At 35.9% G+C, this 70839-nt stretch overlaps 1 protein-coding gene and 1 pseudogene across 4 annotated transcripts; both read left to right on the top strand.

Annotated features, from left to right (window-relative positions):
* The first annotated feature begins 2299 nt into the window (after nt 1–2299).
* On the top strand, nt 2300–4595 carry LOC128230698 (uncharacterized; annotated as a pseudogene).
* A 3012-nt stretch (nt 4596–7607) lies between these two features.
* On the top strand, nt 7608–53951 carry LOC128232831 (uncharacterized). Of its 4 annotated transcripts, none has more exons than XM_052946587.1 (12): nt 7608–7736; nt 13049–13590; nt 13827–13877; nt 14173–14647; nt 16231–16355; nt 18323–18493; nt 18907–19037; nt 19417–19511; nt 27537–27591; nt 28146–28367; nt 43436–43538; nt 47622–53951. In XM_052946587.1, the coding sequence occupies exons 2-12, from the start codon at nt 13073–13075 to the stop codon at nt 49030–49032; spliced, it is 3357 nt and encodes a 1118-aa protein (XP_052802547.1). In that variant the 5' UTR covers nt 7608–7736; nt 13049–13072; the 3' UTR covers nt 49033–53951. The 4 variants fall into 4 exon arrangements, with proteins under 4 accessions (XP_052802547.1, XP_052802549.1, XP_052802550.1 ...); XM_052946589.1 differs by having other exon boundaries at nt 28146–28361; XM_052946588.1 differs by having other exon boundaries at nt 7615–7732.
* The last annotated feature ends 16888 nt before the right edge of the window (nt 53952–70839 follow it).

A 70839-nucleotide genomic window follows, 5' to 3' on the forward strand; every position in this document is an offset into this window, starting at 1 on the left:
TAAGATCTTATTCCTTTCCAAATGGTTCAGCAGGTGTTTGCAGATGATATGTTCAAGTGTCTTACATAGAATTGACGTGAGGGACACAGGCCTGTAGTTCTCAGCAAGGTGGACGACTCCCTTCTTGTACACAGGTGATATGTTCGCATTTACCCAGTCGCATGGTAGCACGCCGCTGTTTGTTGACAGTTGAAAGATTGAGCATATACCAGGGGCAAGCTGGCGTGCACAATTCTTAAGTATGACGTTAGAGATTTTATCTGGACCCATAGCTTTAGATGTGTTCAGTTTGGAGAGCAGTTTCTCGACTCCAGGAGTAGTAATGCATAATGATGGTAGGTCATACTTGTATTGTTTTTCAAGCACAGGTAATGATCTATGTGTGTTTCTGGTGAATACTGAGCTGAATTGTTCTAGTAATATCTGTGCCTTGCCTGTACCTTCGTTCACTAGTACTCCGTTTTGTTTCAGCGGTGCTGTGCCAATGTTGTCCTGACGTTTAGATTTTATATATCTCCAAAATGGTTTGCTATTGTTGTTTTCCAGGCCTTCATGAATTGTCTTATTTATGTAATTGATTTCCGCCTTTTTAAATTCCTTTTTACACATTTTCTAATAACACTTAAATTCAATCCACTGCTTGGTCTTCTTTGCATGATTATAGAGTCTGCCTTTCCTTCTCGTCATTTTCTTTAGAGTTCTATTGAACCAGGGTACAGTGTTTCGTTTACGGAACATCTTTGATGGAATGTTTGTGTCCATTATAGATTGAATACCAGTTTTGAGCCTTTCCCACATCATCTCAACATTTGGTCCACTCATATAAACCAAGTCGTCAGATATTTTACTACACTCCAGGGAGATGTTATCCTAGTTAGCTTTGGAGTACAAATATACCTTTCGAGGTTTTTCAATGTTATAGAACGGTTTGATATCCGAGTCTGTGACTACCATCGCGTGGTCACTAATTCCAGGAATACTTATCGAAGACTTCGTTAAGGATGGGTTGTTTGTGAATACTAAGTCTAATATAATATCTTCTCTTGTAGGCTGAGTATGTACCTGTGTGTGATTGTGTTCGATAGACATGTCGATGAGTTTCTGTTATCATGGCGATCACTAGCGTTAAGTTTAACTGACATATTTTCCCAATCAATATCCGGGCAGTTGAAATCACCTGCTAGTACAATGTTTTTACTTTTCTTGTTATCATAGAGTTTTTTCAGTGACATATCAAGATTGTTAAGGTCGTTCAAGTTTCTATGAGGCATGTAAAACGAACATAGGAATAGGTCTTTCTCATTCTTCATTTTAATTTTAGTCCACTCAATTTCACAATCAGTTACAAGGTTAGTTTGTTCAACTGCTATCAAGTCTTTTCTCACACCTGTAAACACTCCACCTCCGCGAGTCAATCTATCGTTCCTATGAAAAGTAAAGTTATCAGGGAAGATTTCACTTGACTTGATGGCCCCTTTAGATGGTTCCTTACCAGGTTTGATACCTTTTAACCACGATTCAGTCCCGCAGATGATATCGGGCTTTACATAGTCCAGGGCAGCTTTAAATTCCTGTTTATTTTCTTTTATACTGCAGCAATTCACTGTTAGTAGTCTAAGGTTAGACTTCCTAGGTATTGTGATGCTGGTTCTGGTGTCAGAGGTAGTTATAGAGCTCGACACTTTGCTTGTACGCGATGTTAGTGCTCGTGGGTTGTTTTTATTTATCGGGCTACTTGTATAGACTGGGCTGAATGGATTAGTATAGTTTAAAGAATCTATAGTCAGGTCCGACAGTGGATAAAACATATTACTGGTATGCAGCTCATAACTGTTAAAGGTGAAACTATCTATGTTCATGCTTTCACATATGCAACAAAACCAAACCACGCTTGAACCCTCTAGGTGTTCCATTTCTTTTGTGTCAATAGCCTCACATGACTTGTGGTGCCAAACTCCACACCCATCGCAGCATACACCAATTTGTGTCCAGGTCACTGGTAGTTCACAGTGGCCACATGGGAAAATAGAAGCATTTCTGGGACCAGGATTGGCCTCAATGTCACCTGCAATTACTAGGAGTAGTAGTAATAAATGTTTTTTATTCACTATTTGTAGTTTGACTGGGAAAATTTGTGAGCCATTGACAAGTTTATTTTTCTGGTTGGCAACTTTGTTTATCAGGTTTGTCTTGGATGTTCGAAGTGAGACTGACATATTCAGACAAAAATCGTTCTTCTGACAAGTATAACTAGTAGATGTTTATTAAATCATATGTTCATTATGACTTTGTAAGAACTATGAAAAACACTGCTAGGCGTAATATTTAGTGGTGGAAATAGTGTCTTTATAAAAAGTAGTTTACACAAATTGATATCGATACAGCAAATTTATAACCATTTTGAAAATTGTATTGTTTAATTCTTTAACTCTTCCTCCATTTATAATTGCAAAGATATAATAATGTATTTTACGTATATATCTCCTGAGGGATCTTGTTATTATAATGATAGACCTGAGAAAAATGGTATAAATGATATGTATAATCACTTAAAAAACATAATATATGATTATCCTAATACAATGTTATATTTGTCAGGTGACATGAACTGTAGATGTAAAGACTTTTTGGATTATATACCGCTCGACAATCTGTTTTATATTTTTGGTAATACTGATTATGATGGTAGTACATTTGATAATCATCGTAATAATAAGGATATTTTACGAGGTAATAACTATGGGAAATCTCTCGTTAATCTGTGTTGCATCTTTGATATTCATTTTTTGAACGGTCGCTTCCCTGGTGATAAAGATGGCGATTTTACATGTTTTTCAAATGATGGTGCTAGTGTTGTTGATTATATGGTCGCGTCTTCCACGTTATTTCAGTATATCAAAGATTTTAAGGTCTTAGATAGAGATGATTCAGACCATTTTCCTATTACATGTGTTTTTGAGTTTCCAATGATTTTACATGATAATGAACAGAACACTGATGTAAATTTGCAGGGCTCAATTAAGAAATTCCGTTGGCGCAGTTATTTAAAGGATGTTTTTTTATTGAAATTTAGAGACTTGTTAGAAACTCAGTATGAATCACTGATTGGATCCATAGGCACGAATGTAAACTCTGCTGTAGATTCTATTACTTCCTTATATCAGGAAGCGGGCAGCTGCATGTTGCAGAAGTTCCGATATGTTTCTTCTCAGCCCGCATGGTGGGACGATGAGTGTGATCGATTAAAATCAATAAAATATGCTGCTCTACGTAAATTCAGAGTTACTAACTTGTCATCAGATCTCCGGTTTTATAAAGATAGGCGAAATTATTTTAAGAACTGTTGTGACAGAAAACTTAACGAGTATCAACGTTCGAATAGATTGGCGTTAGTAAATAGTAGTGATAATCCCAGTTCGTTTTGGAAAGTTCTAAAGAAGAGTAAGCCCATTAAAGCTATAGACTCTAGTATTTCTAGTGAGGAATGGTTCCAGTATTTTTGTGGTCTTTTATTTGTTGAAGACTCTCATGTTGTTGATCCTTATATTAGAAATGATCATGCATATGCCGATGAAACGGCGAGCTCGCTTAATGACCCGTTTACATTAAATGAGGTTAAACTGTCCATATCCAAACTGATAAATGGTAAAAGTTGTGGACTTGATGGTATTCCGGCGGAATTTTATAAAAAAACACACTTGCTGATATTGCACCAGTTCTTTTGCTTTTGTTTAAATTAATAAAATACTAGAAACAGGTAATTTTCCCGTTTCGTGGGGCATCAGTATTATTACGCCAATACATAAGTCTGGTCCTTGCAATATACCTGGAAATTATAGAGGCATTTCTATAACGAACACATTATATAAAGTTTTCTCCGGTGTAATTAATAAACGATTGTATGACTGGGCCGAAGAAAATCAGAAAATTGATGAATCTCAGGCTGGTTTTCGTCGGGGTTATTCAGCTGTTGACAATGTTTTTTGTCTACAAGCAATGACTCAAAAGTACCTTTCCAAGAAAGGTGGCCGTTTTTATTGTTTGTATGTCGATTTCCGTAAGGCATTTGATAAAGTTAACCATGTTAAGTTGTTTTCTTCCTTAGAAAGAAAAGGTGTGTTTGGAAAATTCTTAAAGAGTTCTGAAATCAATGTATTCTTGTCTAACCTCTTGTGTCAAAGTCTCAAATAGTGTCACGGAGTCTTTTGCCTGTAATATTGGTACTAGACAAGGGGATAAGTCAAGTTCAACAATATTCGCTCTGTTTATAGACGAGTTATCCTCTATTTTAAGGCTAAATTGTGGTTCAGGCATTTTTATAACTAATGATATTCCAGACATTATGATGTTGCCAATTGCGCTGAAACTGCAATTAAGTTACAACAACAGGTAAACGCAGTCGATCAATTTTGTTTTAATACTGGAATGGAAATAAATCTTGATAAAACTGAAATCATTGTATTCCGTAATGGTGGTCCTCTACGAGCATATGAAAAATGGTTATATCGAGGACAGTCAATTAAAACTACTTCTGTATACAAATATATGGGATTGTTGTTTACTCCACAGTTGTCCTGGAGTTCAGCGCATGTTAAACTAGCTTCTCAGGCACAAAAGGCGATTTTTGCTTTGAAAAACTATCAAAAACAGTTTGGTTATTTTCCAGCTGAAGATCTTTTCAAGATTTTTGATACAATGATTAAGCCAATACTTTGTTATGGCTCCCAAGTAGGGGATATGAGTATAGCCAAACCATTGAAATGATTCAAAATAAATTTTGTAGACAATTTTTACATGTAAGAAAAACTACAAATACTTGCATGGTTTTAGGAGACTGTGGAAGATTACCATTATGTATAACATATTTTACAAATTGTATAAGGTATTGGTGTAAATTATTATCTATGCCATCTGGAAGGTATCCAAGGCAATGTTACATAATGTTAAAGTCCCTAGATGATGCGGGAAGGATCTGTTGGGCTACCAAAGTAAAAAGTCTTCTTTTTACTTATGGCTTTGGATATACTTGGATATCACAAGATATTGGTGATTGTAATTTATTTGTTAAAATGTTTAGAGACAGGATAATTGACTGTTTTACTCAAACTTGGCACGATCATGTGAGTAATGCCAGCCGATGTTACCACTACAGCCACTTTAAAAGCTTACTTAACATCGAACGATAGAGATGCCACTAAAACATAAAATTACATATGCTAAATTTAGATGTTCTAATCATGATTTGCATATCGAACTTGGAAGGCAATTAAGCATTGCTTTGCATGATCGATTATGCAATTTCTGTCTACTGAACTATAATATATCTGAAATTGATTGTGAATATCATGCCTTTTTTCGTTGTAAAAAATATAAGGAACCAATATTTGTTAAATTGGTATGAATCTGGTGATGATCTGAATAGTTTTTATGCCCTACTATCCACAAATGACTTTAACACAATAAGAAAATTAGCAGTGTACATATTTCATCTTATGAATTGTATCAAGAAATAAGAATAGTTACACTTTTTGTTCACTTTTTCAGCTCATGTATAAATGTACTATGACACAACTTAAAGCATTACGTATGATGTTTACTATTTTGAAATGTATTTTGGGCCGGAGGCCTTTATTTACAAAATAAACTCTTGACTTGACTTGACTTGACTTGTTATGTTCAGTACTAAGGCAAACAGCATCAGGGAAAGTGTAAATAGGATGAAACTCGTTTTCTCATGCGGGCGGATGGGGGCGGCCATATTGGATTTCATCATCATGACGTGCGTGGTGGGACCGAGGGATGGAAAACCAGCACTACCGAGTTTACTGAGGCAAATTCATATTTTAAACTAAGCAGAAATATAGATTGAACATGATACTGAGCAGTTTAGGAAATGGAAGAAACTCTTTAACACTCTTTAACACAGAAAATTAAATCATTTTGTCTTCAGTTCTTCGTCAAAAAACGCGACTTCCTGTCCGCGCATGCGCACTCCCTCCTATTCATTTGAATTTCCCATTTTAACCATCAGTCTTAATAAGACAGGGTGAAGTCAAATCTGCAACGCGTTCAGTAGAGATGTTTGCGGCGAACGTTTGCTGTTTGGTTTCCCGCTTAACGTGTATGCGCTGCGTTGCAACAGAGATACAAAACAAAACGTTTGCGAGCGTTTTGTAAACGCTCGCCTTACTGAACGCACTGCAGGCATTCATTTCCAACTGACAAACACCCGAAAATACACATCGTCCGAATTACGTAAACTTCCCTTAAGTCATAATATTTCTTTCCAGACAAGTGATCACCGAAACTCGAGTGTACCATTATAATCTACATATAAATAGTGTTCAAATGCCGTTGTTATATTAACTTGATCAACAAAAGTAAAATAAATGGTAACCTTATAGCGTCCACTGGGCGCCGCCATTATTGACCTTTGCCTGACCCGATAACGATAGTGTTAGGGGAAGGAACTCCATACTACTCCGAATGTTGGTTATTGGTCACGGCATTGGGAACTCCTCGGCCATTATATCGAAAACAACCTCGGATGTATTTGGACGGTTTACATACTCAAAAAGTGGCACGTTTAAGTCCGCTGCAAGTAGATCGCGTAGTAATTTTATTAAGCAGTTAAACTTTATGACTTTACTCGTGGGAATCTTAATTTTGTTTACAATAATTCACTTCACTGGCAATCAATTTAAACTTAGATCAATAAATACAACTCTAAAACAATACATTTAATTAATGATATAATTCAAAAATTTACGAACTACTTCAACTGATGTACCGGCATACATCCGAGGTTGTTTTTGAAAAAAAAATGGCCGATGAGCTCCGAATGTGGTCACGATCGGTAAGGATTTCGTAGAGTCGGACCTCAAGTCGTTACGGTGTGGTATTTGAGCGGTTGGGTATAAAAGACTGGCCGGACCGGACATATGGAAATCCGCGTACCGGTCAGGAAAACATACATGTACCTACATGTATCGAAGTTCTTATTAAGTTTGATTATGGCCAACTATCAGGGCCATTTCAGTTGTTTTGCACAATACTCTTTGTAACACTGTCCACGTTAATAAGACACTTTAAGAATTAATCTGTAATTGTATTGGACGTGTTTATAAACATAAATGTTTAATGTACGACTTCTTATTGGGCAGGTTTTTGTCTTTTGGTTTCGGATTTATTGTGGAAAAATAAGGTGTTTAAGTGTATTGTTTAAAATAATCACAGTGATAGTTGTTTGAATTCGTCTCTTTTATGTCCATAACTAAAGTATTGTTATCATTATCTGAACCGATGTTTGATAATTTGTAATTAATTAGTAAAGATGAAACAGACGACATTTTATGTTGCATACCTTGTTAACGTAAAAAAGTATTGTTTACAAATTGCTTTTAATTAACAAATTCACAATAACATACATGTTTTCATATATATCAACTAAAGATATCATTTAAGATGGTTAAAGGGAAAATTGGTAACTGTTTTAGTTTTACTTAAGGTTTCGGGACTGGTACGGATATTTCTGCTGAACTGGAAAGGGTCCGGTCCGGCCAGTCTTTTATACCCAACCATTTGAACTCGACACAGCGTCTGTGAGAGGTTGATCAAAAGATGGTATTGCAACTGTTTCAACAGAAAGCAGTCGTTATTGCCCCATTTCGTTGCTTTACATTAACATTAACATCTAAGAAGTAAACACAAGCGAAAACTGGATACTATACCAGTAGGCGAGTAGTTCTCGGACACTTGTTGAGGTTTTATCGAAATGACTGTATTCTCCTAATTGAAGATATCTGGTCATCTGAATGTATTTTTTTATAATAAATGCTTGACGATTTTTTTACATTTCCACTGCCAAATGGAACGTTTTGGTGCACTCTAAGAGGAGAATTCTTGAATAACGATAAGGAGACAAAATCACCATTATAATGAAAAGAAATGAAATAGTTAATGAAAAAATATGGTATGAATGGATATTCACCATCAGAATCACAGGCGGCAGAACATGTTGACAGGACCCCCCCCCCCCCATCCTCCCCACCTCCCCCCAATAATTTTTAAAAACCAAAATTGATTGAAACCTGAAAAATTCCTTGATAAAAATCCAAAAATTTGCTATCATTTTATTGTTTGCAAGGTTATGACCCTCAAATGCACGATGCTTTTTTTGTAGGCTCGTAAGTAACTTTTTTCAACCAATTGTCTTCAAATAACTTTCATTCGTCTTAGAACATAATAAACTTTTAGAAAATGTCAGACTTCAATCAGCAAAATAGATATTGACCAAACTCGAGGCCATTCAAAATCAGCATATCGGAAACTGTGTTTTCAACAAAATTTCACTTGTTTCGTCTAATGACAGTGCATGAACATTGTCGCAGGTAATACAACAAAAGGTAACAACCTACTCACACTTGAAAAATAACACAAATTGCTACCAAGTCTATTTTATATATTTTGTTTTTTATATTCGTATACGGCTCTCTGTTGGATTCAGATACCTACCTGGTTGCGAATCAAGATTTATTTATACCAAAGAGTAGGAAGTAACCATTTGATATGTATCTAATCTTGCTTTAGTTGGAATGCTTATCAGTTTTGTTTGACTAAACGAGCAAATTTATGTTGGAAACACAGATTCCGCAAGTGAATATAAATCAAATTCAAATACCGATTCCCTGACTTGCAAACTGTAAAAAATAGTCGATAAACATATTCAATCATCCAAAATTATTACCCTTCATCAAAAACACCGACTTCAATCAATTGTTGATTGGCATAAGTCATAAAGAGAATCATTAATCTGAAATCAATAAGCTACTAAAACAACACACTGTCATTGAATATTACGTAATCACCCATGTTTGTTACGGGCCAATTGGTCAAGAAAATGCAGTGTCCCGGGAATCTGATCATAGCAGACCTATTTCTCGCTATTGGAAAATGTTTACATACGAAAATACAAGCGCCCCGGGAGTTTGATCTTAACACAATACCATGGATTTTGTTTAACAGACACCCCGGTCTCGGGGCGCTAATATGGCCTGGGGAAGGCCCTGATATACATAGAATATGAGTGATACAGTCCTTCATCTAGGATTTGCAAAGGGCAGGGTAGAATTTTGAGAGGGCACGCTGCTTGAGCTGTGAAGCGGCAATTGGGAGTGGGTGTAGGAGGGGGGATCTGCATATTTTATAGTTTTTGTCACTCAAGATCAACCATATTTTTTAAATATTATAGCACTGTTGCATATTGCATGCATCTTAAAAGGGCCAGTTTTAAATGAAATAGCCTAATGATTTAGCCATACTTAAGTCTATGAAATAATTTACAATTGATATATTCATGCCTTAAAATGGTTCAAAATACAACAAAATATCCTCAAACTAACCATTCTGCATGCTTATTCAGCGACGATTTAGTGATTGTACTCGATAATTGTTTCATCACTATATATGACTGAGTTTTAGTCATATTATAGTGATGAAACGATTATCGAGTACAATCGCTAAATCGTCGCTGAATATGTCATGTCGTCAACAATAAATAACTTGTGTTACAAATTGTGTTTAATTGTTGATAAATTTCATAAAACCTTTTGCAATAATCTTTCACCATGTTGTAGTGGGTACGGTCTCACCTGCAAATCCCGCAGATCCTGGCTGGGTTTTTGCAACTGAGTAGAGATTTATATGTCCATGGAAGGTTTTAGGCATTTAAATTATCTTTTCTCCCCTTGCAATAATAAATTATGCACAAGGGGGAACAGTGTTTGATTTAAATAATAATGAATTCATATATGACATCTCGTGAAACATGTATATAAGATATTAAAATCTTAGTTAGTCCATTTTTTTATGCCCCAAAAGGTGGGCATATTAAAATCACACCGTCCCCCAGTCCGTCTGTCTGAATTTATCGTGTCAGGACTGTAACTTTCTCTTGTATGGACAGATTTTGAAATTACTTACCACATGTGTTCTACATACCAAGATGACTTGTCCCTACGTCTAAGGTCAAGGTCACACTTTGTGTTTGTTATGCCCCCACAAAGTGGCGGCATATAGGGTTGCCCTTGTCCGTACGTACGTCTGTCTGTACGTACGTACGTCCCGAAGATTGTTTCCGATCTAATTCTTGAAAACCGTTTGTCCAATCCTCACCAAACTTTAAACACATGTTTGTGACCATAATATCTTGATCAAGTTCCTTAGCCATGGAAATCGCTTTAGTCATTTAGGAGTTACGGCCCTTTTTTGCCAAAAAATACTTCAAAAATATATGTTTCCAATCTAATTCTTGAAAACTGTTTGTCCAATCCTCACCAAACTTTAAACACATGTTTGTGACCATAATATCTTGATCAAGTTCGATAGTCATGGAAATCGCTTTAGTCATTTAGGAGTTACGGCCCTTTTTTGCCAAAAATACTTCAAAAATATATGTTTCCAATCTAATTCTTGAAAAGTATGTGTCCAATGTGGATCCAACAAGTTTTTTCCTGCCTGAATGGCGCCATATAACCTATACAGTCTTGCGATGCCGTAAAACCCAACTCAACTCAACTTATCCTATATGTGCAGATTATCCTGAATAATCATTATGGCTTATTTTCTGTGACAAAAAATCGAAGTGGGGGCATCCGTGTCCTATGGACACATTTCTAGTTTATAATATATATTCCAATAGTTCATAAACATTGCTTTCTTTATCCACACATAACGTTGCAATTTTTTTTCCTTTTTAATTGAATTTTCAATCACACTCGAGTACCACTTTGGGGGCATTCGTCACTTACAGTAACAGCTCTTGTTTAATTTCAATTTTAAATCATTTGAAAAATAATTGGTTTATTTAAATTATGTAATTAAAGTATTTATAATTGTGACGGTTGATGTTTTCATATTCATGATAGGCAACTTGTATAGATAGTGTCCCAGGTTCTTTATTTATTTATCTTCTTAAGTCTGGGATGTGTTGCTAAAGCTGTTTTCTGTCAAGCTCCATACAACCAAATTCTATGCAATGTTACATTAGCATGGTGCACAACCTAGGTCCCCATGGCTAGAATTTTGCTTCCTAGGGGATAGTCCTTTTTCAATTCTGGTCATTGCATAGAAAATCTAAGTGTTCAAAGCCACGTGGACTTTCAGTTGGCAGGGCTTGGTGGTGGGGACTTTATAGAAATCACCTTGTCCTGTTCGACTGTAGGTGGGTCTGTCCATTGGTCCGTCCTTGAACATCAGGACAAGTCTGTTTTTGAGATACTGACTTCAAATTCATAGAAATATTGCTGTGTTGAGGAGAAGTGCTGTGCAAAAGAGTGATTATTTTGTGTATGGTATTTGTAGAGTTATTTCTCTTTGATTATTTTATACATTATAACATATATATTCATATAGGACAAAAACATGGCCTTTCTGGGGCATTTGTCACATTCCTGTGACAGTTGTTTTAAAGCACCTTACATTGCTAAACATGTTGTAATATGATCAAATTTTATATCATATAAAAGGTATTTCTTAGCTTTATACCAGTGTATAAACTATAAAAAAAATACCATGTTTATTATTAATGTAATGACAGTTTCTGTGAAGGCCCTCCTGTACTCACACGAATGTTAATCATTTAGGTGCATTGATATAGATCATAAAAGTGTTTTCAGTGATAAATTCATCCGATAACAACATTTCCGGCTGACTTACAATTTATTGCCTGGTGTCTTCTCCCTTTATCTCCCAGATTCACGTTTAAAAATTAAACAGTTTCCGAAATACAACTATTCATAAATCAGAAATGTGATTTAAGTATATCTGTTAAAATTTTGAATATCTTGTAAGTTAGGGATGCAATCCTACGAAGGACAGGGAAGCAGTTGTTATAATGTCAACATTGAAATGATAGATCAAAAATTACACACTGGATAGTATAAGCAATGAGTACACTCCAAAAAAGCAAAGAAAATGAAACAGCTAAGGCTTGAAATTTAATTTTTATATTTTAGTTGAAACATAATCAAAACAAAACATTATAAAATAATTTTAAGCAATTGAAAATAGTTTGTACTTAACAATTTATAATAATACAAACCTTAGAAGGTAGTTGGTGAACTTGCGGTAAAGTCAATATCAAAATATAAAACATGAAACCTATTTGACAACAAGTTTTACTCTCCAAGATTAAATAAAAGTTAAACTTGCAACAGGCATAAAAATGTGTTCAGGCAACAGTGGTTAAATGGTTCAGGCAACAGTGGTTAAATGGTTCAAGCAACAGTGGTTAAGGCAACAGTGGTTAAATGGTTCAAGCAACAGTGGTTAAGGCAACAGTGGTTAAATGGTTCAAGCAACAGTGGTTAAGGCAACAGTGGTTAAATGGTTCAAGCAACAGTGGTTAAGGCAACAGTGGTTAAATGGTTCAAGCAACAGTGGTTAAATGATTCAGGCAGCAGTGGTTTAATGGTCCAAGCAACAGTGGTTAAATGATTCAGGCAACAGTGGTTAAATGATTCAGGCAGCAGTGGTTTAATGGTCCAAGCAACAGTGGTTAAATGATTCAGGCAACAGTGGTTAAATGGTTATTAAAAGTTGATGTAGACTTAACATCATGGCTTTCCAAATACGGGTGTTTTGTTCTTTGAAACTCTATTACTCACAGTTGTTTCAGTTTGAAAAAATTACAGTGTTTTAATACCTTTAGAATATGTCTAAAAGAAAAAATATAGTACTAGTAGATTGTTTGCTTTTTGAAATATTAAAGCTTGAATAATTATTAATAATGTGAAGTAACACCTTCATATGTTTCCCAAATCTGTAAAATAACATTTTAATTGGATTTTTTCTTACATTATACTTCTGAAATGTATAATTAATAAAAATACTAAAGGCCATTTATAATGCTATTAACCCATGCTTCGGTAAAAGAACCATGTCTATGGTATATGAGTGGTCCAGATAAAATTCCTGTGATGTCCAGAAATATTTAAGCATTAAAACTATGTATGTGTTAAGCTTGAAATTTTCTCTTTTTTATTTTCAGTTTGGGCTCCTATCTCAAACAGTCATGTCGTCTAGGCGATCGAGACTTCAGGTAAAGCCAAATATTGGTGGGGTGAAAGGCCCTGTTGCAAAGTCAGCGACAAAGCAACAGATAGAAGTTAAAAAATCTGAGAAGAAAGCTGCGGAGTTGGAGCAGAGTGCAGGTGAAACATTGAGTATAAAACAGAAGGAGAAAAAAAATGAAAACACAGTTGCCTCAGATGCAAAAATTAATCAAGATTTTACGACCACATCAGAAAAAAAGACAGAAAGCCCTAAACTCGAGAGGGCAAGGTTAAGGCAGTTTGGTAAAGTGAATATAGCTGCAGTTAGAAAGAAACCTTGTTCAACAACATCTGAAGATAAAGAAAGCAGTCAGAAAAATGTTGACAAAATACCAGCTATGGAAGAAAAGGTAGTAAATCAAGTCAAAACACTAGCTCTAAAAACAGAGGAAAAAGATTCTTCAAAAAGTAGCATCGTACGGAGATCAAGGTTCCCGAAGGCCAAGCCAAATGTTGATGCAACAAAAAGAAAGCTAAGGTATATTATTATTTATTGAGCTTCCTTTTTGCATTATTCCCATTTTGAAACACCTTAAGCTTCATTGAAGGATTGAATATTTCAAATAAATCTTCAAATGATTTGACCTCACCAGTGTATGGAGGCATTTGTTAAGTGCACATGGAGGGGGGGGGGGGGGGTAGTTGGTCCTTTTTACACTGTTTATTTTGTTAAATTCAACGATAAGTATCGCACTCTTTTACATAATGTTTTAGAAATACAGACAGTGATACAGAGAAAATACCAGCTGGAAGCAAGGAAAAAGGGTATTCACCATTGAAACATTCATATATATAAACTTGTTAAGTTTATGAACACTCTCTAGATGAGATTTGATTATGATAATATTGTTTAAAGTTGCCTGATTTTCCTACTGTTTTGATGCTTTTAAGATAACACTCGATGCAATAAGCCTTCTTTAATAACAATTGATTTAAATCTGCTTGTGGTAAAAATAAATGCTTTTATTTTAAGGAAGATATAATTTTGGCAGTATTCATCACAGTTCAAGTTTTTTACAAATGATAAGTAAACCATGTTCATGTTCCTTTTTATTTCCAGTTTGCAAACACCACCGAAGAAAAGTAAAGCACACATCATAATTTACCCCCCAGAAGACAAGCCCATTAAAACACAAGTGAAGGAACCAAGTGAAGCTGCCACAACCCTGACAAACAAGCATTTCCTAAACTCGCCAAATACCAGTCTACAGGAAGGTCTTCCCATTACAGCAAGCATACTGAAGACACCAAATACCAGTCCACAGGAAGGTCTTAGCATACCTATGACACCAAATACCAGTCCACAGGAAGGTCTTAGCATACCTATGACACCAAATACCAGTCCACAGGAAGGTCTTAGCATACCTATTACACCAAATACCAGTCTACAGGAAGGTCTTCCAATTATTGCTAGCGTACTAAAGACACCAATTGTACCAAAGTCTCTGCTCAAGCCACCGATACCAAACATACCTTCAGCTTCGCCATTGAAGCAGTATGTTGAAAAAAGGGCCAGAACACTGAGTACTTCTGAGGTGAGATTTCATTGAAAAAAATGAAGTGTGCACAAACAAAACATTGTTGCTCAATTCTGAGCATTTAGATAGAAATATTACAAATGAAATAATCATTACCGAAATGTAAAATGCCAAAAATAATGAATGTCTGAATTTTTACCAAACTTCTTTCTTCAAAAGGACTGTTATTTGCGCATCTGTTTCTTGACAATTTATGAAAAATGCTTTACACATGTTTCAAAAGCAAGCACGTTTTCGTCTGGACTTGATTTGACTGCACATGAAAGCAAATTATCAAACATTTCAGGTTTAGGATAACAATTGAAATTACCATCTATTCAAATATTTATATATTAACAACGTGTGTCATTTCAATAATTTACAGACGTCATGTGTGTGAAGTCAAATTTAGTCTTCAAAATGCGCAAAGCATGGTCTTATAATCTAACCTACTTAAGAGATATCACTATAACATTTTCTTTACTTCCTGAAATGTTTTTTAGCTGAAGTACCAAGTAAAACAAAAGGAAATGTTTGTCCAAAAGCCCAAAATTGTGCAATGCAGCTTATATTATAATATTTACACATCAACTTCCATTCCTTAAATGAACTGCCTTTCGGCAATTGCGTTCATCAATCGATGAACGCAACATCTTCGGATATGTTCGGATCGCAATTCATTGCATAACAATATACATGAAAGCTATTGATCATGTTATTGGTTGTTTTGTGTCTGCAGGTCCCGTAAAATATAGATCAACATTTTTAAAAGTGTGAGTTTATTATATTTTAAATATATTGGTACCAGAAGTGTTTCAATTTTACGTTTTAAAGTGATTTCAAGTGGTTGATCTTTTCCCGCGTTATCGTGACGTCATTTGAAAAGAATGTTTCCGGTTATAGTCGGGTCGTTCTATTTACAGAATAGATAATAACGGATTACTGAAAGGTTTTCTTAAATGAAATGAAGTATTTTTTTAACAATTCTTGAATGAAATAATGAACTATTGGTGTAAATATAAGGAATGAATTGCGGGGTTGATGTCATTATCGGGGATATGAACTCAATTGGGTTGGTCAAAGTACGCATGGAGTCCTTCGGACTCCACACACATTGACCGACCCAATTGCGTTCATACCCCGATAATGACATCAACCCCAGAATTCATTCCTTAATGTATCCTGCAAAATAATTTTTTCAACTGTTACGACCACCAAACACATTAGAGAAAGAGGAAACAGTGACAAACTGAAATGAAATATTGAACACACTATAAGAAGACTATTTAAGTTCAAATTTCAGAATCATTCCAATGAAAGGTTGAAATGTAATCCTCGCAGAATAATTTAATTGTTTAATTTGTGAGATTTTAAAGGAAAAAGGTTGAGGTAAGGGCCATAGCCTTGGTGAAGCAATAGCATTGTGTTAAATTTTTACATTCACCATAAACATGAAACCTTATTACAAATGTTGCGAGTAACGAATCCCACGTCTCCACCTTTAATACTTGTCGAGTTACGTTCCAACGAAGAAAATAGCAAGATTGTGGTGATCTTGTTTATAGCTAATGGGCCTTTCATTCATGCAAAGTCCATTACAGCCGGCACATATCGTGAAGCGTGTCAAGAAGCCCAAGCTAGAGATTCCTGTTGACCAACCACCTGATCGAACGAAGGTCAAAATGCGGGACCTCATTCACTGGAACCCATCTAGTAACCCGATGAAGTATGTTCAATGAGTTTTTTTACATGTATTTCTGTTTCACAAGATTATTTCTACCTGTTAGTAAGCACATGTAGTCTGTTAAGAAATCTTCATAATTAAAATACTTAAAAACGAAAACAATGTGTGTTTTTGTGTCGCCTGACTAGGCGACATATAGGTGTTACTTTTGTCGGCGGCGGCGGTCGTGTCCCATTTTCACTTGTCTGGGGCATATCTCGTAAACTATTAGTGGTATCAACTTGAAATTTCATATGTAGATAGATCTCATTGAGTGCAGTGTAAAAGAACTGTTACTCTTGTTTCCATATTTTCAGAGTTATTGCCCTTTGTCAATTTTTAGCTTAAGGTTTTGTCCGGGGCATATCTTGTAGAATATAAGAGTTATCAACTTGAAACTTCATATGTGGATAGATCTCATGAAGGGCAAGTGCAGTGCACAAAAACAGTAACTCTTGCTTTCTTAGTTTCAGAGTAATTGCCCTTTGTTAATTTTCATGCTTAAAGTTATGTCCGGGGCATATCTTGAAGAATATCTTGAAGAATATTAGAGTTATCAACTTGAAACTTCATATGTAGATAGATCTCATGGAGGGCAAGTGCAGTGCACAAGAACAGTAACACTTGCTTTCTTAATTTTAGAGTTATTGCCCTTTGTTAATTTTTATGCTTTAAGTTTTGTCCCGGGCATATATTGTAGAATATAAGAGTTATCAACTTGAAACTTCATATGTAGATAGATCTCATGGAGGGCAAATGCAGTGCACAATAACAGTTACTCTTGCTTTCTTAGTGTTAGAGTAATTGCCCTTTGTTAATGTTCATGCTTAAAGTTTTGTCCGGGCATATCTTAAAGAATATAAGAGGTATCAACTTGAAACTTCATAGCTAGATAGATCTCATTGAGGGCAAGTGCAGTGCACAAGAATCGTAACTCTTCCTTCCATATTTTTAGAGCTATTGCCCTTTGTTGGAGTCCGTGTCCCTTTTTCACTTGTCCGGGGCATATCTTGTAAACTATTGGTGGTATCAACTTGATATTTCATATGTAGATAGGTCTCGTTGAGGGCAAGTGCAGTGCACAAGAACTGAAACACTTGCTTCCATATTTTTAGAGTTATTGCCCTTTGTTAATTTTCATGCTTTAAGTTTTGTCCAGGGCATATCTTGTAGAATATAAGAGTAATCAACTTGAAACTTCATATGTAGATAGATTTAATGGAGGGAAAGTGCAGTGCACAATAACAGTAACTCTTGCTTTCTGTGTTTTAGAGTAATTGCACTTTGTTAATTTTCATGCTTAAAGTTTTGTCTGGGGCATATCTTGAAGAATATAAGAGGTATCAACTTGAATCTTCATAGCTGGATAGATCTCATTTAGGGCAAGTGCAGTACACAAGAATCGTAACTCTTGCATTTATATGTTTAGAGTTATTGCCCTTTGTTAATTTTCAAGCTTAAATTTACTTAGGGCATATATTGTAAACTATAAGAGGTATCAACCTGAAACTTAATAGGTTGATAGATCTCATTGGGGGCAAGTGCAGTGCACAAGAACCGTAACTCTTGCTTCCATATTTTTAGAGTTATTGCCCTTTATTAATTTATGTCGGGCTTAACGTTGTTACCTTCAGTTCAAATGCCACCTACATTTGAAAGTTAAATGGCAATATCATTGTCTATAAATGAATAAGATGCCAATCTAACAGCTATAATGTTGTCAGTAAATAATTCGTCAGGTGACACATCAGACTCGCGGAGTTCTAGTTTAGTATTACTGTTTTGGATGAACATGACTGTTAGTTCTTAAGTCAAAGTGATTTCTTAACTATATAAACAGTAAATGAATTAGTTCCTATTACTAGCGGCATTTGTCTCAGTAAGTTTGAAATAGTATTTCTTTTAGTGGTATAAATTTATATTTATAGTTGATCAAAGCTTTGCATTGATTCAGTATTTCTTATCCCCAGAATCAAAGCAAAGGATGAGACCAAAGTTCAGACAATCGCACCAGAAAAGGAGAATGTGGCCGACAATGTAAAGGATGTTCCAGAAATGGGCAGGGCCATGGATGACACGCCTCTTCCTGTACCCCAGGTCACAATCGGGCCGGATGGGAACATTGTCATAAATGAGAAAAGGTGAGGAGATACTAATCACAATCAGTGTTGTGTGCTTCTTACATGTATTTCATTCCAAAGGAAAGAGTCAAGACCGAATATTTCCTGAAATATTTTATAATTTGATTTCTTTTAATAAAATAAGTTTTTTTTAGCTCATCCATGTTTCAAAGAAAAGAATAAAGGAGCTGTCACAGCACAGTCTATGTCAGCGTCAGCAATGTTGTTGTGCCCACTGGCGTGTTAGATTTTACATTACATCATATAAAATATTGACATGAAACTTGCGGCTTATATTTACATTGTGAACAAACATGTTTGTAGGAAGATCCATTGCTCTGGCTAAAATATGTTTTGTTTTATTTTGGTGATTGTATACAGTATTGTATATACATGTATTGTTTGTGTCATGGCTGTGTATCCCTGTTTTTCAGCCTGGTGGTAGACAACCCAAATGTGGACAAAGGGGATAGCCAGGACAGCGAGGTCATTGATGAGACAGATAGAGTCACCACCTATAACAGCTTCCGCACACATCACCGGGCAAGACCTTGGTCCAAGAAGGGTACTAATTTAGGAGTGATATTATGTCGTCTTTGGATGGTCTGTATATCAAAGTCTCTTTAGGACAAAGATATACCTTGTGTTGTCAGTGACTTCATACAAAAACGTGATTGTTACAGTATTTTTTATATGCCTTTTCATATGCAATTCATTGTTTAAAGACACTGCTGAAGAATTATTGTCAGCCTTTAAGTAAAATTTAATGATTTTTATTGACAAAAAAGGTTAAAACCATTTAAAACTTCAAAATACGAGTACTACCTTTTATATATTTAAACATTGCTAGTATGGATACATGTAATAGTTTATTGACACTTTTTTGTGTTCATGAAGTAATATAGGTATACAGTTTAATCCTAGTTTTAACATTGTTTTTTCAGACACCACCAAGTTCTACAAGGCATTGGCCATGTGTGGTCTGGACTTCTTCCTGATCAGTCAACTCTTCCCCAAGAAAACTAGGCTTGACGTTAAGGTATACATGATCAAATACAGTGCATTGCTCATACATTGGATTGAATTATTTAATCAATCATTACAGGGAATACTTTTGAAAATGTGTGTGCACTTGAAGTTGAAAAGTTTAAGTAGTTGTTTTATGTAAAATCTTGTATTGAAGCCATTAAAAACCTATTTAGCCATGCTGTCTTCTGTTTATTAGTCATTATCTGTAATCAGAGATGAAGTTTATAATGTAGAGGAAAGTCAAGGTGTTGTCTTCATTGTCAATAGTGTTGACGGTGGCATGCTAGTGTTGCCATTACTTAAAACCAGGTGGAGATATTCAATTGAATATTTTTTAGATAGTAACATAATCTTGATGTCATGGCCTTAGTCAATTGTGAAATGCAAAAATATTAATGTTTGCCAAAACATTGAAACCTTTTTAATGAAGATGTTCAAATGAAACTTCATACATCATGAAATGTTCAGATGAATAGTGTGTCCTGTCTCTGTCTGAAATGTGTCATTACTTACAACACTTTGACGATGGGAAAAAGTGATAAAGTTTGAGAACATAATTAATGGTTAATGCTTAACCAAGTATCTGGTGTTAATAGTGGGAAAAGCTGGTATCACAGTGAGAGATACAAGATTTGGTTGAATTCCGCTGTTAGATCTCAGGTTGGTACAGGATTATGTATTGTATTAAGAAATCCAGGTATCAGTGACACTTATGAAAGTGACGTTATTCATCTCTTCATTACTAGGATTTCAGACCTGCAAAATGAAAATAACCAAAATTATACCTAAAAAAATCTAATAACAAATGCTCCAATGAGCAACAAATACGGGGCCTGGAATAGGAAAGTAATACCGGTTTTTTTTGTGCTACACATAGTTCACTGAATTAGAGAATCCTGCAACTTTTATACAGCGGTTTTATAACCAAGGATGTGTAAGGGACTCGGCAGCAGATGGACTGCGTCCGCTAAGTTGTCTTGTGCTCTAACTTGAGAAGCTTTTGTCCAATCATCACCATACTTTGAAAATATGTGTATGAGCAGAATATATTGGCCAAATTTTAAACCCCCATGTTGCTGAAGACTTTAGCCTAAATCACGCAAACTCTTATGTCGTCTGTGCCATAACTCAAGGACCCATGTGTATGGGCAGAATATCTTGTTCAATAACCAGCCAACCCAGTTACTTCAGAGTTATACTCCTTGAAATGTTCTCATTTCGCAATCTTTTAAAATGAACAATCATAAAAAGAACAATCATAATTTTGACAGACATATCTTGTGACAGTTTTGCACTTATTTCATCTGAGTACCAGTAGCATAACAGGCACGATGAAATTATTGGAATTTAAAAAAAAATTATATTTGATAAATTGTGTTGCATACACAGATGAAATAAGTGGTCACAAGATATACCTGTCAAAATTATGATTGTTCTTTTTATGATTGTTCATTTTTAAAGATTGTGAAATGAAAACATTAAAAGTCAAGGCCTCTTTTAGATTTCAAGTACTTCATAATTGCTACATGTATATGCACATATATGAATGTGCTATAATCATTTGAATTGTTGAGCTACTTTATACCTCTACTTTGGATTATTACACTTCTCAATTGTTTTCCTGCAAAATATTTAAAGTGACACTCTTATTCAAAATCAATACATACACATGTATAACAATCATAAATTTTGAGTGATACACCTTTGACTTCTAACTAAATAATGCATTTATGCAAAGCATTAATAACTGATAACAAGATTGTAACCGTGTATTTAATGGCTGAAAACCCAAAAATATTAAATGATTGGTGAATGCTAAAAGGTTTACAGTGATCTTCTATCGTCTCATAAGGTAGAAATACCGTGTTTTCTGCACATTTCTATCAAATTAATCTCGGAATCCTTCATAAGAACCATTATTTTCGACATTTATTCATCCTTTCTGGTATATCTAAACAATTGTATAAATTGTGTTAAATCTTATTTGGGAGTAATAGTGCATCTTTAATAATGTGTGATTGTGATATAATTTGCACCAAAAAGGTCAGTTTGTACAGCTTTAACAGCTTTCAGGAGTAAGCTTAGGGGTTTTCGGGTTTTGGATTCATTTGTCTTCGCATTTGAGTTACCATGCCAATCGTATTGGCTTGCCCAAATATCTTGTATTGTAGTCATCAGAGCATTCTAGCAGTACTTATGGTTTTTGTAGCCTGTCTCTGCAACAGTTATTGTTGTTGGCTGTTATTTGCTACAACAGCTTAAAACATTGATGGGCAAGAGTTGTTTGACCTTCATATAATGTATCAGGACACAGTTAGAAGGACAACCATTCAATGCATCCTGACCTTGAATGCATAATTTTCTGCGAAAAACAGTTGAAACAATAAAAGTGAAAAAAAGACCAATGGGTAATGAAATGTTTTAATAAATAGTCATGATTGAAAGACAAATGTGAGAACAAATTTCATGGTTTTAGTCCATGCATACTAGTATTATTTACAAATTGTACATGATAGCACATGTATAGCACAAAAAGTCTTAACAACAATAATATAACAAACATGTGGTTTTCAAACTCAAAAATTATACAGATTTCTCTGAAAAACAAATAAGCATATTGCACCCTAAAGAAAAATGCATTCTGCTTGCATGACAGTTTTTAATTAAACAAACAATGACAGTGTTGAAACAACTTACATGATGAATGAAGAGACAAACATGCGATGAGGTGAAATGAAATAGTGAAACATTTATATCACAGATTATCAAGTTATAGATTATATCACATCTAGACATTCAAAATAAATATCACATTTTTAGCTATGACTGGTTTACATGCAATGACCTTGCAAGTATCTAAGGGTTTCATTAATTATCACAATCCTAACACCACATACCCCCATCTCTAGAAATTACTTTTCTTTATCCTTCAGTTTATAAATAATTTGTGCACTAGATAAAAATTCAATCACATTAAATAATTAACATATTTTAAAACAAAACAAAATAGAAAGAGCAAAACCATTTACAACAAAGTAATCTTCATAAGTTATATGAAAGTACAAAATAGCATTTATCTTTTTTTTAAAAAGATGCTACATAAATCACTATATGATAATCTATATACATATTCCATTTCAATGATGTAATATAGATGACAGCTGCTGAATGTAATATGCATTATCCTTGTCTGGTTTGCGGGCGTCCTGAGCTAGCTGGTGACAAATCTCCATGAGACGACTTTCCATTTGCTGCTTCTGTTTCTTCGGACGAGTGTTGTTGCTACGATTGCGTTTATTTGCAAACCATGACTTGACCTGAGCAATGGTAAGCCCCCCATCTTTTGCAAGCATATCTTTCTGAGCCTTGCTTGGGTATGGATTTTCTTTATTTTCCAAATACCAGTTGTTCATGACGTCTAGAGATTTCTGACTGAGGGGTTCGTTGTGACGACGCCTTGAGTTATCACTGCTGACACTTGTTGGCTTACGCTTGGCTACTGCCTTTGCTTTCTTTGACTGTTGGTACTCTGCCATGCTCGAAAATTCCCCTATTAGTTTATGCTCACTGTATTCACTTGTTTTGTGTTCACTGAATACGTTGTACTGACTTTTTTCTTTCACTGATACAGACTGTGAGAAACATACATCCTGTTGAATTTTAACGTCATTGGCACATACATTTTTACCACCACCACTCGTTGAGCCCATATTGATGGTAGGGTAGAAAGGTGCATTGAAATGAGGCTCCGAGTACTTGTTGAGTGCTGCGTTGCTAGAATACTGCTGGGGAGAGGGTGTGGAATTCTTGTTGGGTGCCGAGAGACTGGAATAATGCTGTGGAGTGTGTGTGGTATTCTTGTTAAGCGCTGCAAGGCATGAGAACGGCTGTATAGTAGGTGGAGTATTCTCCTTGTTAAGCGCTGCTTCGATGCTAGTGAGCCTCATGACTGGCGGGGGTTGCGGGGTCGACGTCAGCTTGTGGTTTGTAAGCTTAATGTTCCCATCCTGAAATTGAATAATTTAAAAAATATATATATTCAGCATATACTTTGACACATGAATTACTTATTATATGTGTATTTTAAGCTAATATTGAGTATTTATAACCGTAAATACTATTGCCAGTGGTTGATATTAACATTCTGTACACGTGGCTGTATCTACTTGCAGTGCTCATGTTTAAAATGATTTGTGCATGTCAAGTCAGCTTTATGGAAAAAACTGGACAGTTAACAGAATTTCACAGACCAGTTCTTATGATCAATAAAACAGTGATTTGTATATGTTTAGTGCATACATACCTGTAACTGTATGATGGGGGAAGCCCCGATGTCTGAGCTGTACCCGCTGTCCTGGGTGAGGCCTGACCTTTGGCCCATGGAATCGTTGAACGAGAAGTTGACCTCTGACATCTGTCGATGTCTCGGTGTTTGGCCAATAGCATTCAGGGTGACCAGGAAATCAGGAGTAGAACATCTGCTTGGATCTTGAACAGAATGGTTGACTGCTGTCTGGTGATTGCATTGCTCCTCCAGACTAAGTCTAGACTGGTTGCTAATCTGGGATGTATGGTAATTGCAGGCTCCAGATGGCAACATGTAGCCATACTCTTGAGTCCAGACAGGCTGACCCATGTAGAAACTGCTTATGCAGTTCTGAATGTTGACTGACTGGTGATATGTCACTGCGCCAGGGTACATATTGTAGTCCCATGAGCTCATGGTCTGTTCTGGTTGCACTGGCTGATTTCCCTGTAGTACAGGCATGTAAACCTTGCCTAGAGTCTGGCTTGATTCCTCATGCCCTGAGGCACCATAGGGATAGTCGTCAGAAGGCACTGGCTGCTGGTTACAAACTGAGATCCCATTATTGTCTGTAAAATTTGATCCACTCTCCTGATCACTATTTGGATCCTCTGATATTGGTGAGAATGTCCATGAGCTGAAACTCAGTGTGCTAGGTGGACGGCTTTGATTCCCGCTTAATTCAAAGTCAGTCTCCACATTGTAGAAGTCTTCAAAGCAAATCACTTTATCAGGCCCCTGAAGGCCTAAATCACTGAGATCATCCATATTGTGTGCTCTAGTTGATTGTTTAAATAAGTAAACTAATGAATTTTAGTCAGTTCTTTTTTTATCTGCACAATGCAATGGTTTCACAGGTAGCTTTTCTATTGTATTTACAAATCACAGTGTAAAACTGTATTGTGAAAATTGACAAGTCAAAGTTCACTTATATCCTACTTGACTTTGTTAGAGCTGTTCCCATTGGTGATCATGAGTTGTAGGGATTTAACAAAGGCTTGGATTGGATAATTTCCTCATTTACATGAGGATTTCATGGAAGGCTGGGAAAAAGTCAGCTTGTGGTGATTGAGGTGTGAAAATGCACAGTAGATGGTAAATGTTTGTAGCAGTTGTGAATGCCAGGAGTGGACAGCAGTCAATCAATCATGACAGATTACTGTTATAACATGGTTTGATTGAATAATTATGACCTTGATGTCAGATACTCATTTTAAGTGATATTTTTGTGTATTGAATTTTAGACCTTTACTTGACAATGGCTCAAATTTGACAAAGGAAAATTAAGTTAGAAAAATAATCAGTCATTCAAAACAAATATTGAAAATAAAAAACAATATTATGGAGAACAATTTTATTCATCTTATTTTGAATAATAATAAAGACTTTAAATACATTATTTCATAATGAGAAATTCCTTTTATTTTAATAATAAAAAGAGTATGAATATCATGTTGGATAAATATATCTTACTTTATTGAAGTTAAACATTTAAAAATGGATAAAGTCAAAGATAAAGATAATTTTGATATTTAATATTTTTGAACAATTCTATATTGAACACAATATATGACATTACTTTCATGTCATAAATACAGAAGAAAATAGTGTTAAAAATATTCAAGTATACACACACACATACTATTTTACAAACTACCATTACACAATCTATCTTCAAGAATGTTCTTTCAAATACCCATTTAGTCAAAATAACCCTGTAGTTTTGTAAACAGATGGTTAGGGCTTGATAAAAACATCTGGAAAATAGTCTTAGATTGAATAAAGAATTGAACGTTTCTCAGCTTTGTCCTTGGAACTGACCAAATAAAATGGTTCAAATAAAAGATAAGAAGAGCATGTCAGTTTACTAAAACAGGAATGTGATCGTACACCTAGTGTATATACTTTATACTAGGGATGGCAAAAGTGTATATACTTTATACTAGGGATGGCAAAGAGTAGTAAAATTAAAACTCGAGTACTCAGATGATCGTTCGATCGAGTACTCGGGTACTCGATTACTCAGAAAAATTGAATATGTGTTCGCGAAGACAAGATTGTGTATACATGTATCGTTCATGGCGTCAATTGTGTGTTAGTCGTATTATTGGCCATTTTTACCTTTAAAGTAAACTTTCATTACGTATTTTAACAAAAAATGATATAAAAAGAAAACAAATGTTGTTTCAGGCTTTTAATTTGTTTTATTTGTTTCATTTTATACAAGTATGCACTGCAGAAATGAACAACAATCAGAATTACAATGATCGAAAATTAATAGCATACATAAAAAAGTCAACGAAATTCAATACGAAGTTCAGATTTTTAGTTGTTTACTCTACAATTTTTTTTTTAAATGATAGTTTTTCGTACTGTGTAATTGTTGTTTACCTCATTAAAATTCATAATTCTTGATTAAAAATATCAACCAATCAATTGTGATAATCATTGCAAAAATAGTTAAAATACGCCCATTAAGAAATCAATTCTCGTAACGGTCGATACTCTTTCGCTCGTTAGCGTCCATTGTTTGCTGAAAGGTCTCTAATTGGTATACAATAGAATTGTGTAGGTGAAAGTACCGCTATCAAAACTTCGCTAATTAATATAAGTGCTAATTTGAAATAGGGGTCCTTTGTTGACAGTTTGCAACTATCACATCAACTGTCAACTAATTGATTGAGGTCAATTGTATACACAGCGGGGATTAGGGGGACCGTAAATTGTCCTATTGGCAACTAACCAGATCTGATATTTTGTCTGTCAATCGTGTATTTGGTGATTTTTAAAGATTTTTTTATGTTTTTTCCGAGTACTCGAGTAGTAATTTGGTACTCGAGTACTCAGACGTTCGATCGAGTACTCGAGTACTCGGGTACTCGTTGCCATCCCTACTTTATACACTAACCTTTGTGGTTTAGACAATGAACTATATATTATATATTTTTATAATCTAGGAAAACGACGCTATCTTTCCAAGATGCCATTCAAACTCATTCATTGAAAAAAATGCCCTTTTTACACACATAGTGAAACCTGTTTATTAAAATTACGAACATCGTCGTTCGGCGGGGCGGGCGGCGTCAAACTCACCTATGAAACTGAATAACTTGAGTAAGGGTTGACATATCTTGACCAAACTTGGTCTATAGAAAGAGTTTATGGGTACCTTTCATGGGATTGCGTTTGGGGTCCCTAGGGTCAATTTAGTCACTGTTACTAAAAATAGAAAAATGGTTGAAACTGAATAACTTTAGTTGGGGATGACATACCTTGACTAAATTTGGTCTATAGGAAGAGTTTAAAGGAGACCTTTCATGGGATTGCATTTGGGGTCCCTAGGGTCAAGGTCACTGTTACTAAAAATAGAAAAATGGTTGAAACTGGATAACTTTAGTTAGGGATGACATATCCTGACCCAACTTGGTATAAAGGAAGAGTTTATGGATACCTTTCAATGGATTGCATTTGGGGTCCCTAGGGTCAAGGTCACTGTTACTAAAAATAGAAAAACAGACACAGGCTGAAGTTCTTCTGTCAATCATTAAAAACCTGGTTTCGTCGCATTGCGGCGTTTCTTGTTTTAAAACATAGGTTAGGACATTACAATCATTTTCTTCTAGCATTATGGCAGCTTACTGATTTTTATTCAAAACAGAACAATTTTTGTTTTAAGTAGATCTGAGATAATGTCATATCTATCAAAATCAAGATTGTTTCTATTTCCAGAAAAAGTTCCACAAGGAAGAGCGCATGAACAGACCTCTGGTTGAAAAAGTTTTGCGTAAGTAGTATGGTTTATTGATGGTCTCTTCAGCATGGAACTCACTTTTTTCTCTAAAATGGAGTCTTTCAGGGAGAAGATAGTACATTATAATTATTTTCATCAAATGTTTAAAAAAGAAAAAAGAAGCATTCTGAGATTGGTTGCTTTATTTGTTTTAGTACATTTTTGAGCCCAAGATTTACTATCGTTGAAAAAATATCAGAAAATTTAATATTTTGAGTTGTCTGCTTAATTCATTTTTAGCAGGGTACATCATTGGCGTTTTTTTTTAATACATGTATGATGATTGTATGTTTTTATAAACCTGTATTAAACTAGGACATATAATGGGATCAAAGTCACCTTTTGTTCGCAAGCAGCACTTGCCAAGTTGAAATATCAGATTTAACTGAATAGGCATTGTCTGTTCTCTAATTTGAACAATTTGTATCCTTCCAAAATTCATCTTGTATTATTAAAAGCAGGTTAAAACAAACCAGAGTGTAGTAAGTGAAATATTCTTGTGATTTACTGTGTTATATTCTTCAAGTAATTGTCCACTCCATTTTCAGAAGAAGGTATTCAGTTTGACGCCACCTGGTTTGATAAGTGTGCTGAACCGGAATCAAGCGATGAAGAAGTGGAGAGGAAAAAGCACGGGAAAAAATCTGGTAAATCAGAGGCAGGAAAAAAAGCAGATGGGAAATCTAAGGCTAGAAAACGTAAAACAGGAAAATCAGATCCTGAAAGAGAACAGAAAAAGAAGGGGAAACAGGGACACCAAAAAGGTAAAGGTATGGTCTATGGTAAGAGTATTATAAGCCGACTTTTTTATAAAAAAATCAGGTTTAAGATAGGCGAGATTCTTGCGTGCAGTGCTTTCTGGTAGTCGGGCATCCCATTGTCATTTAGAATTTTGCGTTCAATTTTTAGCTCTACTGGCCAAAGGCCAGAAGAGCTTATGCGATTGTTATGTGTACATAGTATGTGAGTCCGTTTGTCTGTAAACAATTGCTTGTGAACAAGATACAGTCTTCAGTTTTGATTGTATCTCAATGAAACTTGTACAGTATTTAGATATCCATTAGAGCTCGGTTCCTCTCTAAAACCAGCCAGATCCACCAATGCATGCCTAGATTATGGGCCTTGAAAGTATATAAAAACGCTATGTTTAGCTTAGTCTATTTTTAGCCTAATCTACATGAGCAAAGTCTATATTTAGCCAAGTTTTCATGTTAAGTCACAATTGCTTGTGAATGTTTGTTCAAATTATGCCCCTTGGGTCATTACTGGCCAGGCCCCCAGGGTTCACAGATTTGGTATACTTAAACTGGGAAATGTTTGAAAATCTTTTTGTCTGAAACAGCTATGCAGACCCTTGCTATTTTGAATTAGGCTTAATTTAGTGGTCCGCTACCATGGTTGTTCAAATTATGCCCCTGGGGTCAAAACTGGCACTGGCCCGGGGGTCACAAGTGTCCTAGAGGCTTATTTAAGAAATATTTTCAAAATCATCTTGTTTCAAACCACAAGGCTCATACCTTTGATATTTGTTGTGGAGCATCATATGATGACCGTCTAGCAAAACAGTTGAAATTATGCCCCTTGGGCAAAAGCTGGCCCCGACCCTTTTGGCCTCAAGGTGAGTTATTGTGATCGGTCTTTGTCCGGCGTCTTTCCGTCCGTCCGTCCGTCAACAATTGCTTAAAAAACTTCTCCTCTGAAACTACCTGGCCAAATTCAATGAAACTTCACAGGAAGCTTTCTTGGGTGACCATCTCCATCTACAAAAATACAACAAGGGGTCACGATTGATCAACAACAACAACAACAACAACAAAATGGCCGACTTCCTCTTTTGCTTTAAAAAACATCTCCTCTGAAACTACCAGTCCAGATTTAATGAAACTTTACAGGAAGCTTCCTTGGGTGACCATCTACAAAAATACAACAAGGGGACATGATTGATCAACAATAACAACAACAACAAAATGGCCAAAATGTTAAAATCTGATAGTTATGTAAAATTTACTCTTGAAACAACGGCAAGTCTTGCTATATGGTCTCCCTTTTTGTTGGAGATTCCACTTCTTTCTATTTTTAATAACAAGGGAATAGATTTAAATTTCATTAAGCTTTCAACATAGTCACTTCTAAAGTAATTATTGTTCTTTTTTAGGTTCATAGATTCAAATTATTAGTATACACTTTATTCTTTAGAAGAAATTTCATTTTTACTTAATGATAAATTAAATAATCAGACTTTTCCATTGAACTTCATATAGATTATTCTAAGCTACAATAAAATCTTCTGTGTGGATAGTGAATAAGCCTTAATGTATTTCAAGAAAAATTTGGTTTTGAACATGTGAAGGAAGGTGATGTTGTCCTAGATGGAAAAAGCAATGATATTAGTGGATGGTGCTGAATGTGTTCTGATATTTGATTTTTAGACCTTAAGGCAGTTTGTTGATTTTATTGGATGGTGCGCTGTTTGTTGTTTGTGTATCTATACTAAAAGTTTTGTCAGTGTGCAGGCAATTAAACAAAGTCCTGTGTGTGTGTGTAGCCAATTGAAGAAAATCCAGTCAGTATGCAGGCAACTGAAAAAAGTCCTGTCAGTGTGCAGGTATCGGTACCAAGTGCTGTCAGTGTGTAGTCAATTATCAAGTCCTGCCAGTTTGCAGGTATGAGAATCAAATTCTGTCAGTGTGCAGTCTATCATCAAGTCCTGTCAGTGTGCAGGCAACTGAACAAAATCCTGCCAGTGTGCAGTTAATCACCAAGTCCTGTCAGTATGCAGGCAACTGTGACAAGTCCTGTCAGTTATTATCCAGGCAACATGTTTGACCAGTATGTTTTTCAATGTTCTTTGAGAACAAATATCAAGCTATATTGATTACAAAGGTTGAACTCTTTTACTCAGGTGAGCGATTTAGGGCCATTATAGCCCTCTTGTTTATTTTTAAAGCTACAGCAATGAAATTTGGACCATGTGTACAGTTTTGCAAACGAGCATCAATGTTGTCTTCGGATGTCCTTGTCTTTGACCTTTCGACCAACTTTTTAATCCCCCGCCACTGAGTGGGGAGGGGATTATAGGAATGCACTTCGTCTGTCTGTCAGTCTGTTTGTCTGTCCGTCTGGCTGTAACATTTCATTTCTGGGCTAAAACTTACTAATGCATTGATAGATAACCATATACCTTGGTACAAATGTTGTCGTTATTGAGATGATGTGCAGTGACCTTGACCCGGGTCCATTCCTCAAAGGTCAAGGTCACTGGTGACATTTAAAGGTCAGAGTACACATGCTCGTGTCCGTGCTATATCTTACTTACGTATTGATGGATTACCATATTTCTTGGTACAAATGTTGTCCTTATTGAAATGATGTGCAGTGACCTTGACCCGGGTCCATACCTCAAAGGTCAAGGTCATATCTGACATTTAAAGGTCATAGTACACATGCTTGTGTCCGGGCTTTTTACATTTAGCAGTGTAGACATGTCAATTCTTACTGGATTTATTGACCTTAAACATTTCATGTACTTTTAGCAACAATAACTGAATTTGATCCAAGAACTCGAACCAATTGCAATTTGTGCCAGTAGTCCATCATGAAGTTTCGGGTCCATATTATGACAATGCTAAATAGAGGATAAGACATAAATGTTAAATGAAAGTGTTAAACAAGTTGCACAAATTGATACTTACACTCTACCAAGCATTATCATTATGTGCAATAAGTTTAATATTTAAAAAAAAACAATGGACACAAATGTGATAATATATTTATAACATGTGTTTTCACTTTAAAAGCAGTAAAACAATGTTATGATGTCACCACAATATATATGTATCACTTTATCGAAAATATTTAAGGCTGCTATTTCATCGATGTTATAAATCAAGGACGCCTTTTCCTTCTTTTTTTAGCCAAAATAACCCTGACATTGATCCACAATATGAATAGCTTTAACAAATATCCTCTTATAATATGTTCAAATATCCAAGAATAATTAGGTTACCAATCAAACAACTTGTACTTCCTATATTCCCTATCTTGACCAGTGGTTGTGTACAATTTGGTCAGATTCGACGTACCAATCAGGTTGCAAGAAAAACAAAATATACTAAAAAACAACGGCGGGGATACAGCCGTCCTTTAAAGCTACAGAAATTAAATTTTGACCATGAGTACAGATTTTAAAGCAAATATTTGTTTTCCTCAGATGACCTTTACTTGGCACATAATAAAATAGTTCATGCAACCAATCTGCTTACAACACTTTCTGTCCTCAGATGTTGAACGTGCAACGTTATGAGCTAACCCATACTCAAATCGTGAACTATATATATTTATTGCCTATTACCCATACATACATGCTCTGGATTGAAAATGACCACAAGAGCCATGCCAGTAGAGCATTGGCCCTCATGGGCTTCTTTTTTTTCTGTGTCAGTGATAACGGAACTTTGTCAGAATATTTTTCTGCATGATATTTAAGACAAGTTTCATCTCAGGTTAAAAACTAGGTCACTAGGTCAACTATTAAGAAAATTTTGTAATCAAGCTTTTTATACCTTTCATGACTTCAACAATATTTGTCCAATCTTCATGAGACTTGTTCAGAATTTTTGTCAGCAATATAATTTAAGACCAGTGTTTATCTATTTTTGAAGAAACTCTGTATATTTCAAAACATGATATTAAGGACCAGTTTGAATATCTTCTGTCATAATATAAGTCACTAGGTCGAATCAAGAAAAACTGTGATCATAAATTTAACAGTGTTTATTAAATCTTCATGAAACTCAAGAGTGGTTGTCAACATGATATTTAAGACGAGTGTAAATATGGGTTGTCTTGGGTCAAACACTAGGTCAGACTAGATGCATATAGGTCAGCAGCATACACTTTTTCCTCCATAAACTTATATCCTGCTTCAATATCACATTTTCCAAAATGAATAATTTGGCTTTAATGCAGTTACAGCAGTTACTCTTTGTATGAAAATAGAATAGGTAAATTTCATTTATTGTTCTAAAAAAAAGCATAATAGTAAATTTAGTAAAACAAAGTGGACTGTAAATTATATCAACAATGACAAATGCCAAGGGGTGAGACAAATGTGAAGTCTCTTCAGGGTTCAAATGAATAAAACTCAGCTTTCATAATCATTCTCACAGACTTAAGAGTAAAGAATTAATCTAGTATATTTTCTAGTTATTAGTATAAACCTTCTGCATCATGTATCATCAGTTGTGGCAGAGTTGTTGTCACCGATGTTGTCATACAAAATGTTAAATGTTGACAATTACTGTTGTAATATTGACATTAAGCATGATAACTATGACACTTATGTAATTGAAATGTGTAGCAAGTTCCAAAACTAAAATATTTGTGAACTTATTCAACATGATCGACCGTGAAAAATGGACAAGCATTTTTAAGCCATTTGATTCAAATACTCTTATTTTCGTTTTACTGTCAAAATTTTATAACACACTCACCCAAAACTATAATGCATGCAAGTGTATACCTCTGGAGAATGCAATATAGTAATCTGACCATCTGTCCCCACGGTTACCCATCAATAACTCAGGAACACTTAGGTCCAGGGACCTAAAACTTGGTAGACAGGTCGGTCATGATTAGTAAATGAACCCTATTGATTTTTAGGTCACTGGGAACTTTGTAGGCAGGTTGGTCATGAACCCTTGCACTTTTGAGGTCAGTGGGTCAAAGGTTACGGGCAATAACTAATGAACACTTGGACCTAGGAAGCAGTTTGAACACTGATTACCTTTATAGGTAATGGATACTAGGATTTCAATACAGTTTAAATGATATAGCCATCTACCTACACTTAAAAGTTATCCAGTGCTAGTTTTTTTGTTTCTTCGTTCTCTGTTACATAAAACTTTTTTTTTTTTATGCCCCCGAAGGTAGGCATATTAAAATCGCACCGTCCGTCCGTCCGTCTCTGTAACTTTCCCTTGTATGGACAGATTTTAAAATAACTTGCCACATGTGTTCCACATAGCAAGACGACGTGTCGCATGCAAGACCCATGTCCCTACCTCAAAGGTCAAGGTCACACTTAGTGTTTATTCACAATGGAGTGCTGCATATAAGGACATAGAGTATAGGTTGTCGTGTCCGTGCTGTAACTTTCCCTTGTATGGACAGATTTTAAAATAACTTGCCACATGTGTTCCACATAGCAAGACAAGGTGTCGCGTGCAAGACCCTTGTCCCTACCTCAAAGGTCAAGGTCACACTTAGTGTTTATTCACAATGGAGTGCTGCATATAAGGACATAGAGTATAGGTTGTCGTGTCCGGGCAGTAACTTTCTATTGTATGGAGAGATTTTAAAATAACTTGCCACACGTGTTCCACATACCAAGACGACGTGTCGCCTGCAAGACCCGTGTCCCTACCTCAAAGGTCAAGGTCACACTTAGTGTTTATTCACAATGGAGTGCTGCATATAAGGACAAAGAGTATAGGTCGTCGTGTCCGTGCTGTAACTTTCCCTTGTATGGACAGATTTTAAAATAACTTGCCAAATGTGTTCCACATACCAAGACGACGTGTCGCGTGCAAGACCCGTGTCCCTACCTCAAAGGTCAAGGTCACACTTAGTGTTTATTCACAATGGAGTGCTGCATATAAGGACATAGAGTATAGGTTGTCGTGTCCGGGCTGTAACTTTCCCTTGTATGGACAGATTTTAAAATAACTTGCCACATGTGTTCCACATAGCAAGACGACGTGTCGTGTGCAAGACCCATGTCCCTACCTCTAAGGTGAAAGATACACTAAGTGTTTATTCACAAGGGAATTCTGAATATAAGGACCTAACAGTGTAGGTTGTCAAGTATGGGTGGTATTTTTTTATGTTCAGAGGCAATTTAAAATAATTTGCCATATGTATTTGACATAAAAATGCAATAGCAACTTTTCATGTACTGACCTTGTTCATTGGTCAATGTCACATTCGGGGGCATTCGTCACATACTGTGACAGCTCTTGTTTTCATACTATTTTTATATCCTTGATTTATATTAAAAAATTGAATCCTGGCAAAAAAATTCTCTCACACTATGTAAAGTGTTCCAATTCATACATGTTCAACAGTGCCTAAAAATCTCATTTAACTGTACAACAGACACAAGTTGACATCCACTCCATCTTGCAGGGACTTATTATCTTTGTGTTCATACTTTAGTTGGGGATCAATACAGGGCTTGAATTTAACTTTTTTTAATACTCGCAAATTTTTGCGAGTGCTTAAATTTTCAACACGCAAAACCAGACACTCACTCGCATTTTTTTAACGCTAACCTTTGTGTTTGCTAGGTAAAGGTATATATTGTATGAAAAACAATGGTTTAAGGTATAGTGTAATTGTTTTAATGAATGATCATGTAATTGTTCATTAAATGATATCATCATATAATTATGTAACACTGACAATACCTTCTGAGGAAGTCTAATCAGGCGAGTATTGGTCTGTGCAAAATATTTTGAAAACGTTCCTTCCGTCATCTGTGTTGAGGGTCAATTTAATGTTCAACTTTCTCTTCCACATTGAAACAGTGTTAACAGACGGATTATTTCATTTTGGCTTCTTTTTTTGGAACTGATTGATCATTGCCTTCAGTGGTCGGCGATTTTAAAATCAACACGCGTAAAATAACTGATTTTTTTTTGCTTGTCATCATTATACAGACTGTGTCTCGATACGATTATCGCTAAAAACAGCCGCCAAAAGTTTAAACGAAAGACCAGTCTACAAAAATACATAATAACGAGTACCTGCCACATATAAACGAGTACCTGCCTGTGCGCATAATCTACGTCATCAGTTTCTGTGTGATTATCGAAAAACAAAAGTAGGCATTTCTAAAATTAGTTTTATATCTATTGTGCAGGAATTGATCACCGATTATGTCCATGTCTATTTCAAGGATTGCATATTTTCTGCAAATTTTGAACTCACAAATTTTTGCGAGTGTCTTTAAATTCAACTTGCATTTTCAAATTTTGGCTCGCATTTTGTGAGTATGCAAGTGCTAAATTTGAGCCCTGCAATGTTTCCAAAATGCACAAGAAGGTTGTCATGAAATTATTTTAGAAACTAATTGCTTTTCAAATATTCCTATGGTATTGAATAAGTATGGTTAGGTTTGACAAAAGGTGACCCAACTTAGTATATAGGGAGAGTTTATGGAGACCAGTCATGAGATTGTGTTTGGGGCAACTGTAACTAAAGATAGAAAAATGGTGTGTACTGAAATTTTTTAGTTAGGGTTTACATTTTGCCACCAAACTTAGTACAGTAAAACTGCGATCGCTCGAAGACGCCGGGCTCTGAGCTGAAACCTCGAGGGAACCGATGTTTAGACAAGAGTTTCCATTTTCCAGTCTGTTTTGAATATCTTTCAGTGTAATGTATTTTAAGTTTGAAGTCGTCAAACCGACTGTTTACTACGACACTGATTATAAATGTGTTGCGTTGTTGACATCGCTCATATGTTTAAAGGTTGTCATATACAAAATGTAAAAGAAAAAACAATTATAAATGAAAAATAGTTATGTTTATTTTTACAAAAAGCACATTTTCTAAACAAACAACATTTAAATATGACAGTACATATTATAGCAAAAGTCAGATTTAAGTTCCACAAAATCAAGGATTGATGATTGGCGCATCTTGTTTGTCTCGCGAAACTGTTCAAACTTATAATTATCTTCTCAAATGCCCTTATCAACTATCATTCTCCGGTTCTGGAGTAACCGCCTGTTCAAACGACCGCACTTTTACTTTATAAAGAAAAAGTTTATTGAGACCAAGTATTCTGAGTAATTATGTCTCCCCCTCTCTGGGGGAGACATATTGTTTTTGCCCTGTCCGTCAGTCCGGTAGTCCGTCAGTCCGTCCGTACGTCACACTTCGTTTCCGATCGATAACTGGAAAACCGCATGACCTAGGATCACCAAACTTGGTAGGGAGGTTGGTCGTGAGGTGTAGAGGATCCCTATTGTTTTTGGGGTCACTAGGTCAAAGGTCAAGGTCGCGGCGACCCCCAATATAAAAAACATTTCTGCTCAAAATCTTGAGAACGGTTTGACCTAGGTTCACCAAACTTGGTAGGGAGGTTGGTCATGAGGTGTAGAAGATCCCTATTGTTTTTGGGGTCACTAGGTCAAAGGTCAAGGTCGCGGGGACCCCCAATGTAAAAAACATTTCCGCTCAATATCTTGAGAATGGTTTGACCTAGGTTCACCAAACTTGGTAGGGAGGTTGATCATGAGGTTTAGAAAACTCCTATATTTTGGGGGGTCACAAGGTCAAAGGTCAACGTCGCTGTGACCTCTAATGTAAAAAAATATTTCCGTGCAATATCAGGAGAATGCTTTGATCTAGGTTCACCAAACTTTGAAGTGAGGTTGGTCATGATGTCTAGATGATCCCAATTGTTTTGGGGGTAACAAGGTCAATAGTCAAGGTCGTGGTGACCTTCCATGTAAAAATTATTTGCGTGTAATATCTTTATGTCTCCCCCATTCATGGGGAGACATATTGTTTTTGCCCTGTCCGTCAGTCAGTCCATCAGTCTGTCAGTCAGTCAGTCAGTACGTCACACTTCGTTTCCGCCCAATAACTATAGAACTCTTAGACCCAGGAACTTCATACTTGGTATGCTAGTTGGTCATGACTAGTAGATGACCCCTATTGAATTTGGGGTCACTAGGTCAAAGATCAGGGTCAACGTGACCTTGAGGTGAAGAAACGGTTTCCACTCAATAACTAAAGATCCTTTGGGTCCAGGAACTTCATACTTGGTATGCTAGTTGTTCATGACTATTAGATGACTCCTATTGATTTTGAGATCAAAAGGTCAAAGGTCAAGGTTACCTTCAGGTAAAAAATGTTATGTTGGCAGTGACCTTAAGCTTAAAAATGGTTTCTGCTCAATAACTAAAGAAAGCTTGTACCCAGGAACTTCATAGTTGTTCATGACTAGTAGATGACTCCTATTGATTTTGAGATCAGTAGGTCAATGGTCAAGGTCACCGTGACCTTGAGGTGAAGAAACTGTTTCCGCTCAATAACTAGAGAACGCTTGCAACCAGGAATTTCATACTTGGTATGCTAGTTGGTCATGACTAGAAGATGACCCATATTGATTTTGAGATCACTAGGTCAAAGGTCAAGGTTGCCATGACCTTGAAGTGAAGAAAAAGTTTCCGCTCAATAACTAAAGATCCTTTGGTTTCAGGAACTTCATACTTGGTAAGCTAGTTGTTCATGACTAGAAGATGACCCCTATTGATTTTCAGATCAAAAGGTCAAAGGTCAAGGTTACCTTCAGGTAAAAAATGATACGTTGGCGGTGACCTTAAGCTTAAAAATGGTTTCTGCTCAATAACTTAAGAACGCTTGTACCCAGGAACTTCATTCTTGGTACGCTAGTCGGTCATGACTAGTAGATGACCCCTATTGATTTTGAGATCAGTAGGTCAAAGGTCAAGGTTGCCATGACCTTGAGTTGAAGAAATGGTTACCGCTCAGTAACTAAAGAACACTTGCACCCAAGAACTTAATACTTGGTATGCAAGTTGGTTATGTAGATGATCCCTATTGATGTTGTGATCAGTAGGTAAAAGGTCATGGTCACGATGACTGTTAGCTGAAAAATGGTTTCCGATCAATAATTGAATAACGCTTGCGCCCAGGAACTTCATACAATGCAAACTTCGTTTACATTTTCCATGATTAATCAACAACACTTTCTTCTCTTCACTATTTAATATAATCGAATAAACCAAACTTCACTGTTGGTTTGTCTCCAGTCCAAAGTTACAAATTTCATGTCCATCATTTATTTTTTCTCAGCTACGACCACACAATAGGGGAGACAAGCGCTTTTTCAAAAAAGCAATCTCTAGTTGTTATAACAATTGGGTAAAAACTATTGACTTTTTGGCATGGAATATAAACTTGAACGCAGAATTGTTAACGCCCGCCTGCCCTTACAACTGCCAGCCCGCCCAATTTTCGCCATTCTATAACCTGTATTTTTTAATGAAAAATACAGCTAATACAATTGAAACTGAATCTCACAATCTGAATGAAGGTTTAAGTTCTTCAGTCCACCATTGAAAACCTGGTTTCGTTGCATTGCAGTGTTTCTTGTTTTTGTTTTTTTATAATTATGAAAGTTTAGATATTGTTTATTTTAAAAAAGGTTGCCAAGTCCTAAATTCATGATGAATACAACCATGCAGAATGAATTTTGGAGTTTTGTTTCTTCTTTCTTCTACTGGCAATCTCTTTCCTGACTTAAATAGCATTAATTTTAACAATGGTTTTATTGAACTGGTTACACAAGATTTCTACAACATTCCAAGTAAAGTGTTGAATTTTAATAGATTGGAAGTGGAACTGAATGTGTCCATAATCTTTGTCACAATGCCAGTGAAGTTAATCTCATATAGTGCTTCAAATGGACAGAGAATCAAAAACCAAGGAAGCCTAAAACACACTCAGCAATTTAATTGCAAAGAGTGCAATTCTATTTTTAAGAAATATTAGATATATTTTCTTCAGTAGCTGATAATGTTCCACAAGAATGGGCAACGTAGACTAGCTCAAGGTGAGCTTTGCAAGTAATCAATTACTGTTGGGAAATGCCTCATGACGTTCATAGAAGGGAGGGGGAAGAACATACCCTATACTGACACAACAGTTTATTGTAAAAAATACTTACAATATTGAAAAAAAAGTTTCTTTATGTTTCAGACTCCGCCAATTTATTGCTGATTTCCTTTTTATTATAAGCTCAACATAGCATGAAGTGTGAGCTATTGTGATGGCTCACTGTCCGCAGTTCATCATCAAAATTGTCCTTTAAATGATATCTCCCCTAAAACCTCTGGGCCAGTTTAAACTAAAATTGGATGGTTTTTAGCTCTACTGGCCAAAGGCCAGAAGAGCTTATGCGATGGTAATGTGTACGTAGTATGTGCGTTCGTGCGTCCTTGCGTCTGTAAACAATTGCTTGTGAACACGATACAGTCTTCAGTTTTGATTGTATCTCGATGAAACTTGTACAGTATCTAGATATCCATTAGAGCTGTGTTCCTTTCGAAAACCAGCCAGATCCGCCCATGCATGCCTAGATTATGACCCTTGATAGTATAAAAAAATGCTATTGTGTAAACAATTGGTTGTGAACACGATACAGTCTTCAGTTTTGATTGTATTTCAATGAAACTTGTACAGTATCTAGATATCTATTAGAGCTCGGTTCCTTCCAAAAACCAGCCAGATCCACCCATGAATGCCTAGATTATGGGCCATGAAAGTTTTAAAGAAATGCTTTCTATTTTTAGCCAGGTCTGCATGAGCGAATTCTATTTTTAGCCAAGTTTACATGTACATATAAATTCAAGTCTAGAGTTAAGGGAGGCAATTTGCAAGTCTAGGATTTTGAGAGACAATTTGCTTTTTATACCCCCACAAACGAAGTTTGAGGGGGTATATAGGAGTGAGCTTGTCGGTCGGTCGGTCTGTCGGTTTTCATGGTTTCCGGACGATAATTCATGAAAGGCTAGACAGATTTGAAAAAATTTTGGTGCACAGGTGTAACATCAGAAGATACAGGTCAAGTTCGATATTGGGGCTAGTGGGGCCAAGGTCAAGGTCACTGTTACTAAAAATAGTAAAACGGTCTGGACGATAACTCATGAAAGGCTTGACAGATTTGAAAATTTTTTGGTACACAGGTGTTACATCCGAAGATACAGGTCAAGTTCGATATTGGGGCTGGTGGGGCCAAGGTCAAGGTCAATGTTACTTAAAATAGAAAAACAGTTTCCGGACGATAACTCATGAAAGGCTAGACAGATTTGAAAAAATTTTGGTACACAGGTGTAACATCAGAAGATACAGGTCAAGTTCGATATTGGGGCTGGTGGGGCCAAGGTCAAGGTCACTGTTACTAAAAATAGAAAAATGGTTTCCGGACGATAACTCATGAAAGGCTTGACAGATTTGAAAAAATTTTGGTACACAGGTGTAACATCAGAAGATACAGGTCAAGTTCGATATTGGGGCTGGTGGGTTCAAGGTCAAGGTCACTGTTACTAAAAATAGAAAAACGGTTTCCGGATGATAACTCATGAAAGGCTTGACAGATTTGAAAATTTTGGGTACACAGGTGTAACATCAGAAGATACGGGTCAAGTTCGATATTGGGGCTGGTGGGGCCAAGGTCAAGGTCACTGTTACTAAAAATAGAAAAAACGGTTTCTGGACGATAACTCATGAAAGGCTAAACGGATTTGAACAATTTTTGGTACACAGGTGTAACATCAGAAGATACAGGTCAAGTTCGATATTGGGGCTGGTGGGGCCAAGGTCACTGTTACTAAAAATAGAAAAATGGTTTCCGGACGATAACTCATGAAAGGCTTGACATATTTGAAAAAAATTTGGTACACAGGTGTACATTTCAGAAGATACAGGTCAAGTTCGATATTGGGGCTGGTGGGGCCAAGGTCAAGGTCACTGTTACTAAAAATAGAAAAATGGTTTCTGCTTCATAACTTTAATTGGGCATGAGATATTGTGATGAAACTTGCTGTATGGGCAGCCTCTGTGAAGACAATGCTTGTGATTGAAAATGGGGCCAGTGGAGTAAAGGTTTTTGTGCACTGTTACGAAAATAGAAAAACGGTTTCCGGACAAACAATACATGCATGATAAAAGAAGATGCAGTGTGCAGTAACCTTGGAGTTATGGCCTCTTTTCAAAGGAATGGTTTGCCATTCCTGTGTCCAGGCGGCATTTGGGGGTATTCGTCACTCCTGTGACAGCTCTAGTTGCTTCTGCAGTTGATTTTGTGAATTACTCTGCCTTGTTTTTGTTGAAAGCCCAAAGGCCATTTTTTAGCTTTAAGTTCTGTAGTTTGTGCATTCATCTTAACAAAATTGGTTGTGAATGTTTAAGTTATGCACCTGGTGTCATTACTGGCCACACCCAGGGTTCACAGGTTTGGTAAATATAAATCTGGAAAGGTTTGAAAATCTTTTTGTGTGTTCATGCATCCATCTCAGCACAATTGATTGTAAATGTTTGTTCAAATTGATCAATGTTGTCCTAGGATGCCCTTGACTTTGACCTTTTGACCAACTTTTTTTAACTTTTAAAACTACAGAAATTTTTACTATGAGTACAGTTTTGAAAGCATTTTTTTTTTTGTCAGATGACTTTTACTTGGCACATATTAAAATAGTTCATGCAACTAATCTGCTTACAATACTTTCTTGGCTCAGATGTTGAACGTGCTACGTTTTCAGGTAACCCAAACACAAAACATAAACTATATGTCTGTTGCCTTTTACCCATACATACTTGCTCTGGATTGAGATGACCACAAAAGCCATGCCAGTAGAGCATATGCCCTTTTTGGCCTTTTGTTTCTAGATTCCTTTAAATTCATGGTTCCATTCTGATCAATGATTGTCATGGCATTGAATGGAAAAACTTTGAAAATCTTCTCTTAAAAGTTCACCAGCCCAATTTCAAAATAATTTCACAGAAAGCTTCCTTGGGTGACTCTTTACCAAATCCCTTCAAGCCATGTTTGTTCGTAAAAAAACATGACTGCCAGGGCATCGGTTAGTTTTCACTATATGGCTTTATTGGAAAATATTTTCCTCAAAATCTGCTGGCCTGATTTCGACATAAATTAATAGAAATGTACCCTCTACCCAATTCCTTCAAGCCATGTTGGTTCATAAATAACATTGCTGCCAGGGGCCTGAGCTAGTATTCACTTTATGATTATATGAAAATCTTCTTGCTAGACACTGCTCCCACAATATTGCAAAAATTCACAGAAATGTTCCTGGTTAGCCCTTCTACCAATTGAAAGTTTGTCAAAACACATGGCCAACAGGAGACAGGGTTAGTTTTATGAAGGCTTACATTATGAAAGTCTTTCAAAATTGTTTCTTCAAAAATGCAAAGGCCTAGAGCATTGATATTTGGCATGTAGTACTGCCTGATGGTTCTGTGCCAAATTTTTCAAATCATGTTCTTGGGGTCAATGTTGACCCTGCCCTGAGGGTCACTTGTTTTATATAGACTTATATCAGGAAAGTATTTCAGAATCTTTCCCCAAATCTGCAACATCCTGAGCCGAGATATTTACAATGTACAATTTGTCAAGTGGTCCTTTAACCAACTTTCTTCAAATTATTTTATTTCCATAGCAACCATTACTTTTCCTTAGCAACCTTTGCCCTTAAATAAAGTATAAAGATTGTTGCCATGGAAGTTTGTTGTTGTGCTTTAACCACAAACTTCCTTGGTAACAATTATTTTCTCAGAGACTTATAACTTTCTTAGCAATAGATTGCTTCACTAGCAGCAATTTTTCCCTAATAACCATTGACCTCCTTAGCAACCATCATCTTTCTTAGCATTACTTACTTCCTAGACAATAGCTTGCTTCCATTTTAACCATCACATTTCTTAACAAGCATAACCACCTTAGCAACCACTGATTTCCTAAGCAACCTTCTTTTGTCTTAGCAACCAAGCTCGCTTCCCTTGTTTCCCCAGGTACTCAGGTGAGCGAATTAGGGTCATAAAGGCTTTTTGTATAAGATATTTTTTACTTGTTGAGTTGATATTGTACTTTAAAATACAATAAAAATAATTTCCAACCCCTAGTGCATCTTGAAATAAATAAAACCCTAAGTGATGCTGGAAAATGTTGGTTTAGTGAACATGTATTATTTTCATACTGATATTCTTATTTCAATACAACTAGGTTTGTACACTGGGTCTGGCATCAAGAAGCTCAAGTACTATGAGGAATTGTCTGATGATGAGGGAGCTGAGGAAGAGGAACATGCACCACATGACCCCAGCAGGTATGTACATGGGTGTATGAATTGCTGGGAAAGTTTCGATCACTGATTAAGTGTTGTTACCAAATTTGAGTAGAATATATTTTGCAGTTACAAAGAAGTGTATTCTGGCTTTTAGTTAGCTGATAATAAACATTTACTTTTTTGAAATTTTGACTTTTTTTAATGATAAAACCAAAAAAATGGTAAATGGTTATAAATTAAAAATACGAAAATAGTACATCTTGATCTATGTTCATAACACAGGCTGAAGTTCTACTATTAATCATTTCAATCTAGGGATGCAAAAGAATGGCAAAACTGATATTCGAATATTCGGTAATTCTTTCGATCAAATATTCGATTACCAAAATACATACTGGTATTTTAGAAATAATAGTAAACTATTATTATGCCCCCCTTCGAAGAAGAGGGGTATATTGCTTTGCACAGGCATGTCGGTATGTTGGTCGGTCGGTCGGTCGGTAGACCAAAGCTTGTCCGAGTGATAACTCAACAAATCCTGGACGTATGGTCATCAAACTTGACATGAAGGTTGGGCCTGACCAGTAGATGACCCCTATTGATTTTAGGGGTCAAAGATCAAGGTCGCAGTGACCTTTAATGGTAAAATAATTTTAGAGCTTTTCCGAGTGATAACTCAACAATGCCTAGACCTATGGTTATCAAACTTGATATGGAAGTTGGGCCTGACCAGAAGATGACCCCTATTGTTGTTCATCAGGCCAAAGGTCAAGGTCACAGTGACCTTGAATGGTAAAAGGTTGTCCGAGTGATAACAATGCCTGCACCCATGGCCCTCATAATTGACTTGGAGGTTGGGCCTGACCAATAGATGACCCCTTTTGTATTTGGGGGTCATCGGGCCAAAGGTCAAGGTCACAGTGACCTTGAATGGTAAAAGGTTGTCCATGAGATAACTCGACAATGCCTGCACCCATGGCCCTCAAACTTGACTTGGAGGTTGGGCCTGACCAGTAGCTGACCCCTATTGTTTTATTGGCTCATTGGTTCAAAGGTCAAGGTCACAGTGACCTTGAATGGAAATAGGTTGTTTGAGTGATAACTCAACAATGCCTTCACCTATGGCCCTCAAACTTGACTTGGAGGTTGGGTCTGACCAGTAGATGACCCCTATTGTTTTGGGGGGTCATCGGGCCAAAGATCAAGGTCACAGTGACCCTGAATGGTAAAAGGTTGTCCATATGATAACTTGACAATGCCTGCACCTATGGCCCACAAACTTGACTTGGAGGTTGGGCCTGACCAGTAAATGACCCCTATTGTTTTGGGGGGTCATCGGGCCAAAGATGAAGGTCACAGTGACCTTGAATGGTAAAAGGTTGTCCTAGTAATAACTCGACAGTGCCTGCACCCATGGCCATCAAACTTGACTCCGAGGTTGGGCCTGACCAATAGATGGCCCCTATTGAATTTAGGGGTCATTAGGCCAAAGGTCAAGGTCACAATGACTTTGAATGATAAAAGGTTGTTTGAGTGATAACTCAACAATGCCTGCACCCATGGCCCTCAAACCTGACTTGGAGGTTGGGTCTGACCAGTAGATGACCCCTATTGATTTTAGGGGTCAAGGTCACAGTGACCTTGAAAGCAAACTTGACAATTCCTGGACCTCTTGTCATCAAACTTGACATAAAGGTTGGGCCTGACCAGTAGATGACCCCTCTTGACTTTGGGGGTCATCGGGCCAAGGTCAAAGTCACAGTAACATTTATCACAAAAAAGTTAACAAATCTTCTTTGAGTGATATCTCAACAATGCCTGAACCTATGATCATCAAACTTGACATGGAAGTTGGGCCTGACCAGGATATGACACTTATTGATTTTAGGAGTCATTGGGTCAAAGGTCAAGTTCACAGTGACCTTGAATGCGAGAATGTTTCAAGTGATAATTCGACAATGCCTGCACCCATGGCCCTCAAACTTGACTTGGTGTTGTGTCTGACCTTTAGATGACCCCTTATGATTTTAGGGGTTATCGGGTCAAAGGTCAAGGTTACAGTGACCTTGAACGAAAAAAGCTTGTCTGTGTGATAACTTGTCAATGCCTGCACCCATGGCCCTCAAACTTGACATTTAGATTTTTGGTGACCAGCTGATGACTCCTACGGATTTTGAGGTCATAGAGTCAAAGGTCATGGTCATAACACACTCTATCCTCAAACTTTGAATGGTCATAATCTTAAAACTGCCTCAACGGCATCCAATGTCAGTGACAAATCAGCTGTCATTTCAGTCCATGCATATTTCATTCAATTGTCCATATAATTCTGACAACATTGCGCTCAGGGGGGGCATAATGTTTGACAAACATCTCTTGTTACCATTTGCTTAAGTAATAACCGAGGCATTTTAACCCTAATTTGTCTTAGCCAGGATGCGCGGCAGACCCTTATTTTCCATAAATGAGCCTCTGAAATTCCCAATTTTTAAAAAATAAAAAAAGCAAAAGATAATGAACAATTATAAACAAACAAAAATCGAATTATTTCAATTTCAGTGCCTTCATGTTTTTAAACAATATGAATTTAGATGGATTGCTGGTCAAATGGTGTTTCCGTAGGATGAGCAGCCTCATTCTGGGAATGATCTCTACTGAATATAACTATGGAAAAGCCATTGACTTTGCGATTTGAGCAATTTTGCACAGAAGAAAACACATTGGTGTGAAGGTCGATTCCTTAAATACTCATTTTTAGCTCGTCTGTTTTTCGAAGAAAAAAAGTCGAGTTATTGTGATAGCCTTGGCGTCGTCGGCGTCGTCTGCGTCTGCGTCTGCGTCGTCGTCGTCGTCCAAAAACTTTAACCTTACCTCATAACTCAGACGAGCGTTGGCACCCACTCCGCGGTGCTCTTGTTAAAGACATTTACATTTACCAAAAATGATTGAAATGTTTGATGTCACTTGTCTTATAGTCAAATATTGTAAAATTAGAAGGGACTTTTTTTTTTATAGCTCCAGACGATACTCATTTTGTGCCATATGACGGGTGTTTAGTGTACTGTCATCACATTCACACCTGGCATTATGGGCCAATCATTGTAAAAACATGACAAACAAACTGTATACACAACAACAGAGTTGTGGGCAAAATTATTATTATTCTATTTATTCACCAACAAAAATCGAATATTCAAATACCGATTTTGGCATTTGAATACCTAACGTTTGATCGAATATTTGTTTGCATCCCTATTTCAATCTGGTTATACTTTTGTTCTACATGTACCATATTTTTATACTTTTAAAAAATACAGCCACATAGCATAAAGTGATTCCAAGTATATGCAGTCAATTATTGCTGACCTCAATCGTAAACTTTCTGTTTTTATGCCCCCACAAAGTGGCGGCATATAGGGTTGCCCTTGTCCGTACGTACGTCTGTCTGTCTGTCTGTCTGTACGTACGTACGTCCCGAAGATTGTTTCCGATCTAATTCTTGAAAACCGTTTGTCCAATCCTCACCAATTTTTAAACACATGTTTGTGACCATAATATCTTGATCAAGTTCGATAGTCATGGAAATCGCTTTAGTCATTTAGGAGTTACGGCCCTTTTTTGCCAAAAATACTTCAAAAATATATGTTTCCAATCTAATTCTTGAAAAGTATGTGTCCAATCCTCACCAAACTTTACATACATGATTGTGACCATAATATCTTGATCAAGTTTGATAGCCATGGAAATCGCTTTTGTCATTTAGGAGTTACGGCCCTTTATTTGCAAAAAAAGACTTGAAAAATACGTCCCCAAGATTGTTTCCGATCTAATTCTTGAAAACTGTTTGTCCAATCCTCACCAAACTTTTAACACATGTTTGTGACCATAATATCTTGATCAAGTTCGATAGCCATGGAAATCGCTTTAATCATTTATCCTGAATAATCATTATGGCTTATTTTCTGTGACAAAAAATCGAAGTGGGGGCATCCGTGTCCTATGGACACATTTCTAGTTCAACCATACTGGATCATCATTATATCCATAGCTTTTAGTTATCACTCAATGAAATATATTGCAATCTTACATTGAAACAAATAATTATCCTCTATCTACTCTCAGGAAAGACAAGTCGTGGGAACCACAAGGCACAACAAAAGAAATGGTTGAGTTGGGAACCATTCAGATGGATTTACGTAAAGGCCACCATTCCAAAGATGGTGACAACGCAGAAGTTGACTCTTTCAGCAGCATGAGACTGCCAACACAGTCTCCTGTAGATGCCAGAGGAAGCGTAGAGCCAACTTTTACTGCTACACCATTATATCAAGGGGCGGATGCAAATCAGGATTCTGCTGAAGGTTTTCAAAGCATTGATATTAGTGCAAATCATGTGAGCGACTGTTTGGTGGCTAACCAGAGTTTGTTAGAACAGGGATCTCAGTCTATAGACAATCCAGTTGATCCCATAGGGTTACTGCCTGGTTCAACGCTGGTTGGTTCTACAACAATGGGTCTGTCGCAAAACATTGATGGAGACCAGTATGTACTTGTGACAGTGGTGCCTGAGGGTGGAGGGGAGACTGTTATACATATCTACAGGGTCCATGGGGGTCTTCAGGGTCATGGGCAAGTAACTCCTGCAACAGAGCAGGTAATGAACTCTGGAATTCTGGGTAATGCTGCACTGCCAGGCTCTTTAACAGCTGGTGATGTGCAGTTTAATTTGACAGCTTCTTTACCTGTTATTCAAAATGGAGTTGTTCGAAACCAGTCTAACACGGGTTTGGAAAACCAATCTAGCTCTAATATAGAATTCCAGTCTAACACTGTTGTTAATAACCTGTCAAGCACTAATGATGGAATACAGTTATATACAGAGATAGAAAACCAGACTAGCTCTGACATTGGATTCCAGTCTAGCACAGTTGTGGAAAATGAGTCTATCACTGACATTGGATTCGAGTCTAGCTCAGTTGTGGAAAACCAGTCTAGCACTGACATTGGTTTCCAGTCTAGCACAACTGAAGAAAACCAGTCTAGTACTGACATTGGATTTCAGATAAACACAGGAGTTGAAAACCATTTTAGCACAGGCATTGTATTCCAGTCTAGCACAGGTTTAGAAAACAATTCTAGCCCTAACATTGAATTCCAGTCAAGTATTGTGGTGGATAACCAGTTAAGCACTAACAGTGGGATACTGTTAAACCCAGGAATGGAAAACCAGACGAACATGGACGAAGAAATACAGTTAAGCACAGATTTAGAAAACCAATCTACTACCACTACTGAGATTGGAAATAGTGAAAATACTAATTTTACAACTCTCAAACCTGTGAGTGCTACGTTTAAGACAGAGGATACAAAGAACAGTGCTCTTACTTCTTCTATAGTGTCTAGTGATGTAAATGTTATGAGTTGCTTGGAAAATCTAGATTCAGAAGAAACATTGTCTCCAAGTATTCCTGTGTCTGTAGAAGTGACCAAAAATGTAAATAAGTCACTGCCAGAGGACATCCAAAATATTTAAGTTAATTCGTTTTTAATATCCCGTACAGTATATGAACAGCAGCTTTCAAAACACATTGATGCATTTTTTTTATGTTTAAGTAATTTGAATAACCAGGCTCTAAAGTAGAACTATTATCATGAAAATTCCTCTAAATTTGAGGCCAAGAGTCAGAGTAAATGACAATTTATTCTTTTTAGTATCAAATGGATCAATCATTTACTTTACTGCATAAATTATGTAGTACATCCTTACTAGTATCTGTCTTTATAAATCCTTGATGCTAGTCTTTTGGTCAAAATATTCACTCTTAATTTTACAAAATGTTTCAAAATTCTTGTTTTCTTTATCATCACACTTTCATAAAACATTAGAACACCAAACAAAGGAAAAGTGAACTTTTTCTTAAGTCACTTTAGGGTGCTGTTCATTCATACTTTAAGGTGCAAAATTCATGTGTTTGAGTTACTCGTCTCATTTGTGTCAATTTTGCTATAAATCATGTTTATTTAAAACACCTCGCCCATGTTGTGGGACCAAATTTTTTGTCATAGTAATGAATCCAAAAACACTAATTATATAATTGTTTTACTCTGTGATACAGAAATTGCAGATAAAAATCAAAGTAAATAAAAGAAAAGGTTTTGGGGGGAGCGAACCAACACTGGTAAAGTCAAGATAAAACCTGAAAACTGACAACAAATGTGCTCGCTCACAAGAACTCTTACATAAGCTGAGAGATAAATTAAAATTTAATCCTTTTTTCAATAGTGTTTCTAACTCTATTCAAAATCATGGACTTCAAAGACAATATTTGAGCATATGTCAACCTTTGTTGAAGGGTTCCAGCTGTCAGTATCTTAGTTTTAACACTTCTCACTTTATTTAAAGAAGGTAACACATTAAGACATAGGCATCATATTATGAAAAACATAACACATGTCTTATTTACAATGCCTATAACTAGAATTAATGATTGTTTTGACATGTAAAATGCTTAGAATGGAATTTCAGAAAGGTACCTATTAAAATGTAATACGAAAACATAAAGAAACATGAATATAATACATTCATTTAACACATCAATGCTTAATAATACATCAATTTGTACCTAAATGTTAACAAGAAATCTCATCAAAATTGTTTAACTGAGTAAAGTAGGACAGTCACACATTTATTTAACACCTTACTCAACATATACATATGTATAAACTATACCTGTGGTATGCATGGAATTATGATGTAAATAGTACTTTTTGCAGCGGGTTTTAAATGTCTTTTCCGTGTTAGACTTACGTATTTCTTCTGGTAAAAAATTCCAAACTTTCCCACTGTAGCATGCAATCGAGTGTTTCTTGTATTGTGTTTATGTCGAAAGTGAGCAACGTCTTGTTGCATGGAAGATCGTAATCCATATCTTGTGTTGCTAGATATCTTAATAATATCTCTTAATAGATTTAAATACCATAACAGCCGTTTGATATCTGCAACGGTATTTAAATTGAAGCCATTTTAATTTTTTAAATAATTCATGTGATGGCGTTCTAAAAGGCTTAAAGAGAATAATTTTTGCAGCTCTTTTTTGAAGCATGGTGATTCGTCTCATATGCGTTGCTTACTTTTCCCCCAAACGCTACAACAATAGTCAAACATAGGAAGTATATACGATTTATAAAACAATTGTCTCATTTGATCTGTTAAAAAGTAATACAGTCTTTTTAAAAGGGCTATCTTTGCAGTTACTTTCTTGAGGACAAATTCAACTTCCAGACAGATTCCACGACAATGATGAATCAAAAATAATTCCAAGCAATTTCTTCGAAGTTACATTGAGCTTATAGTAAACGGTATTATTACCATCATATGTAGTAAGTTCTTCATTTATTTCCATGATGTACCGTAAATGACTGGGTATAAGACGTTAGGGGGTATTAGACGCAGGGGAAAAAATCTGTGAAAAGTCCAAGAAAAAAACTTTTAATCTATGTTTTTGGTTAAAAGACGCATGGAAAAAATGTCTAATTGTCTGGCATTTTCGGCCACCATGTTTGTTGACAGTGACAAAAAAAAGAAAATTCGTAAAAATGGCGACAGTTATCTTTATCTTTTATGCCGGTCGGGACGAGCTTAGTGCGGCTGTCGAGAGTTGTCAAATAGGAGGTTGCGGGAGTTGTCGAGGAGATTGTTCCTGAAAATGGGAGCTTCACTGACTGAAAAATGAAGATGAAGTTTGTTTGAAAATCAAGTCCTTTATAATTTTCAGGACACAGGCTTCATCTTAAATACCAAGTTTTTAACAATATGATACAGATCTCAGATTTGATAAGCATCATTAAATCATTAACTTGTCAGTACAAAAAATTCTAAAATTGAAGCTGAGTAGCCTGAGGGATTGTGCTACTGTTTTGAAGAAAAATATATGATAGGTTGACATCAATTAATGTAATTAAAGGAAACCACTTAGCCTAAGGTGGCCAAATTATTAAACTTAAAAACAAGTTAAGAATCTAAAAAGATATTTATTAACTGCCAAAAATATTATACAGGTTGGAGGCATTAATATGTTTACATGATGTATAGACATGCAAAGTTCGAAAAGGAGTTTTAGTCATAATAGTTATTCTTAAACTATATCTAAATAAGTAATTCTGAGTTATTTCACAACATACTCATATTATCCACATAAAAATAAATATTTGTAATTCCAATTATCATTTTTGCATAAATTTATATTTAATTTATGTAGCAAGAATGTGGGGCATAATATTCCCCCCTACTACTCCTTTTCGAACTTTGCATGTCTATACATCATGTATAGACATACAAAGTTCGAAAAGGAGTTTTAGTCATAATAGTTATTCTTAAACTATATCTAAATAAGTAATTCTGAGTTATTTAACAACATACACATATTATCCACATAAAAATAAATATTTGTAATTCCAATTATCATTTTTACATAAATTTATATTTAATTTATGTAGCAAAAATGTGGGGCATAATACAATGATAAACTGTCGAGAATGATAAGTTAAGTTATGCAAAAACCTTATATTGTATGGGTTTGTTCTCAAAATGTCAACACCTACAGAAAAGAATAAAGAATGTGACAAAGTGCGAGAAAACAAGACCATTATCGCAACAGTATGTGGTATTGGTATGTTAAACAGGATATAGGCAGTCGAGTTTTTCACACCTTCTCGTACAACTGACAAAAAATATTTTGACAGTGCTCAACTTTGCTTTTATATATGCAAGTTTAATTATTGTTCAATTCAATTTATAATTTATTATTCAAAATAATATTGAATAACTTGAATCGAAAAATATTTTTGTTTAAATTATAAACGTCTTACGATATACGTATCCCGATCTTCAACTGCCGTTTTAACTCGTATATACTCGATCAATATGACGCGAGTAACATCCCTTTCTACATAAATCTAAACAAACTCTCGGCTTGAAATCGACCTCAGAAAAAAAGTTAAAACAATTGTTACTGGGTATTATACGCAGGCATTTTTTTTGCATCGAAATCTGAGGGAAAAAAGGGCGTCTAATACCCAGTCATTGACGGTATGTACACAAATTATTTACATGGAAAATTGTTGCTGTTTAGCACTTAAGCTGTGTTGGCTGTATAGTATTTTATTGAAACTGTTTTTAGCTCGACTATTTTCGAAGAATATGGAGAGCTATACTACTCACCCAAGCGTCGGCATTGGCGTCACACCTTGGTTAAGGTTTTGCATGCAAGCACACAGAGGTTTATATCTCAGCAACTACTTGAGGTATTGCATTGAGACTTTATACAATGGTACTCAACCATCCAACCTACTTAATTAACCAAGTTAGATAACTCTCGTTTGCATTTAATGCAAATAATAGGCCTTTATTATTCGACTTAGAAATTCGGGTTAAGGTTTTGCATGCAAGCACACATAGGTTAATATCTCCGCAACTACTTGAGGTATTTCATTGAGACTTTATACAATGGTACTCAACCACCCAACCTACTTAATGAACCAAGTTAGATAACTCTAGTTTGCATTTAATGCAAATAATAGGCCTTTATTATTCCACTTAGAAATTCTGGTAAAGGTTTAGCGTGCAAGCACACATAGGTTAATACCTCAGCAACTACTTGAGGTATTGCATTGAGACTTGATACAATGGTTCTCAACCATCCAACCTTCTTAATTAACCAAGTTAGATAACTCTTGTTTGCATTTAATGCAAATAATTGCCCATTATTATTCGACTTCTGGTTAAGGTTTTGCGTGCAAGCACACATAGGTTAATATCTCAGCAACTACTTGAGGTATTGCATTGAGACTCGAAACAATGGTACTCAACCATCCAACCTACTTAATTTACTAAGTTAGATAACTCTAGTTTGCATTTAATGTAAATAATATCCCTTTATTAATTAATATTGAGACTTTATACAATGATATTCAACCACCCAACGTAATTGAATAACCAAGTTAGATAACTGTATTTTGCAAAAAATGGCCCTTTATTATTAGACTTTAAAATTCTGGTTAAAATTTTCCATGCTACCTCATTAATGTTAATATCTCAGCACATCATGTATTGCATTGAAATATAATCTAACAGTGATCCATGCATGTTTCCCCAAAATTTCAATCTCTGTGACAGCTCATGTTCCAAATTAAACCTTAGTTTCAAAAGCAAAAAAGTTTGACATTTATCAAATCCCTTTTTTATTTTTGGTCATATTAAAAATATAATATGATAGAACAATGATGTTATCTTATTTTATATCATACAATAGTTTTTAATGTACACATGTACCATTATGAATAATGGAATTAAATGATAGACAGCGATAAACTGACAGAATGTTATCATTAATTTTAGAGTAATTTATTGTATATATAATGATCATTTTGTTTGATAATAAAAATAGGAATGAATTATGTTCCTTTTGATAAATTTATCGAGCTCATTTAATAGCTTGAAGAATAAGGAGAGCTATACTACTCACCCTACTCGGAATCGGTGTCAAACCTTAGTTAAGGTTTTGCATGTAGCACTTTAACGTCTCAGCAAATACACCATGAACTGCATTGAAACTTTAAACTAGTGTTCCCATCTTTCCAATCTACTTAATCAAATTACGTAACACTATTTTGAATATAATGCAAATTATGGTCCTTTGTTATTCTACTCGGCATTTCTGCTTTAGGTTTTGCATTTGACCACATTTAGTTCAATATCCCAGCAAATACATCATGTACTGTATTGAAAGTTAAGATGTTTGTTCCCAACTTTCAAACCTAGTTCATTTATCAAGTAAGATAACTCTATCTTGCATATATTGCAAATTACTGCCCTTAACTATTGAACTTAGAAATTCATGTTAAGGTTTTGCATGTAAGCACACATAGGTTAAAATAAAATATCAGCAAAGACTTGATGTATTGTATTGAGAGTTTGCACAATGGCACTCAACCATTCAACCTACTTAAATAACCAAGTAAGATAACTATATTTTGCATAAAGTGCTAATTATGGTCCTTATTATTCAACTTAAAAATTCTGGTTAAGGTTTAGCATGTAGCCACATTTATGTCAATATCCCAGGTAATAAATAATGTATTGCATTGACATGTGTTCCCAACTATCCAACCTACTGGGACTTAATAATCAAGTTAGATAACTTCATCATGCATATAATGCAAATTATTGCCCTTGACTATTCAACTTTGAAATGCATGTTGAGGTATTGCATGTACCAGTAAGCACACATAGGTTAATATATCAGCAAAGACTTGATGTATTGCATTGAGACTTTACACAATGGTACTCAAGCTCCCAACCTATTTAAATAACCAAGTAAGATAAATCTGTTTGACAAAAAATGTTAGTTATGGCCCTTTATAATTCAACTAAGAAATTCTGGTTAAGGTTTTACATGTAGCCACATTTAAGTCAATATTTCAGCAAATGCATCATGTATTGCATTGAAACTTTATACAAGGGCTCAAAACCAACCAATCTTACAAATTAATCAAGTAAAATAACTCAAAATAATATAATTTGTGCCCCTTTATTATTCGACTAAGAAATTCATGTTAAAGTTTTGCATGTAACCCTATACCCGTCAATACCAAGCATCTTGGTGTATTGACAGTATTGCAATGAAACTATATACAATCCAGTATGATAAGTTTTGGGTGCTGTTTAATCAAACTGTTACAATGTCACAAAGTTTAATGAAATTGATGTTTTAGGTGTCGTTATAGACACTGAATTGAACCTAAAGTGAAATTGAACTCAAGAGTAGCATATTTATTTCCATTTCTTAAAGCTGCACATTTTTTGTCTTGGAACGAGCCAATTTTTGCGAAAATCCATGAATCCAGTTAAATAAGACTGCTGACAAAAAAATAGATCGCAGATTTTTATATTTAAGTTCAAAAATTGATGTTTTATGCATTTTTCTGTTAGTGAGGGTTTAGGCCATAAAACATTAATTTTCGAACGGAAATATGAAAACATACGATCAGTTTTTGTCAGCAATCTTATATCATTCGTTTGTAGATATTTACGCAAAATTTGCACATTTCAAGACAAAAAATAAAAGTTTAAAAAATGGTAAATCTGTGAGAGTGCAGCTTTAAAGCCTGAGAAGAAACTGTTAAAAGCATACAGTTCCATCTGTCCTGATACTTGATGTTATGTCAAGTCAATGCATGCCTTAATTGAAACATTTAATCAGGGATGTGATTTGTCCACGTATTTCTGCAGATCTAATGGCTCAAAGGAGTAAAAAAGATTTACCAAAGTATATTTATTTAAAAACCTTTTTTTTTTTTTAACTGAACTTTTTTAAAACAGTTAACTACTTGCTTTTGGTTGTTATATTTATGCCCCCAAGGGTGGGCATCTTAAAATCGCACTGTCTATCCGTCCGTGTGTCTGGCTCAATAACTCGTGTCCAGGCTGTAACTTTCCCTTGTATGGACAGATTTTAAAATAACTTGCCACATGTGTTCCACATACCAAGACGACGTGTCGCGTGCAAGACCCGTGTCCCTACCTCTAAGGTCAAGGTCACACTTATCCGGTACTTGTTTATACATGATGGAGTGCTGCATATAAGAACATAGAGTATAGGTTGTCTTGTCCGGGCTGTAACTTTCTCTTGTATGGACAGATTTTAAAATAACTTGCCATATGTGTTCGACATACCAAGACGACATGTCGCATGCAAGACCCGTGTCCCTCCCTCTAAGGTCAAAGTCACACTTGGTGTGTATTCACATTGGAATGTTGCATATAAGGACATAGAGTATATATTGTCATGTTCGGGCTGTAACTTTCTCTTGTGTGGACAGATTTTAAAATAACTTGCCACATGTGTTTGACATACCAAGAAGACGTGTCGCATGCAAGACCCATGTCCTTACCTCTAAGGTCAAGGTCACACTTAGGTGTTTATTCACAATGGAATGCTGCATATAAGGACATAGAGTATAGGTTGTCGTGTCCGGGCTGTAACCTTTTCTGGTATGGACAGATTTTAAAATAACTTGCCATATGTGTTCAACATACCAAGACGATGTGTCGCGTGCAAGACCCATGTCCCTACCTCTAAGGTGAAAGATACACTTAGTGTTTATTCACAATGGAATGCTGCATATAAGGTCATAAGAGTATAGGTTATCAAATATAGGTGGTATTTTTTTATGTTCAGAGGCAATTTACTATGACTTGCCATATCGGGGGCTTAGCGCAAAACGGTTGTAACTGACTTTTTTTCCAAAAGAGATATTTTCATATTTTTTAACCTATTTTACAAGCCTCCATAATATCCCAAAACATTAGCTCTGTAATCTAAGGACAAATGTATATAAAGCCATATTTGTCAAAAGGTTGTATCAGAAAATGGCAATTTATTTTTGTGCAAAACGGTTGTAACTGCACTTACAACCGTTTTGCACAGAAACTTTGAATCAATAAACCATTGGGATGGGATGTAACTCCAATATCATGATGACATCATTGATTACATCATGATTATTTAACATTATTTTCGAGGAGAGATAGTCAAATTGATGAAAAATGATTATTTTTTTTAAAATAAACTCCCAATGAAATGAAAAAATGCATGTTTAAACATCACAATTACGAACAATATCACATGTTTTATTCCTTTAGTCCTATTTAATCATTTATATTGATAATGTGTATGATATATTGTCCATAAGATAAAAGTCATATATTTAGGAAAAAGAATTGAAAAATTTGATAGTATTTTTAGGCTCTTGCTTAAAAAAAATATGATTAGGAAAGTAAATTTAAGTTTAAAATTAATTATCCCTTTTTAGCTCCACTGGCCGAAGGCCATGGAGCTTATGTCGTCACAGATTGTCCGTCGTGAGTGCGTGCGTGCGTGCGTAAACTTTTACTTTAAACGACATCTCCTCTGAAACTGATAAGCGGATTTTGACAAAACTTCACAGGAATGTTCCTTTGGTGGTCCTTTACCAAAATTGCTCAAATGGTTCCGGTCCATTGCACAATATGGCCGCCAGAGCTAAAAATAGCAAAATCTTTAAACGACATCTCCTCTGAAACGGTTCAGCAGATTTTGATGAAACTTGACAGTAATGTTCCTTGGGTGGTCCTTTATTAAAATTGCTCAAATGGTTCTGGTCCATTGCACAATATGGCCGCCACAGCTAAAAATAGCAAAATCTTTAAACGACATCTCCTCTGAAACGGATAGGCAGATTTTGATGAAACTTGACAGAATTGTTCCTTGGGTGGTCCTTAACCAAAATTGCTCAAATGGGTCCGGTCCGCTGCACAACATGGCTGCCAGGGCAAAAAAATAGAAAAACCTTTAAAGAACATCTTCTCAGAAACCGATGATCAGATTTTGATGAAACTTAACAGAAATGTTCCTTGGATGGTCCTTTATCAAATTTGCTTCAATGGTTTCGGTCCACTGCACAAGATGGCCCCCAGAGGTAAAATAGAAAAACCTTTAAACGACTTCTCCTCAGAAACCGATGATCGTATTGCAATGAAACTTGATAGAAATGTTACTTGGGTAGTCCTTAACCAAAATAGCCCAAACAGTTCTGGTCTGCTGCACAACATGGGCACCAGAGCTAAGAATAGAAAAAAACGTTAAACTACATCTTCTCAGAAACCGATTATCAGATTTTGATGAAACTTTACATAAATGTTCATCGGGATGCCCTTTAACCAAAATTGCCCAAATGGTTCCGGTCCGCTGCACAACATGGCTGCGAGAGTTAAAAATAGAAAAACCTTTAAGGACTTCTCGTCCGCAGTCTTCACGAAAAACATTTTAACCTACTAGCCAGTTGGACTAGCATAATGGCATATATTACTAGTCCGAATGACAATCTAGTAGTCCGACTATTTTGCCACATTATAAAACTGTATGCTTGAGGTAAATACCTATTTCAATTGAGCAGCTTGCAGTTTGAGTAAACATTTCTTTATTATGATGCTCATGCAGTGATAGGGAGTGACATCCTTCTGTTGGGAATAGTGCTCCTTGTTTTTCAGAACCTATGGGTACTATGTAAAAACAAAAGGCATCTTGCTTGAATAGACTGTAATAATATCAACATGGTTAGAAAAGAAATGCCATGCTTTAATAGCTTTGATTACATTTTACTACTGAATTACCTCCCTTTAATAGAAAAAAAAATAATGTCTTAATTTTTCACGTATAGCATCTTTAAATAATTTTTAAACAATAATAATTTATGAGTAAACATATAAGCATAAAGTTCTCACAAAAAGATCAATTTAAAAACCTTACATTTATACATAGGAAAGTATATATAGACTGAACATTAATTTTCGTTTAAGTGACATTCTGAAAGTTTATGAAACAGCTATTTTTAGTAACTTAAATGGCCGAAAAGTGTAAGTGAAACACCAAGTCGATTCTATCTCGTCAGTTCTTGTTCAGGTTAGATATTTGCTTCATAATCTATTCAGATTAAATGTTAACCGATGATCAGATTTTGATGAAACTTGACAGAAATGTTCCTTGGGTGGTCATTAACCAAAATTTGTTAAATGGTTCCAGTCCACTGCACACCATGGCTGCCAGAGCTAAAAAATAAAAAAAAAAATATACGACTTGTCGTCGAAACCGATGACCTTTTTTCGATAAAACATGACAGAAATGTTTGTTTGGTGCTCCTTTACTCAAATTGCCCAAATCATTTCGGTCCACTGCACAACATGGCAGCCAGAGCTATTAAAGTAAAAAATTTTTTTAAATAACTTCTCCTCAAAAATTGATGATTGTATTTCTATGAAACTTGACGAAAATGTTCGTTAGGTGGTCTTTGCTTGAACCTTTTGGCCAGTGGAGCACAGGCACTGATGTGCCTCTTGTTAGAATTTGGTTTTCTGTGTTAAGTTCGGACATGATATTAAAACAGGAAAAGAATGTGTGTTTTTTACAAGAATATTGTTTCTCTTAGTAGTTTTTATTTGTAAACATTTATTATTTATTTATAATTCGTGGGCTTTTTTATGGTAAAATGAGTTTGCATGTTAAAATTTCATATTTTGGCAATATTGACATGTTTTGTACACAGAATCATAACTTTTATAAACTAATGAAAAACAAAGGCAATTGATCTAATGATTAAGGTACATCATAATTGGTGAAAACACAAATTAATTCCCCTACCAATTCTAGAAGAATGTTATATACTTTAACTGAATATTTCGTATCCTATAACACGCTTATTTCCAGCGGAAAACTTTATCCAATGGAAGCTATGTTGCAACCGATTTATTGCATTTCGTCACTCTCAGAGTCAAAAAAAAAATTCCTTCTTTTTTTTTGTTCATGTGATATGCATGAGCTTTCGCTTGATTGAATGATCTTCAATAGCAAAAAAGTATATATATTGAAGTCATTTTGAAATTCGTGAGTTTAAATTCATGCTGATGTGAACTAAATCTTATGGATAAAATTCTGATATTCATGAACTATATAGTTTCAAGCCATGGTGGTGTTTATGACTAGCGAAGATCTAGGGAAGTCATTTTGATATTCAAGAACTCTGGTGTTTGAAGTCATGCTGATGATTTTGACTAGGAAGAAGTATATCTATTGATCATTTGGATATTCATGAACTCTGTAGTCGAGTTCATGCTGGTGTTTATAAATTTCAAGAAGTACCGAAGTAATGTAATTCTGATATTCGTAAGCTATACAGTTTAAAGTCATGCTGGTGTGTTTATGACTAGTGAAGAAGTAACTCAATTTAAGTCATTTTGGTATTCATAAGCTATGTCAGTTAAGCCATGCTGGTGTTTCTAACTGACTGGGTAGGCAGTATGAATAGTTGTAAAATAGTAGGTATAGTTGTAAAATAGTAGGTAGTTGGTGTCACCATTGTCATGGTTGTCATGATGGTTACTACTGGTCAATACTACAAGTAACTACTGGATAAGAAATAGATAGAAACAGATAAGATGGAAATCGTTCTTATATTCATGAACTAAGTAAATGGAAATCATGCTGGGGTTAATGATTTGTTTAAGAGTAGATAGAAGTTGTTCTGATATTCATGAGCCAAGTTGATTGAAATCATGCTGGGGTTAATTATTTGAGAAGATTGAAGACATTCTGATATTCATGAGCCAAGTAGAAGGAAATTATTCTGATATCCATGAGCCAAGTAGATGGAAATCATGCTGGGGTTAATGATTTGTTTCGAGAAGATAGAAGACATTTTGATATTCATGAGCCAGGTAGAATGTAATTGTGTTGGGGTTAATGATTTGTTTAAGAGTAGATGGAAGTTATTCTGATATTCATGGGCCAAGTAGATGAAATCATGCTAAGGTTAATAATTTATTTAGAGTAGATGTAAATCATACTGGGGTTAATGATTTAATTAGAGGAGATGAAAGGCTTTCTGATTATCATGAGCCAAGATGATGGAAATTGTGCTACGGTTAATGCTTTGTTTAGAGTACCAGATGGAAGTAAATCTTATATTCATGAGCTAACATGGAAATTGTGCTAGGGTTAATGCTTTGTGTAGAGTACCAGATGGAAGTAATTCTGATATTCATGAGCTAACATGGAAATTGTGCTAGTGTTAATGCTTTGTTTAGAGTACCAGATTGAAGTAATTCTTATATTTATGAGCTAACATGGAAATTGTGCTAGGATTAATGCTTTGTTTAGAGTACCAGATGGAAGTAATTCTGATATTCATGAGCTAACATGGAAATTGTGCTGGGGTTGACGATATGTTTAAAAGTAGATGGAAAGTATTCAGATATTCATAAGTCACGAAGATGGAAATCGTGGTGGAGTTAATAATTTCTTTTGAGTAGATGGAAATAATTCTGATATTCATGATCCATTTAGATGGAAATCATGCTGGGGTTAAAAGATTTGTTTAGAGTTGGTGGTAGTCGTTCTGATATCCATGAGCCATATCGATGAAAGTCATGCTGGTGTTAATGGTTTGTTTAAAGTAGATTGAAGTCATTTTGATATTCATGAGCTAATATGGAAATTGTGCTGGGGTTGATGATTTGTTTAAGAGTAGATGGAAAGTATTCTGATATTCATAAGCCAAGTAGATGGAATTCATGCTGGTGTTAATGGTTTGTTTAAAGTAGATTGAAGTCATTCTGATTATTATGATAATAGATGGAAATCATGCAGGTTAATGATGTTTAGTGTAGATGGAAAGTATTCTGATATTCATGAGCCATGCAAGTAGATGGAAATCATGCTGGTTTATGTTGTTTAGTGTAGATGGCATGTATTCTGATATTTAGAACCCAAGTAGATGAAAATCATGCAGGTTAGTGATGTTTAGTGTAGATGGATTGTATTCAGATATTCATGAGCCAAGTAGATGGAAATCATGCTTGGGTTAATGAGGTTTAGTGTAGATGGAAAGTATTCATGAGCCATGCAAGTAGATGGAAATCATGCTAGGGTTAAGGATTTGTTAAGAGTAGATGGAAAGTTTCTGATATTCATGGGGGAAGGAGATGGAATTTGTGCTGAGTAAAGCCATACTGGAATATGGAAGCCTGATATTTATGAGCTTTGGAAATATCTTACCCCTTAAATGATTTCATCAGGATATGATGTTTTGGTACTGGATTTGGTCATTGTCAATTTTAAAATAGCTTTCATTTATTATCTATGATTTTGCTAAATGATTATATAAATTTCAAGTTCTTGTATATTTTGTACACAATGATGGTCATTATAAGAGCTGATGTCATAAGTATGCTATGGTGATTTGTAAAAATGTTTCTTGATATCATTTTAACTTAAAAACTAGAAATAAGATATATACATGCATATCTTAATTAGTTAATGAAATTGCTATTCACTTCACAATTGTATTAACAAAATGCTGTTATTCATCATTAACAGTTTAAATTAAGCTGATTAATAACTTAAAATATGATGTTCAAGATGATTGCAGTATATATTGTTGTTGTTTAAATTAATTAATTATTTAATTGTCTTTCATATATAATAATTTAATTGTTTTTCATATATAATAATTGTGGTATTAAACTAAAATTTTACTCAAACCCCTGTTTGTGATAAGTATATTAACAAAAATATACATAGCATCTAAGATGTTCTATACACAACTCAATTTTCAAAAAATAGTGGAAAAAATCATAGCTTTTATCCTCAGTTGATGTATTTAAGTATAATTTACATTGCAAGTAATAAATGGTGCTTAAACGTCAAATATCTTAAAGCTATCAAAGATACTTTAATAAAAAAGATTCAGTTACAACCCTTTTGCGCAAAATGTATTTAGAAATATCTTCAATTTTTCAGGCAAAACAGTTGTAACTCACTCACTGTTACAACCCTATTGCGCAAAAATAAATTTAGAAAATTCCTCAATTTTTTGAGCAAAAGGGTTGTAACTGACTATTTTACAAATATCTCTTTTAGAAATTGAATGCAAGGTGTTATTGTGATTTATTCATGAAAAGTACACAAAATTAAAACTATAATTAAAAAACAAAGTGAAAATGATAGGAACTAGGAAAATAAATCAGTTTTTATGCTCTCCTGAACAATTTTCAAAATGTCAGTTACAACCGTTTTGCGCTAAGCCCGCGATATGTATTTGACACTTCAACACATGTACTGACCTTGTTCATAGGTCAATGTCACATTCGGGGGCATTCGTCACATACTGTGACAGCTCTTTAGTTATTAACACCAGTCTTCTTCAAATTTGATGCAGGGAGAGCTCTCACAAGGGCTTCAAAAGGTCAGTTTTAAATATGAGTCAGTGTGCTTAGCACCTTTGACTTTCAGCGGGGGGGGGGGCCTTAAGTTTTCCATTGCTAAAATAGTTTCAGCCCTTCAGCTGCCAGGTCAAACACATGGAACGCGAGAGTTAGGTTTCACCAATATGATTATTGCATGTAATTTGTTCAATAAAAAAGTAAATGGGTGGTGATGAACTGGCAAATTCCAAAAAGAAAAAAAAAACCTTGTTTTATGGTTTTTTTGCCTTCCTCTACTCGTACATTACAATTGTAGGCACAGTTTTTGAGTAGATCTATTAAGTCAGTTTTTAGTATTCGTAATAATTTGAGTGGTGCAAGATCTATTCATCAGTTGTTGTTATAAAATATGTCCGTACATGAGAAAATTACATCCCGAACATGACAATCACTAAGTGTGACCATGACCTTAGAAGTCGGACACAGGTCATGCGTGCGACACTTTGCCCAAGTATGGCAAACATATGTGACTTAGTTATTTTAAGCACTTATCTCCCCCCTTGTGTGGTTGAAGGTAAGAAAAAATCAATGATGGACATGAAATTTGTACTTTCGGATTGGAGATGAACAAACAGGGGTCATCTACTGGTCATGACCAACCTGCATACCAAGTATGGAGTTCCTGGGTCCAACCGTTCTTTAGTTATTGAGCGGAAAGACGTGCAATGTATGGACTGGTGACCAACAAATTGTTTTTCACCTGAAGGTCACTGTGACCTTGATATACTGACCTCAAAATCAATGGGGTCATATACTAATCAAGACCAACCAGCAAAAAGTATGAAGTTCTTGGGCCCAAGTGTTCTTCAGTTATTCAGCAGAAACCATTATTTTACCTCAAGGTCATCTTGACCGTAGACCTTCTGGTCTAAAAATCAATAGGGGTCATCTACTTGTCATATCCAACCTGCATACCAATTTCCAAATATGAAGTTCCTGGGTCTTAGCGTTCTCGAGTTATTGAGTGGAAATGAAGTGTGATGTACTGACTGACGAGAGTCAGGGCAAAAACAATATGTTCATTGGGGGAGACATAATTTGTCCATACAAGAGAAAGTTACAGCCTGGACACGACAACCTAAACTCTATATCCTTATATGCAGCATCAAATAAGAAACAAATATTGAGTGTGACCTTGACCTTAGGGTAGGGACACATATCTTGCACACAGCACGTCGTCTTGGTATTTCGAACACATGCCGCAAGTTATTTTAAAATCTGTCTATGAAAAAAGTAACAGTCTGGACACGAGAAATTGAGCCGGACAGATGGCAAAACTTTAATATGCCCACCCTTAGGGAGCATAAAAAGCATTTTTAGGGGTACATAATATTGTTACAAATATGTTTAAAGACTCGGTATGAAATGTCTTCATTGCCATTTTCTTTATCGTTTCAAATAACATCTTGCATTGAGACACATTGATGAAGAATGGCCACTACCAAGACAAGTCCAGCAGCCATGATATTGAACCAAACACACTGAACAGCCTTAAATTTAACCATACACATCCAGTAGCCATGAATTTAATCAAACAAGCCAAGCAACCTTGAAATTTAACAAAACACAACCAGCGGCAAACAATTTAACCAAGAACACACTGCAGCCATATAATTAACCCTACAAGCCCAGTAGTCTTCAAATTTAACCAAATGCACCAAGCAGACCTCAATTCGACCAAGCACCCAGCAGCCTTAAATTTAACCAAACAAACACATATGGTAAGCCTTGACCATACAAGCCCAGCAGCCTGGAAATTAAATACAATACACCAAGCAGCCTTAAATTTGACCAAAAACACCCAGCAGCCATTAAACAAAAACAAGAGGGCCAAATGGCCCTGAATCGCTCACCTGTCATATATTGCACATTCTTCCATTATATACAAATATTGAAAACCTAAGCCTATGAACACGGGGCGTGGCCAATTTTGACCCCAGGGCTAAAGTTTGAACAATCTTAATAGTGGTCCGATAAACAATGCTTCATACCAAAATCTAAGGCCTTCGCCTTTTGGTTTCGGAGAAGAAGATTTTATAAGTTTTCATCATATACATATATAAGGAAACCCATGACCGCCCGGGTGGGGCCATTTTTTGACCCCAGGGGCAAAGATTGAACAATATTGGTACAAGTCAACTAGATGATATATCATGCCAAATATCTAAGCTCTTGTCACTACTTGATTTTACGTGTGTATCTATATATGTATATTTGTTATTAATTGTTGTATGTGGCCCATATTGAAAATTGGTATGTGTACTAAATATGTTATCCAGTTTAAATTAAGACGTTACTTGTCTTTGTGAGTTCGGAGAAGATTTTTTTAAGTTTTCACTATAACACATATAGAGAAAACCCATCAGCCCCGGGGTGTGGCCAACTTTGACCCCAGGTCCATAATTTGAACAAACTTTGTAGAGGTCCACTAGACGATGAATCATGCCAAATATCTAAGCTCTAAGCCACGTAAGTTCAGGAGATGATTTTTGAACTTTTCACTACAAACATATAGAGAAAACCCATGACCCTCCAAGGGGGCGGGGCCAATTTTGACCCCAAGGCCATAATTTGAACAATCTTTGTAGAGGTCCACTAGACGATGAATCATGCCAAATATCTAAGCTCTAGTCCAAGTAAGTTCAAAGGAGAAGATTTTTGAAGTTTTCACTATAAACATATAGAGAATACCCTAACCCCCTCGGGCGGGGCCAATTTTGACCCCAAGGCCATAATTTGAACAATCTTTGTAGAGGTCCACTAGACGATGAATCAAGCCAAATATCTAAGCTCTAAGCAACGTAAGTTCAGATGAGATTTTTGATTTTTTAAACAAATAGAGAAAACCCATGACCACCCAGGGGTGGGGCCAATTTTGACCCCAGGGCCATAATTTGAACAATCTTTGTAGAGGTCCACTAGACGATGAATCATGCCAAATATCTAAGCTCTAGTCCAAGTAAGTTCAGAGGAGAAGATTTTTAAAGTTTTAACTATAAACATATCAAGTATACCCATGATCCCCAGGGGCGGGGCCAATTTTGACCCCAAGGCCATAATTTGAACAATCTTTGTAGAGGTCCACTAGACAATGAATCATGCCAAATATCTAAGCTCTAGTCCAAGTAAGTTAAGAGGAGAAGATTTTTGAAGTTTTAACTATAAACATATAGAGAAAACCCATGACCCCCCGGGGCGGGGCCAATTTTGACCCCAAGGCCATAATTTGAACAATGTTAGTAAAGGTCCACTAGACGATGAATCATGCCAAATATCTAAGCTCTAGTCCAAGTAAGTTAAGAGGAGAAGATTTTTGAAGTTTTAACTATAAACATATAGAGAAAACCCATGACCCCCCGGGGCGGGGCCAATTTTGACCCCAAGGCCATAATTTGAACAATGTTAGTAAAGGTCCACTAGACGATGAATCATGCCAAATATCTGAGCTCTAGTCCAAGTAAGTTCAGAGGAGAAGATTTTTGAAGTTTTAACTATAAACATATCAAGTATACCCATGATCCCCAGGGGCGGGGCCAATTTTGACCCCAAGGCCATAATTTGAACAATCTTTGTAGAGGTCCACTAGACAATGAATCATGCCAAATATCTAAGCTCTAGTCCAAGTAAGTTAAGAGGAGAAGATTTTTGAAGTTTTAACTATAAACATATAGAGAAAACCCATGACCCCTTGGGGCGGGGCCAATTTTGACCCCAAGGCCATAATTTGAACAATGTTAGTAAAGGTCCACTAGACGATGAATCATGCCAAATATCTAAGCTCTAGTCCAAGTAAGTTCAGAGGAGAAGATTTTTGAAGTTTTAACTATAAACATATAGAGCATACCCATGACCCCCCGGATCGGGGCCAATTTTGACCCCAGGGCCATAATTTGAACAAACTTTGTAGAGGTCCACTAGACGATGAATCATGACAAATATCTAAGCTCTAGGCCAAGTAAGTTTAGAGGAGAAGATTTTTTAAGTTTTCACTATAAACATATAGAGAACACCCATGACCCCCCGGGGCGGGGCCAATTTTGACCCAAGGGCCATAATTTGAACAATCTTGGTAGAGGACCATTTGGTGATCCTACCTACCATATATCAACGGCCTAAGCCTTGTGGTTTGGGAGAAGAAGATTTTTAGTTTTTCCTTTCCGTTGCCATGGCAACCAGAGTTCTGCATGGAATTCAATTCTTTGAACAATTTTCAAAGGGGACCACCCAAGGAACATTCCTGTGAAGTTTGGATGAAATTGGCTATTACTTTATGAGGAGATGTCGTTTAAAGTAAAAGTTTACAGACGGACGCCGGACAAATTGTGATCACAAAAGCTCACCTTGTCACTGTGTGACAGGTGAGCTAACAAGACTAATAATTTGCTTGCATTATTCATTGTAAGCAGCTTTTTTTTAAATCAGTTTTGCTTGATTTTTCCCCCAAGATATAACTGAATGGTTTAGTTATTAAACCTTTGATCACCAATAAGAAAGAAGAAACTGGGAAAATGTCAGGCTATCAGACAATAATGGAACATTCAGGTTAACACAGATTTGCTAAAGGATAAAACCTTCATCCTGCCATAAAAAAATGTCTGATGCAGAAATCACGCCAGGATGTTACACTTCATGTTGACCTAGTGACCTAGTTATTGACCGCGGATGACCCAATATCGAACTTGACCTAGATTTTATAGAGATGATCATTCTGACCAAGTTGCATTGAGATTAGGCTAAAATTGTGACCTCTAATGTGTTCACAAGGTATTTCTACTAATTGACCTACTGACCTAGTTTTTGACCCCAGATGACCCAATATCGAACTTGACCTAGATTTCATAGAGATGATCAGTCTGACCAAGTTTCATAAAGATTAGGTCAAAATTGTGACCTCTGTTGTGTTCACAAGGTTTTTCTAATAATTGACCTAGTGACCTAGTTATTGACTGCGGATGACCCAATATCGAACTTGACCTAGATTTTATAGAGATGATTATTCTGACCAACTTGCATCGAGATTAGGCTAAAATTGTGACCTCTATTGTGTTCACAAGGTTTTTGTACTAATTGACCTAGTGACCTAGTTGTTGACCGCGGATGACCCAATATCGAACTTGACCTACATTTTATAGAGATGATCATTCTGACCAAGTTGCATTGAGATTAGGCTAAAATTGTGACCTCTATTGTGTTCACAAGGTTTTTCTACTAATTGACCTAGTGACCTAGTTTTTGACCTGGGTTGACCCAATATGGAACTTGACCTAGCTTATGTTAAGATGATCATTCTGACCAAGTTTCATTAAGATAAGGCTAAAATTGTGACCTCTATTTTGTTCACAAGGTTTTTCTAATAATTGACCTAGTGACCTAGTTATTGACTGCGTATGACCCAATATCGAACTTGACCCAGATTTTATAGAGATGATCATTCTGACCAAGTTGCATTAAGATTAGGCTAAAATTGTGACCTCTATTGTGTTCACAAGGTTTTTGTACTAATTGACCTAGTGACCTAGTTATTGACCGTGGATGACCCAATATCGAACTTGGCCTAGATTTTATAGAGATGATCATTCTGACCAAGTTGCATTGAGATTAGGCTAAAATTGTGACCTCTATTGTGTTCACAAGGTTTTTCTAATAATTGACCTAGTGACCTAGTTATTGACCGTGAATGACCCAATATCAAACTTGACCTACATTTTACAGCGATGATCATTCTGACCAATTTGCATTGAGATTAGGCTAAAATTGTGACCTCTATTGTGTTCACAAGGTTTTTCTACTAATTGACCTAGTGACCTAGTTATTGACCGCGGATGACCCAATATCGAACTTGACCTAGATTTTATAGAGATGATCATTCTGACCAAGTGGCATTGAGATTAGGCTACAATTGTGACCTCTAATGTGTTCACAAGGTATTTCTACTAATTGACCTACTGACCTAGTTTTTGACCCCAGATGACCCAATATCGAACTTGACCTAGATTTCATAGAGATGATCAGTCTGACCAAGTTTCATAAAGATTAGGTCAAAATTGTGACCTCTGTTGTGTTCACAAGGTTTTTCTAATAATTGACCTAGTGACCTAGTTATTGACTGCGGATGACCCAATATCGAACTTGACCTAGATTTTATAGAGATGATCATTCTGACCAAGTTGCATTGAGATTAGGCTAAAATTGTGACCTCTATTGTGTTCACAAGGTTTTTCTAATAATTGACCTAGTGACCTAGTTGTTGACCGCGGATGACCCAATATCGAACTTGACCTACATTTTATAGAGATGATCATTCTGACCAAGTTGCATTGAGATTAGGCTAAAATTGTGACCTCTATTGTGTTCACAAGGTTTTTCTACTAATTGACCTAGTGACCTAATTATTGACCGCGGATGACCCAATATCGAACTTGACCTAGATTTTATAGAGATGACCATTCTGACCAAGTTGCATTGAGATTAGGCTAAAATTGTGACCTCTATTGTGTTCACAAGGTTTTTCTACTAATTGACCTAGTGACCTAGTTTTTGACCCCAGATGACCCAATATCGAACTTGACCTAGATTTTATAGAGATGATCAGTCTGACCAAGTTTCATAAAGATTAGGTCAAAATTGTGACCTCTATTGTGTTCACAAGCAATTGTGAACGGACGGACGGACGGACGGACGGACGGACGGACGAAGAGTGATCACAAAAGCTCACCTTGTCACTACGTGACAGGTGAGCTAAAAAACAACAACAAGCAGACTCAAATTTTACCATACAAGTCCAGCAGCCTTGATATTTAGCCAAACACCAAGCAGCCTTAAATTTGACTTTAAACACCCAGCCGCCCTAAATTAAACCAAACAAAACAAGCAAACTTATATTTTAACATACAAGTCCAGTAGCATTGAAATTTAAGCAATTCACCCAACAGCCTTCAATTTCACCAAACATGCCTAGCAGCCTGAAGTTTAACCAAACACACCCAGCAGCCTTGAAATCTGACCATGCCAGCCTAGTAGCCTTAATTTTAACCAAACACCCAGCAGCCTTAATTTGACCATACACGCCCAGCAGCCAGAATTTTAACCAAACACACCCAGCTGCCTTAAATTTGATGAAACACACAAAGCAGCCTTTAACTTAATCAAACACATCCGGCAGCCTTATATTTAACCATACAAACCCAGCAGACTTATTTGAACAAGAAGAGCTTTCAGTCATGTGACATATAAAATGCCCCTGATTGGGTAGATAGCCATTATAAAAGCACAAGAGATGTTTGTAAAAAATGTATTCCGCCCAATGGCAACCAATCATTCATTTCCCATTATATGTCTGTGAGGTAAATTAAGGTTATTATCAACATCCCTACAAGTCAGAGGATAGTAGCAGCAAGCATACTGTAGCTATCAATTTGACAAGCTTTTTGTGTTCAATGTCACAACCACCTTGACTTTTGACCTGACCTCAAAATTAATAGTGGT

This window comes from Mya arenaria, chromosome 4 (assembly GCF_026914265.1).
Source record: "Mya arenaria isolate MELC-2E11 chromosome 4, ASM2691426v1".
In the NCBI taxonomy this organism is placed as follows: Eukaryota; Metazoa; Mollusca; class Bivalvia; order Myida; family Myidae; genus Mya; species Mya arenaria.

Coding starts and splice junctions, on each gene's coding strand:
- LOC128232831 (XM_052946587.1), top strand. CDS start 13,073: ATGTCGTCTAGGCGATCGAGACTTCAGGTAAAGCCAAATATTGGTGGG. Junction 19,038..19,416: donor AAGACCTTGGTCCAAGAAGG/GTACTAATTTAG, acceptor TTGTTTTTTCAG/ACACCACCAAGTTCTACAAG. Junction 43,539..47,621: donor GCACCACATGACCCCAGCAG/GTATGTACATGG, acceptor ATCTACTCTCAG/GAAAGACAAGTCGTGGGAAC.